Source organism: Camelina sativa, chromosome 12 (genome assembly GCF_030686135.1).
Source record: "Camelina sativa cultivar CO46 ecotype springtype chromosome 12, ASM3068613v1".
Taxonomy (NCBI): Eukaryota; Viridiplantae; Streptophyta; class Magnoliopsida; order Brassicales; family Brassicaceae; genus Camelina; species Camelina sativa.
Genome location: NC_141891.1, coordinates 9946463 through 10010900, shown reverse-complemented (window position 1 = coordinate 10010900; position 64438 = coordinate 9946463). Strand labels below are relative to the sequence as shown.

The 64438-nt window shown below is 37.0% G+C and overlaps 11 protein-coding genes and 2 pseudogenes across 22 annotated transcripts; 6 read left to right on the top strand and 7 right to left on the bottom strand.

The window, feature by feature from the left end:
- Nucleotides 1–5665: 5665 nt before the first annotated feature.
- On the top strand, nucleotides 5666–7491 carry LOC104731214 (AT-hook motif nuclear-localized protein 24 pseudogene; annotated as a pseudogene). Its single transcript, XR_015573804.1, has one exon. The product of XR_015573804.1 is annotated as an AT-hook motif nuclear-localized protein 24 pseudogene (transcript).
- Nucleotides 7492–10153: 2662 nt separating this feature from the next.
- On the bottom strand, nucleotides 10154–11635 carry LOC104731213 (zinc finger A20 and AN1 domain-containing stress-associated protein 9). Its single transcript, XM_010450528.3, has 2 exons — nucleotides 11315–11635; nucleotides 10154–10914 (listed from the first exon to the last, which is right to left on the bottom strand). The coding sequence occupies exon 2, from the start codon at nucleotides 10888–10890 to the stop codon at nucleotides 10309–10311; it is 582 nt and encodes a 193-aa protein (XP_010448830.2). The 5' UTR covers nucleotides 10891–10914; nucleotides 11315–11635; the 3' UTR covers nucleotides 10154–10308.
- An 825-nt stretch (nucleotides 11636–12460) lies between these two features.
- LOC104731212 (uncharacterized) lies at nucleotides 12461–14213 on the bottom strand. The gene is made up of 5 exons (XM_010450527.2): nucleotides 13709–14213; nucleotides 13305–13383; nucleotides 13113–13181; nucleotides 12750–12938; nucleotides 12461–12663 (listed from the first exon to the last, which is right to left on the bottom strand). The coding sequence occupies exons 1-4, from the start codon at nucleotides 14017–14019 to the stop codon at nucleotides 12825–12827; spliced, it is 573 nt and encodes a 190-aa protein (XP_010448829.1). The 5' UTR covers nucleotides 14020–14213; the 3' UTR covers nucleotides 12461–12663; nucleotides 12750–12824.
- Nucleotides 14214–14262: 49 nt separating this feature from the next.
- On the bottom strand, nucleotides 14263–16134 carry LOC109127874 (sec-independent protein translocase protein TATB, chloroplastic-like; annotated as a pseudogene). The gene is made up of 6 exons (XR_002034430.2): nucleotides 15999–16134; nucleotides 15781–15910; nucleotides 15352–15415; nucleotides 15109–15257; nucleotides 14720–14913; nucleotides 14263–14632 (listed from the first exon to the last, which is right to left on the bottom strand). The product of XR_002034430.2 is annotated as a sec-independent protein translocase protein TATB, chloroplastic-like (transcript).
- On the bottom strand, nucleotides 16119–18476 carry LOC104731209 (protein ALTERED PHOSPHATE STARVATION RESPONSE 1-like). Its single transcript, XM_010450521.2, has one exon. It carries the CDS (start codon nucleotides 18471–18473, stop codon nucleotides 16254–16256), a length of 2220 nt encoding a protein of 739 aa, XP_010448823.1. The 5' UTR covers nucleotides 18474–18476; the 3' UTR covers nucleotides 16119–16253.
- Nucleotides 18477–19042: 566 nt separating this feature from the next.
- LOC104731211 (uncharacterized) lies at nucleotides 19043–20997 on the bottom strand. Of its 4 annotated transcripts, none has more exons than XM_087479869.1 (5): nucleotides 20591–20997; nucleotides 20200–20280; nucleotides 19981–20084; nucleotides 19412–19480; nucleotides 19043–19251 (listed from the first exon to the last, which is right to left on the bottom strand). In XM_087479869.1, the coding sequence occupies exons 1-4, from the start codon at nucleotides 20899–20901 to the stop codon at nucleotides 19425–19427; spliced, it is 552 nt and encodes a 183-aa protein (XP_087335995.1). In that variant the 5' UTR covers nucleotides 20902–20997; the 3' UTR covers nucleotides 19043–19251; nucleotides 19412–19424. The 4 variants fall into 4 exon arrangements, with proteins under 4 accessions (XP_087335995.1, XP_010448825.2, XP_087335996.1 ...); XM_010450523.3 differs by having other exon boundaries at nucleotides 19981–20118; nucleotides 20591–20919; XM_087479870.1 differs by lacking the exon at nucleotides 19981–20084 and having other exon boundaries at nucleotides 20591–20992.
- A 20295-nt stretch (nucleotides 20998–41292) lies between these two features.
- Nucleotides 41293–43589, bottom strand: LOC104731208 (putative sodium/metabolite cotransporter BASS6, chloroplastic). Of its 2 annotated transcripts, none has more exons than XM_010450519.3 (8): nucleotides 43258–43589; nucleotides 43075–43160; nucleotides 42651–42817; nucleotides 42386–42579; nucleotides 42049–42301; nucleotides 41713–41966; nucleotides 41532–41614; nucleotides 41293–41458 (listed from the first exon to the last, which is right to left on the bottom strand). In XM_010450519.3, the coding sequence occupies exons 1-8, from the start codon at nucleotides 43433–43435 to the stop codon at nucleotides 41390–41392; spliced, it is 1284 nt and encodes a 427-aa protein (XP_010448821.1). In that variant the 5' UTR covers nucleotides 43436–43589; the 3' UTR covers nucleotides 41293–41389. The 2 variants fall into 2 exon arrangements, with proteins under 2 accessions (XP_010448821.1, XP_010448822.1); XM_010450520.3 differs by having other exon boundaries at nucleotides 42690–42817; nucleotides 43258–43577.
- LOC104731207 (uncharacterized) lies at nucleotides 43163–46305 on the top strand. Of its 2 annotated transcripts, XM_010450518.3 has the most exons (5): nucleotides 43163–44253; nucleotides 44619–44855; nucleotides 45235–45452; nucleotides 45738–45926; nucleotides 46016–46305. In XM_010450518.3, the coding sequence occupies exons 1-4, from the start codon at nucleotides 43993–43995 to the stop codon at nucleotides 45919–45921; spliced, it is 900 nt and encodes a 299-aa protein (XP_010448820.1). In that variant the 5' UTR covers nucleotides 43163–43992; the 3' UTR covers nucleotides 45922–45926; nucleotides 46016–46305. The 2 variants fall into 2 exon arrangements, with proteins under 2 accessions (XP_010448820.1, XP_010448819.1); XM_010450517.3 differs by having other exon boundaries at nucleotides 43660–44253; nucleotides 45738–46305.
- A 1035-nt stretch (nucleotides 46306–47340) lies between these two features.
- Nucleotides 47341–51792, top strand: LOC104731206 (protein TPX2-like). Of its 5 annotated transcripts, none has more exons than XM_010450514.3 (18): nucleotides 47341–48026; nucleotides 48240–48404; nucleotides 48571–48651; nucleotides 48905–49037; nucleotides 49115–49226; nucleotides 49398–49448; nucleotides 49549–49646; nucleotides 49731–49806; nucleotides 49886–49948; nucleotides 50047–50133; nucleotides 50265–50323; nucleotides 50429–50507; nucleotides 50586–50651; nucleotides 50756–50818; nucleotides 50917–50979; nucleotides 51070–51114; nucleotides 51200–51306; nucleotides 51424–51792. In XM_010450514.3, the coding sequence occupies exons 1-18, from the start codon at nucleotides 47852–47854 to the stop codon at nucleotides 51440–51442; spliced, it is 1542 nt and encodes a 513-aa protein (XP_010448816.2). In that variant the 5' UTR covers nucleotides 47341–47851; the 3' UTR covers nucleotides 51443–51792. The 5 variants fall into 5 exon arrangements, with proteins under 5 accessions (XP_010448816.2, XP_087335165.1, XP_010448815.2 ...); XM_087479039.1 differs by having other exon boundaries at nucleotides 47510–48026; nucleotides 48571–48609; XM_010450513.3 differs by having other exon boundaries at nucleotides 47510–48026; nucleotides 51067–51114.
- A 25-nt stretch (nucleotides 51793–51817) lies between these two features.
- Nucleotides 51818–53364, bottom strand: LOC104731205 (leucoanthocyanidin dioxygenase). The gene is made up of 2 exons (XM_010450511.3): nucleotides 52631–53364; nucleotides 51818–52559 (listed from the first exon to the last, which is right to left on the bottom strand). Exons 1-2 carry the CDS (start codon nucleotides 53125–53127, stop codon nucleotides 51986–51988), a joined length of 1071 nt encoding a protein of 356 aa, XP_010448813.1. The 5' UTR covers nucleotides 53128–53364; the 3' UTR covers nucleotides 51818–51985.
- An 826-nt stretch (nucleotides 53365–54190) lies between these two features.
- On the top strand, nucleotides 54191–57673 carry LOC104731204 (PGR5-like protein 1A, chloroplastic). The gene is made up of 11 exons (XM_010450510.3): nucleotides 54191–55023; nucleotides 55194–55648; nucleotides 55978–56087; nucleotides 56193–56289; nucleotides 56388–56488; nucleotides 56578–56634; nucleotides 56730–56806; nucleotides 56911–57073; nucleotides 57148–57245; nucleotides 57328–57410; nucleotides 57498–57673. The coding sequence occupies exons 2-10, from the start codon at nucleotides 55459–55461 to the stop codon at nucleotides 57395–57397; spliced, it is 963 nt and encodes a 320-aa protein (XP_010448812.1). The 5' UTR covers nucleotides 54191–55023; nucleotides 55194–55458; the 3' UTR covers nucleotides 57398–57410; nucleotides 57498–57673.
- A 654-nt stretch (nucleotides 57674–58327) lies between these two features.
- LOC104731202 (uncharacterized) lies at nucleotides 58328–59560 on the top strand. The gene has a single exon (XM_010450508.2). The coding sequence runs from the start codon at nucleotides 58452–58454 to the stop codon at nucleotides 59481–59483; it is 1032 nt and encodes a 343-aa protein (XP_010448810.1). The 5' UTR covers nucleotides 58328–58451; the 3' UTR covers nucleotides 59484–59560.
- Nucleotides 59561–60593: 1033 nt separating this feature from the next.
- Nucleotides 60594–64231, top strand: LOC104733368 (protein FIZZY-RELATED 2). The gene is made up of 8 exons (XM_087479038.1): nucleotides 60594–61580; nucleotides 62008–62130; nucleotides 62231–62335; nucleotides 62760–63002; nucleotides 63113–63307; nucleotides 63403–63504; nucleotides 63602–63733; nucleotides 63829–64231. The coding sequence occupies exons 1-8, from the start codon at nucleotides 61083–61085 to the stop codon at nucleotides 63880–63882; spliced, it is 1452 nt and encodes a 483-aa protein (XP_087335164.1). The 5' UTR covers nucleotides 60594–61082; the 3' UTR covers nucleotides 63883–64231.
- The last annotated feature ends 207 nt before the right edge of the window (nucleotides 64232–64438 follow it).

Here is a 64438-nt window from a genome sequence, read left to right as displayed (position 1 = left end):
TTTACTGCAAACTGTATATCCGGTCTTGTGATAGTCAGATATTGCGGTTTTCCAGCAAGGCTTCTAAAGTAAGTTGGATCACAGAAAGGCTCGGAGTTGATCTTGTCCAGCTGTTCAGGAAGCGGTGTTGGCATAGGATTGCAATCACTCATGGAGGCTTGATGAAGAATGTCAGAAGCATAAGCTTTCTGATGAAGAAAGAGTCCATCTGCGTATGTCTCTATCTCTATCCCCAAGAAGTATTTAGGAGGACCAAGATCTTTCATTGAGAACCGACTATTTAGAGCTTGTAACAGGTCGTCTAGTAGAGCGTGATCACTACCAGTTAGCAGGATATCGTCAACATAGAGAAGCAGAACCAACATTTTGTCATCAATCCAACACACAAACAGAGACGGATCAGCGGTACTGCAGTGAAACCCATACTCAAGAAGAAAGTTGCTGAAGGTGTCAAACCATGCTCTCGGAGCTTGTTTTAATCCGTAGAGAGCTTTGGTGAGATGACAGACATGATGTGGCTTATTTTCATCAACAAAACCTGAGGGTTGAAACATATATACTGGTTCTTGCAACTCACCATGTAGAAACGCGTTGGAGACGTCGAGCTGCTTGATTGGCCAATTCCTCGAAGTTGCTACATCAAGGACTAGACGGATTGTTGCTGTTCTAACGACGGGACTGAATGTCTCTAGGTAGTCAACTCCTTCTTCCTGTCCAAACCCCTTGGCTACAAGTCGAGCTTTGAGTTTATCGATCGTGCCATCAGGGTTATATTTGGTCTTGAAGACCCATTTGGAATCTAAAATATTCATATCTTCTGTTGGAGGAACTAATGACCATGTGCATAATAGATTGATATGCCTTACTTCCTCTAGAACAGCTTCATTGCAACCAGAGTGTTTCATAGCAGCAACAATTGTTTTAGGTTCACCATTTGTAAATTTGGAGGCAACAAGAGCATACCTCATATTAGGCTTTTGAATGCCAGCTTTGGATCTTGTTGTCATGGGATGGGCATTTGTTACATTGTCAACTGGATTGTCAGCTTGTTGAACCTCCCCTATCTCATCTTCTTCTTCAGGAACATTCACATCTTCAGGTGTATGTTCTTCAGTTTCTGGTTCTGCAGCAAGTGGAAGCGGTCTTGGGAGCAACTGAGGTGAGACAGGAGTTAGAGAGGTTGATGAAGTTGGTGAGTTTTGAAGTTTCTGCCAGGCTTGAAGGATTGGTGTGTCATACTTTGGGACCAGAGACTGATACTTGACTTGGCTTTGAACGGTAAGTCATTTTCATCAAAGATGACATGCCGTGATATGTAGACTTTGCCTGTGGGTGGAAACAAGCATCGATAACCCTTGTACTGGCTGTTGTACCCGAGAAAAACGCATTGCAGAGAGCGAGGATCAAATTTGTTGCTTGTGATAGGTCTGAGACATGGATAGCAGGCTGATCCAAATACTCTGAGAGATGAATAATCAGGCTTCTGACCGAGTAAGACTTCATGAGGACTCAAGTCTTCCAATACACTCGAAGGCAATATGTTGATGATGTGATTTGCAGTGTTGAATGCTTCTACCCAAAATTTCAATGGCATATGACTGTGATATAGCATACATAAGCCAAGCTCAACAAGATGTCGGTGTTTCCTTTCTGCTAAGCCGTTCTGTTGAGGGGTATAAGGACAAGACAATCTGTGGTGAATACCATGCTCAATCAGATGCTCCTTAAACTTGTTACTAGTGAATTCTCCACCTCCATCACTTTGAAACACCTTTATTTTTGTATTGAATTGATTTTCAACTAGCTTTTGGAAGGCAACAAACACTGAAGTAAACTCTGATTTATTGCGCAAAGGGTATAACCAGGAGAACCTTGAGAAGTCATCAACAAAAACCACATAGTATTTAAACCCTTGGTTGGATACAACTGGAGCAGGACCCCATAGATCACAATGTATTCGATCTAATGGGTGTAAAACTCGAGAATCAGAAACAAAAAAGGAAGTCTTGAACTCTTTCCCATCTGACAAGGTTCACAAATGGAAGTGGTGCTGCTCTTATTGAACTGAATTGCCTTGTTGTGTAGAAGTTGTTGGAGAACTGCAGTGCTTGTGTGTCCAAGTCGGTGATGCCACAGTTCCTCTGTTGCAGCACACTGACGATTTGAGTAGAAAGCAGCAAACTCCTGTTACGAGGACCCCGTAACACCACTTTCTGTGTTGGTAAATCAATTATGCAGACCTTATCAGTATCAAAATAAACCCCACATGGATAGTCATCACATAATTTTGACACAGAGAGAAGAGACTTTTGCATCTCAGGACAGACCAAAACATCATTTGAAGGAATTGTACCTTTAGATGAAGTGATGTTTGCAGAACCAACATGAGTGATTGGAATAAATGTTCCATCTCCTACCATAACTGTGTCATTACCTTCGTAGGTGGTTGCAGAGTGTAAGTTGTCCGTCGAGGGTGTCACATGTGCTGTTGCTCCAGAATCAGGATGCCACTCGTTGCTATCAGAGACGAGAAGGCTTGAACTGCCTCAGCTTGGTAGTTGTTGTCGAAGCGATTGTAGCACTTGAGAGCAGTGTGGCCGGTACGACCGCAAATCTGACACACTGGACGCTGACCAGAGGATGGTGAGGAAGATTGGTGTTGTGTGAAACCTCTTCCTCTTGTAGAGTAACCTCCCCTTCCTCTGTTTTGTCCAGAGCCGCGACCACGACCTCTTGAAGCAAACTGAGGGTCACACGGGTTCGTCTTCTCCGTGTTGAAGGCAAGATGAGGAGTGACTGCAGTAGCATCTTCATAGGATTGGAGCTTGCAGTCAAAGCTCTGAACTTCATTGACCACATCGTTGAACGTTGGGGTAGGAAGCTTTGTCAGAGAGCTTTGTATGACTGTGGCTATCGGATCATATTCTCTCCCCAAGCCATTGAGAAAACCAAAAATCTTCATAGACTCGTCAACTGGCTTTCCAATGGAGCTAAGAGAGTCACAAATGTTCTTGAACTCGCGATAGTAGGTAGACAGAGACTTATCTTTCTTGAGAAGGAGCTGGAGGCTACGACGGAGAGAGAACTCTCGAGCAACACTGCTTTTGTTGAAATTTTCTGCAAGAGACAACCAGATCTCGCGAGAGGTTTGCAGATTGTGAACATGACCAAGGACTTCTTCAGACAGAGTACCAAACAACCAAGACCGCACAAGTTGATCTGTGCAGAACCACGACTCGTACTGAGGATTTGGGACCTCGTTGGAGACTTCACCATTGACGACGAGGCGAGTCTGAGCTGGAGCATTGACGGCTCCATTGACAAAGCCGATAAGCTTTTGACTGGACAAGAGTGACTCGAACTGTATCTTCCACAGAAGATAGTTGGTGTCATTCAGCTTGAGAGTAACGGAGCTGGTGACATGAACATTGTCAGGAAACGGATATGTATTTGCCATTGTTTCACCTGTTAAGATTTACGCAAGCTCTGATACCATAAAAGACTTGAGAGAGATTTTGTAAAAACTTTACTTTTCTCAATAATTTACAATGTTGATTTACACTTCTCTTATATAGACCTTATGGAACAATCTAGAATAGATTAGACAATTGGTATAGCTGTCATGATGAGTCACCAGGTTGAGGTTGTAGAACGTTGAATCTATTGTCGTGAAGTAACAATGGTTTCGTCGTCTTCTCCGTACTCTGCTTTTGAGCTGTCTCTTTGTTCTTCTTATCTTCAGCTTCTTTGACTGTTGTTGGGCTTGTTATGAAAACTTTGGTGGACTCACTTGAGCCCATCTCCACTATGTGGCTTACAATTATATTGTAGTTAGAAAATGCATAATCAAGCACAAAAATTTGGTAGTTTAATCTTTTTATTTAGGAATGTTCATATCATTTATTGTACGACTAGAAAAGTTAGAAAGAAGCATCAGTATATTTTTTTTTGTGATTTGGTACACGTTCACATTTTTTAGTATAATCTGCAGTACAACATACATTTAAAGGTTTCATGTTTTAAGTGAATCAATTGAAAGTCAGCGTTATAGTTTAGTAGTAGGAGTAATATTTTTGTTTTGTTCACAACAATAGTTTAAGACACGCTATAACATTAGTATACTTTTGATACCAACTTTGTTTCTTTTTAATAATGTATCTTTTATTTTTGATACCAATATATAGTTGTCTTAAGTTGGTACTAAAGTTGTTACCAATATATAGTAACACACGCTATAACATTAGTATATTTTGAGGTGAGGCCTAAAACTAAATTGCTCGACTAGTCGACTAAAATTAGAAATGAGTAGGTTCCTTTGCAAGAAAAAAATTCTGTGACCCTAAAATATAAAATGTCAAACCAAATTTCAAGTGACTGAAATGGTTCATATGCAAAATTTACACACTAGAATTAAATATGAAACTATCAAACTTTATACCCTTAACCCTATATCAATACCATTATGCACATACACGTAGATAAAATTCAAAAAACCTTGCTCATGTTTATTGGTTGGAATAGATCGGAAAAATGTATCGATGTAAAGAAAGTAAAGGAGTGGGAGGAGAAGGGCACGTGGAGAGAGGGGGTGACGATCGTGAGAGAGCCGACAAAGGGCATCTCTTTAACACCTTGGAGTTTGTGTTTATCTCTCCCAACAGTTCATGCGATGCCTCTCCTCTCCTCTCTTATCTTCTTCTTCTTCTTCAACTTTTTAAACTCTCTCTCGTGGTTTTGAATTTGTCAGCGACATCTTCGCGCCTTCTTGTTATTTCACTCTCTCCAATGTTCAATCTCTCTCTATATAAACACATGTGTGTATGATATGAACATACTTTTAATAAAGAAACAACTTTAGATCTGGATTATATTGACAAATGGATCGTTTGACTATCAAACTAAGTAAAGGCTACTCTTATATATAGCCTATATAGTTTCTTTTCAACGCACAACAATAATCTATAACCTTAATGACAATTGTATAAAAATAACATTAGTGCGGTTATTCATTTAAAGATATTTAAAGGAATAGATTAAAATAAATTCAGCAACACAAGAACATTCATCATCATATCAATACTATTACAAATCAATCATATGTTAAAGATTTAATATTCCAACCAACGTGTAGTATAACCATATATATTGGTAATTGATATTTCTAATACTTATCATTGAATGAGTTGTAAGTTTGTTTGTTGGTGCGTGTATTTATATTCACTAATCGTTATAATTCTATAGCTAAAACATGCAATCATTTTTATTTATTTTTGGTCAACCATGCAATAATTTATTTTTAATAATGTATCTTTTATTTTTGATACCAACTTTGCTTCTTTTTTCTCCTAATAGTTAAAAAAGTATGAATCCATTTTTTTTTCCATACAACCTGTAATGAATCATGTTGATATATAGCAAATGATACTCGAATTTATAGTATGAGTTAATGACCTTGAGATAACCGGTTGAACATTAATCACTAGTAGCTAGCATCACTACAAGCCAACAATACATCGTAAGTAATTATATTTTACTTCCAATTTTTTATGGTTGGAGTGACTTACTAACCGGTGACGAAATATTAAGGTTTAAGGTGAATGAGCGAGGGGGGAACCAGACAACCCCCATACAAAAGAAGGTAACTCACAGTCAATAGTAATACACATAATAAAAATCCCATAACTTGGGCTTCTTATCTTGTACCCTTTGTTTTTTTACATAACCCTAGTTTACCAATCAAAAAACCAAAGTTAGACCCACCCCACACATCTCAGTATATTAGTTTATATAAACACCCACCAAAACCCCCTTTTCCACTTTCTAAATTTCACTTCCTCCAACTCAAAAAAGAGAGAGAAGCTATACAACAAAACTAGGTATAGAGAGAGAAACCCTACAAAAATCAAAAGGAACAAGAGACGAAGATGAAGAAGATCCAGCTTGGATTTCGTTGTTCATCATTACTACTCTCTTTCTTCTTCTAGCTATAGCTAGTTTTTTATGACAACTAAACAACAAAAAAAGGTCAACTTAAAAAAAAAAGATCTGTTCTTAGATCGATCAGTATAGTCTCTTGACTATATGTTCTTTCTTTTGATCCAATTCCACCATTGAATCATACATCATGGATCCAGTGCAATCTCATGGATCACAAAGCTCTCTCCCTCCTCCTTTCCACGCTAGAGACTTTCAATTACATCTCCAACAGCAACAACAAGAGTTCTTCCTCCACCATCACCAGCAACAAAGAAACCAACCCGAAGATGATCATCAACAAGGAGGAGGGTCAGGAGGAGGAATAAACAGACAAATCAAGATGGATCGTGAGGAGACAAGCGACAACATAGACAACATCGCTAACAACAGCGGTAGTGAAGGTAAAGACATAGACTTACACGGCGGTTCAGGAGAAGGTGGTTCTGGAGGAGATCATCAGATGACAAGAAGACCAAGAGGAAGACCAGCTGGATCCAAGAACAAACCCAAACCACCTATTATCATCACTCGGGACAGCGCAAACGCGCTTCGAACCCACGTGATGGAGATTGGTGACGGCTGTGATTTAGTCGAGAGCGTTGCAACTTTCGCACGCAGACGCCAACGCGGCGTTTGCGTTATGAGCGGTACTGGAAACGTCACGAACGTCACCATACGTCAGCCTGGATCTCATCCTTCTCCTGGCTCGGTCGTTAGCCTTCACGGAAGGTTCGAGATTCTCTCTCTCTCCGGCTCTTTTCTCCCTCCTCCTGCTCCTCCTACAGCCACCGGTTTGAGTGTTTACCTCGCCGGAGGACAAGGACAGGTTGTTGGAGGAAGCGTGGTTGGTCCTTTGCTGTGTGCTGGTCCTGTTGTTGTCATGGCGGCGTCTTTTAGCAATGCGGCGTACGAGAGGTTGCCTTTAGAGGATGATGAGATGCAGACGCCAGTTCACGGCGGTGGAGGAGGAGGAGGAGGATCAATGGAGTCGCCACCGATGATGGGGCAACAACTGCAACATCAGCAACAAGCTATGTCGGGTCATCAAGGGTTACCACCTAACCTTCTTGGTTCGGTTCAGTTGCAGCAGCAACATGATCAGTCTTACTGGTCAACGGGACGACCACCTTATTGATCAAAATATATTTATAGACACACACACTCATCATCTTGGCTAGCTAGCTAACGAAGAATCATGAGTTTAGTGGATATATGATTGAAAGGGGTTAGCTTATGAACATTAATAAGACTATATTATGGATTTAGTCGACGAAGATCATCAAGAATCAAGATTCAATCGAGCTTCATTGTGTTTGGGTCAACGTTCATAAGATGAATCAGGTTCTTTTTTTCTTAAATTTATTTTGGTTCGTTTTTTAGTCCATAGATCTTTCTATGATGATTTGAGTAACACTTTTCTTTATGTATTGGTTTTTCTCTGATGAATTATCATTGCTAGTTTGCATTGATTTGTGTGTCGTTGGCTCTCTAAGTATGGTTTTTTTTCTATCAACATTTCATGGTGTTTTTTCAACAATTCTTATATAGCTAGCTAGCTCGTAATTACAAACTAATTATGAAACTATATAGATACAACAACTAACTTATATATCAACACTCCCAGTTTGAGTTTTTGATATAGACTTTCACATATATTACTAGTCATGAAGTGACTACCTTAATCAAGATTTTCAAATGGCACATGGATTCCAAATTTCATTTTAATTAATAACCACCTTAATCAAGATTTTCTACTTAAAAAACTTTAATTTAGCTACGTACGTAGTAGATTTACACTATAGTTATATATATGCTATATAATCATAGATAACTTGGGGATGATTAGTTACTGTTGTCTACGTCAACGGCTATTTATATGTGTAGTTCTGTTATATTGAAGTGTCTTAAAAGTTACTTTTCAAAATTAGAAAGGAACTTGTGTTGGTTGTTATTAGTTTACATGAAAACATTAATATCTGTAAGTTAAAATATATACTTATATTATAACGAGAGGTTTTCATGTCGTGCTTAATTACTACTCAAGACTCAAAATCAATCAATAGGTCAATGTGGATAATGATTACCCTAATAATTGGTTATTACATGATAATAGCTAGGTGTGTTATACACATGTCGTTCGCTCGGACAGGATACATATATAAAATAAAGACGATATACATAAACAATATAACATGTATATAAATAAACTAGATATACATATGAATAAATAACGATCTTATGTATGTTTATTTTAACTGTGTGTAAGTAATATATGCTTTAAAGAAAAGCTGCAATACCGGCGGCTTAAACGGGAGGCTAACAATTTACGAGAAAAAAATAAAGAGGTATGGGGGCTTTATGTGCATGTTCTCTCTACATAGGCAAGTTTTGTATGTGTATGTCTTCTTCATACATGTTCGAATACGTATGTGGATATGTGGATAAGGAGGAGACTATACACTTGTTCAACTGCTGCCTTACACGTGAGCCTTGCTCGTGAGTAGTGAGTACCATGTTCTTTTCGTGACGACGTACGCGAGACTTATACGATCTCATAAGTCATATGGAAAATGTAAAAATCACCACTAATATATAGAAGACAAAATCACTCAATTCTGATTCATAATCAAAACGGTTTAAATCGGAAACTAATAACTATTTATATGACATCGGGGTTCAATAAGGCCAATCAGATATTTGTTAATCCAAAACAAGGCGAGGTTTTAATCTAAGATGAATGAAAATCAAAAGAGTGATTACCTCGAATTAGCTTGCTAGGAATGGATCTCACAGAATGTAAAGAGACAAATATGAAATATCATTTCGTCACTGTTAATAGCTTTCAGTTAAAAATTGATGATTTTCCAAATTAAATTAAGTCACTGTTAATAGCATTCCGTCACGTGAAGTTAAATGATCTTATGTATGTAAATCGTTAGCAAAAAAGAATTCTCCTCTCAATCTTACATGTGGTGGGCTTACAGACCCATAATTATACTGTCTCTCAAGTAACATATTTTCAGGCCCATTATGTTGATAAAATAAGATAAAAAACTCAAAATATATGCCCTGTTCTAATTTATATATCAAGAGCAACATTGTGGTGTTTATAGAAAACATGAAATTTGTGTTATGCGTTGATCTGGTATGAATTAGTTAGCTCACTTAAGAAAAATGGATTTTTCAAAGATACAAAAGGCTGAAAGCAAACTAAGTTTTCATTCATGTATATCTTTTTTGCTAGAGTGTTTGTGTATTTTTTTTGATTGTGTAAAAATATCTGTAGAGATCCGAAATGAGGGAGTGAGAAAATATCTCTCTCATTTGGATTTCCACTAATATATTTGCATGTTCATATTATGGAGGTGTTTAAGATGGAAAGAACCTTAATTTTTATTATAAGGTTAGTGATGTTTCTTTTTTACTAGAGGTTTTATTAACCTTTTTTCCAATAAAGCCTCTAATAAAAACCTTTACTGTACCATCTTAGAAAAGGAGAACACACATACTCCCTCCGTTATTTTTTATTAATTGTTGTTTTAGAGTTAAAATTTTGTGTCAAAATACTTGTCGTTTTAGATTTCTAATGCAAATGTTTGGTAAATATTCTAATTTTATCTAATTGTTTTAATGTTTTGACCAATAAAAAGATTAGAAAATATATTGAAAAAAAGATAAAACAATAGAATTAATGGTTTTCTTAATCTGTGTGAAACAACCTTAAACGACAACTAATAAAAAACAGAGAGAGTATTTATTATGTAAAAATATTATTGGGAAGTTATCATGTTCGAGATTCTCATTGGACATACTAATTTTCCAATAGTCTTTTCACCAATAGATATTATTGCGAGTTTAAGGTTTGGAAAACTCAAGGAGAAAAACAATCTGAACATAGCCTGGATGGCTGTCTACCTGTTCTTTCGTGAAAGGTCCATCGGTAAGTATCTTTTAGTGTATATTGCTTGTGAGGTCTATATTGAAACTGTAAAACTTGAGATAAGTCAAACTCATTGCCTTTAGTTTTAAAAATATGTGTATGCATCTTGAGACGTAATGAACCTTTTGCCTTTCTTCTTCGTTGGTCAGGAGTGGACTCCAAAGATGCAGAAGCAAAAGATACAAAACGTTAGTGACCAAATTGATTGAGACAATGAAATAAAATCAAGAACCAAACTTTATCAATTCACTTTATTATGGAACCAAATTCATTCTCTTTCCCATTAAAAACAATCCAAATACAACCCCCCCCCCCCCCCCCAAACAGATTTCAAATACAATTTTTTGAGTAAATTCACCGCCAAATCGTTTGAAAACATTCGAATGTTTCATTCAGAACCTTTGAAGTTTATCAGCCTTAACCACGGGATTAGCTTTAGCAATCGCTCCACGACCCATTTCTTTGAAATCAAAGGTGCAATCATGACTCTCGGGATACCGATGTTCCCCGCAGAAAGTGCTGCCGCATTTGCACTTAAACCCCATGATCCCAACCTTCTTGTTACAACACAAACACCTGTTCGGTCGTGCAGGTCGTCTCGATGGCTCGTTGTTCTCATCAGTAACCGGAGCCGGAACCGCTTCTCCTTCTCCATCTTCTCTTGGAGCAGATGATGGCTCATCCACCACAAGGACAGCCTTTTCTGGTAGTAGTTCGGGTTTCACAGCAGGTTCTGCTATGAAGAGACTACTACGAGGAGGAGAAAGAGAAGGAGACGATGTCTTGAAAGATTTCTCAACAGCAGCTTTGACAACAACTGTTTGAGTCTCCTCTGCACAGAAGCTTCTGTAACACTTAGAACATAGATCCATGTTCGATGGTGATCCAAAGAAACCACATCCGCCTGCACATAGCTTTGGCTCTGATGCTTGTGACTGCGTGAAGCTTGTGCTATCGTTATGTTCAGATCCCATTACTACTCTCTGTTTTTTTTTTTCCTGTTACATATAAAATCAAAACCCAAAACAAAACAAAAAAAAAGTCAAATTCAGAATCTTATACAAGTGAAATTTCAATCATAAGATCCAAAAAATCCCCTGTTAATTAAAAAACAAAAATCAAAGTCTTTTTAATGTCAGAAGATCTTTTTAAGGTTGTCGGGTTCTGTAAGATGCAAAAGTACACAACATTCGATTTGATTCGTTTTATAACCCTAAAACAAACTCGATCTAATGGTTCCGTTATCAAATTAACACAACTCCAAACCAAAAAGTAGATCTGAGTTTCAGATATACACAAACACTAAGAACACACAAAGTATTTGTTCAGATCGAACAAACACACAAAATCAAACAATTCAATCTAAAAAACAAAGACAAAAGGAGATTGTGAATTTACCTGTCGTGAACCAGAGATCTCCTTCTTCTGATAATTTTAAAAGAATTTTTTTTTTCTTCTGATCTTGATAAGAAAAAAAGAAGTAATCTTCGTAAGATGTGTTGTTGTTATATGAATCGATCGATGATAAAAAAAAAGGCAATTTGAGAAGGACGAGGAGACCTTTCGTAATCGAGAAGAAAAGAGAAGAAAAACACAAACACGTAACTATGGAGACACATACATCTGTGTGTGTATTTATAATAACTCTATTTCTTTCTATGAGTCACACGGTACGGTTTATTCTGTAATGTTCCTCTACACCGCCTTCTACGTACACCCTTAAATATCTTTAGCCGTCCGATTCGGATTTATCATCAGGGGAGCGGGTTGATTGGAGAAAAGAATTGTAATATTTACAAACTTATAAGGTCAAAACTGTCTTTTCATCAATATTGTACATTTTTCCTTCTTCTAGACTCTTCCATTGATCTCTGATAATACATTTTTTTTCCTTTTTTCTCTTAATGTACATTTAACTTTTATAATTGACAAAAAAAATTACAATATTGGTTTAATTAACAAAATTTTAAATGTCTGTATGTATATATGGCCTTGGGGTTGTTTAAGCAATGATTAAGATGGTATTATTGGTGGACTTTTTTCTGGGAAGATAAAAAGATAAAGATAAGATTATGCCTTCGTCCTCACGCTTTGGCTTGGTCTAATCACACGATTAACGAAAGAGTTGTAAAGATATTAGTGGAACTCAGTTTTTTTCTTAATTAAACATTTTGGATTTTTTCAAGTCCCTCCCTCAGTCCCTACTCCCTACCAAGAATTGCTCAACTACCCTGCTTTTTTTACTCATACTTTTAAATCGATTTTTAAAATACATTTTTTTATACAATAATTTTGTTGATTTAATCCTATGTGTTGACTGTGACACAATGAGTTATCTTTGACTATTTTTGGGCATGTTTTACTATCTATAATCTAACATACTACACAGTCTACACTACATACGAATTAATAGCAAATTAGCATTCATGCGGAGTTGTTTGATGCGGTAAGTAACTTTTAATATCTGAGTCAACGTTTCCATACTTGGGAAAAGATTCTACTTGATATTTCAGTCAAGTCTGTGACCCAAAACAACATTTTCAGTACTACACAAAGATTATGCTTTGGTATTACTCATTAAGTATATAATCAGGAAGATACAATATATATACGCTCTCAATATAATCTTGTTTGATATGCAATCTATCTAGAAATATAAAGCAAGATCAGTTGACTTAAATACCACATTGGCAATTCTCGAAAATCCAGTTGCTTCTCCTACCACCAAAAAGGCTACACTCTGATTCCTGCAATAGGAAAATAGCAAACAAATCATAAACCTTACTTTTCATCCCTAATAAAGTGTTCCATATCAAGCAAAAGTCGGCTTTACCCGTCTGTAGAAATGGGACAATAGATATTTCACTTGAACGTTTTTGCTAACACAAAGATGTGTTTTAGCTAGCCCTCACGGTTTTTCAGAGATTTTAATCTTGGATGACAACTTGTTGATTCGAAAGGCAGCGATGCACAAAGTAATATTACCGATCACAGTTAGTGCTGCCTGAAGCGCAACCAACACCTAATAATGCACCCAACCACCATCACAACACTCAGTGAGAGTAAAGAAGAAACAACAAAATCACAGTTAAACAAGAGCTTAGCCCTATTCATTCATCAGTGATCCACCAGATGATCTAATTACCAAAGAGAAACAAGCTTATAAGCAAAGTGAGAGTAAAGAAGGTTTATTGACCTCAAGAGATTCATCATTGTAAAAGAAATGCCAAGTGCATGCGCAGAGTGCTCCACCAAGCAAAGGTACCTAATAAAGTACAACAACAGTCTATTCTTCAACCGAGAAGCTCAGAATATGAAATCAGGTGCAAAGCTATCAAAATACAAAACTGTTGAGAAATCTAGGAAAAACAGCAATGAGAGCTCTAACCATTCCCCATGAGAGACCTTTCCACGACTCATAACCCTTTCTTTCTCCATATTTCCATACCAACGCCATAGCAGTGATCCTTAAGTACCAAACAACAGCCAGACCAGAATTAGGAAGAAGAGATCACATTTTCTTGTATGTTTGCTCCAACTACATTTTTGAACTCAATCTGGCTTTGAAACTAAGTTTATCTATGAAGTACTCTTAAATTTCAATTTCTTAATGCAAAGTCTTGATCAGTCTCATTCTGGTTTGATCTGAGCAAATGAATACTTGAGAGATCAGTCTCATTCTGGTTTGATCTTAGCACAAGAATACTTGAGAAATATATCAAAATGTCAATCTTTGTCTAGGTAAAATTTGAAATCAATAGAGGCATAGAGCAAGGGAAGAAGGAGAAGAACCATTCGACAACGCTGGAAACATGAACTGCCCAAGTAGGTAAAGACAAAGCATTAGCCGGTTCGTTCAGCTGAAGTGAATCCACCGCCGCCATAGCAGTAGACTCTGGTCCCGCCGCGATGAAAGCAGCCGCAACCAAACCGGTTCCGATAAGACCCGACAACGCAATTGGGTAATGAGTTAAGCTGCGGCTCCGAATCCGACGTTCGTTTAAGGTTGTGAGAGGAGAAGATGAACTGGTCTTGATCGGAATTCGCCGGTAATTGGGTTTCGCACAGCAGAAGAGAACGGTGGCTGTTGAAGCAATCGCCATGGCTCAGGAGGGTTCTTTCCACAATTTTCAATTTCCCAAGTTCTGGTTTAATTTAAACCGGGTTTGTCGCCGAACCGTCTTTTATTATTATTTCCCCAAGTGCAACACCACACAACACACAAAAACAACTGTTGTATTTTGAGAGCCATTGTGTAATGCGTTTTGGTTCTTGACAACAAAAGCACTCTATCATTATCATTGAGATTTGAGAGTCAATTAATCTTATATGGAAGAGCGAATAAATCATTGGAACTTCATTTTCATTTTCTGTGTGAAAATTACAAAGAGCCAATAATTCATTACGTTTCACCTAATAAACTCAATTATCATTATGAAGAAAAACTAATGGGTACACAACTGATACACAGATAGATGCTGATAATTTTCAATCCATCAAGATGCGTACACACAAGCTGCTTTGTGAGAATGTCAAGAGAGCTAATAGCTTCTTCCCTTTTGGCAGATCAAAAAAAATTCCCTCCGAAGCTTCCCAATATATATATATATATATATATATATATATATATAGAGAGAGAGAGAGAGGCTTATGCTTTTAACACTACAAGTGATGCTTTCAATTTTGCCTATGCAGCTGTTGTTTCTCTCGCTGTACCTGCAATTTGGAAGATGATGAGAGAGAGTTCTTAATTTGCTGATCATTCATTACTCATGGATTAAGTCCGACGGATGAAAGGCTAACCATTGGGCTGGCTTTCACCAGTTGGTGTGTTTGTACAGGTGTGTGGGTTGTTGTAGGCGATTCTTGAGTCTGAGTTTGGCTATCCTCTGTTTGGCTTTCAGCGGTTGACTTAGCTTTTAGTTGCTCTTCAGTGATCTTTGAGATAATCCTCGGTTGTGTAAGCTTTTTTTTGGTGAGATTGAACATCATCATCTCTGCTTATTTTAAGGAAAACATCTTCGCTTAGCTTCACTACTTCAGAACCATCATGTATATGGAAAACAATAACAGTTTTGTTATAGATTAGCTAATTGTCTAGACGGGAGTCAAAACTACTTTGATTATGTCTCAATCAAAATGCCTATTCTGTTGTTAGCATATATGCATAGTAAACTTAAAAGGGCACTCACTGGGGTCACTTGCAGTAGTCACAGGGGGAACTGATGGTGGAGGTGGAGGAGGAGGCCGAACAGTATTCATTCTACACGTTTGGCGATGAAATGTCATCGAGACCAATTTCACGCTCAAGGGTACTTTTGAAATCTCTTGAAACATCATCCTAAGAAAAAGACTTGTAGTAAGCAATCAAAAATAGTTGACACATACACAAACCAACCAAAACTATTCTCAAAGTGTTGAGATAAAAAGTAAACCTCTGTAACTCTCTAATCGTTGGCTGAAATGTACGCAAGAGTTTTTCCAAGATTCCGAGCCTACCTGCACGGATCATAGCAAGTAATCACTTCTTCAAAGATTCTAAGCAACTGTTAAAGACTATCTGCAGAAGAAACATTGACACCTGGAGCTCTTTTCTCTTCTCATTTCTAACACTCAGACTCTCAATTTCTCAAATTCTCAGTAAAGGAGTGGAATTGAACTTGCTCCCAATTAAGAACATTGATAAAGATTCAGACAGACTTCAATCCACAGAGATTCTAACAGAATTAAGCAACAGCCTTATCTTTACTCCAATTCTCATAAGCTAAATCAAACAGTACCAATTCATAATCTTCTAAAACCTAAAAAAGCTACGATTCCAGAATCAATCATCAAGGAAAAAATAGCCACAGACAAGAAGACACTAACCTCAGCAAGGCCTTTAGGACCAAAGGACTAACAAAGAAACAACACCAATAACCAAAGCCTCAGGTGCTCCAACACCAAACAGAGACGCACGAATCACCATTCTCTTATTACATCTTCTCTTCATCTCTACACACACATACACAAAAAAAAACTTCAGAAAATTGAACAACTGTAATAACAAGATGAGAAACGAGATTAACCCAGTAGAGAACACCATGAGGAGAGATGATTAGGTTTCGAAGAAGCTTTATAACAAGATTGCAGAGAATGATAAGAGAAAAGGTGAGAGATTTTGTAATCGTTGGTGATAAAGAAGAAGAAGAAGAAGAAGCTATTATCTGAAAGGCCATGGCCATAGAGGCAGCTTCGAAGGATTTGTATTATAATTTGGATTTGTATCAACATATGAAAGTCTTTATTTTGTTATCTTTACATCTTTATTTCTCTATGATTGACGCAATTATAAAGTTTATGTGGAAACGATTCTAATGTTCTTATATGCTTTAAAATTAGCGAAACAAAATTCCTCCAAACCCTCAAAGATGGGAACCAAACACTCTTGCAAACTCATCGATAGGGTGTCGTTTAACTCTCTTATCATTCTCCCATGCTTTTCTGTTTCTTGTGTCACACTCTCTCTCAAAGACAGCAACTCCGGTCCAAGCATCATGTTTGCCGTCCGACCAGAAACAACCGCGTTTCCCCAAATCTCCTCCACTTCTTTCGTCTTCCTCTCTAACTCCTTAGACAATCTCTCTGTTCTCTTCCTCTGTTTCTCTTCCTCTACTTGCTTGAACCCTAACCCTTGAAATCTCGATCTCATTTCTTCAACAGCACTCAACACTTTAATCACATCAACATTCTCAATCTCTCTTAACCAATCGCTGCAAACCTTAAATATCATAGGAGCCTCGGTCTCCGTTTCATCTTCGTCCTCCATGATGTTTTGGTTAAGCCACCTGTTCAAGAGGTTAACGAAACCTCTTTGTGCATCAATGTAACCTCTCATATATTCTCTGTATCTTCTAATTTGTTCTTCAACCTTCTGCGTTGCTTTCCTCGAGCTCGATCCTTTTTCAACAATATGAACACAAGACTTGCTTCTAGTGATCACTCGAAACTGCTTGTGGTGACATTTCGCCAAGAATCTCCACATCTTTTGGAATCCGTTGATGATCTCAATCACCTGAACCGAAAGCTCGTCGTCTCTTATCTTATGAATTCTCATGGAAATCGATTCAACTGCTCTAACCGAGTCATTAATCTTGGATAACAGGCGTTTAAGCACATCCTCGGCCGCTTCAATGTCGCTCGATTCTGCTCCGTTGTTATCAAGAGTCTGAACAATCTTGTACGCTTCGTCATAAGAAACCCTAAGCTTTTCTTCAACTTCAACTTCTGCGTGAAGCTTCTTTTCCCACATATAAAGCTTCTCTAATGTCATGGAGAGTGTAACAGCAATATCATCAAAGCGAAAACGAGTACCTTCTCTTCTGCGTGAATCACGAGTCGAATTCTTGGAACTACCAAGTACCTTTGAAGCAAATCCCTTGAACTGTGATCCTAAAGGTTGATGGTGATCAACTCTGCTAACTTCAAGCAACTCGGAGATTTCATATTTATTACTCTTAGCTTTCTCGCTTATACGATTGATCCTTTCTACTACATTCCTAAGATCAGTAAAGGACAACCCAGATGATTCCGAAAAAGAAGAAGAAGAAGACTCATACGCTTCATCAGAACCATCCTCCTCATCTGATCTTGTCACTTCTTCAGTAACACTCTCTGGAGTTGTTTCTCCGGTCTCATGCGCGCAAGTTTCATTAGTATCATCAACCTCACCTGAAACTTGACCATTACAAGTGTTTGCTTCAACATCTATCTTATCGACTCCACTAGCAACCGAAGAGCTTGCTTCAGCATTCTTCTTCTTCTTCTTCTTTTGATTCTTCCTTATAAGAGTACTATTATCATCACTTTCAGGTTCCAAATCAGGAATCCCTTCTCTCTCCCTAATTTCTCTAAATACATCACTCTCAACCTCATCATCTCTTTGATCCGGTACGGTGACATCACATTGCGTTTCATCCTCGGGGGAACCGTACAAACCAAATATATCATGATAACCTAGGAAAGGGTTCTGTTCATCAGCAGAAGAAACGTTTTTCGAACCTTTCCTCTCATCTTCATTTGGATCATTCACGCACTTTGCCCCCTCAGACCCTAAACCTTCTTCACGTGACTTATCTATACCCTCTTGACCATTGTTACTTGAACCACAAGTTCCACCTCCAACCACGTTTTTCCCCGGATTCTGATCGTCATTGTTTCTCAACGGAGCTGTTTGAGGCTGATCACATACAAAACAATCAGAATCAGAATCAGAATCAGAATCAGAATCCGAGTTTGATTCTGATCCAGAACAGACCAGATCGCTACTTGACGAATCATCATCCGAATAAGGAATCACAACCAATTCCTTATGAACAAACTGGTTAAGACCGCTAGTGAATTCTACAAGAGATTCAAAGTAAAGACGATGAGATTTCGCTAAGTGAGACCTAGCATCTCTCGCTGCTCTTATCAAATCCTTCCTCTCCTCACACAGATTCAACAATGGAGTATTATTATCTCCCTTGAAACCAAAAATACCCATTAATCTCTTTTTTGAAAAAAAAACAATACCCATTAGTCTTAAAAACTTCCTTGATGAATCTCTCTCGAAACCGGATAAAACCCTAATTTGAGTTCCTCGCTTTAACAACCGATCTTTCTTGGATTGATTGAGTTGAGGTTGTACCTTTTGACGACATCAAAAAAAAAGTTAAAGCAGAAGTTACGAGTCGATGAACCCTAATTAAAAAGCAAATTTCGATTAATAATGATGATTATCTTTTTTGTTAGTGTTGATAAATAAAATTTAGAAAAGGAAATTTGTAGCTAAATGGAAAAAAAAAGGAAAATTCACCGTAAATAAGGCTTTTAAGAGGTACATTACTATGGTTTTTGATTCGTTTTATAACCCAAAAAACAAACATTAGATCGAGTTTTGGGTATCAGCTACGTTCTAACAATTCCGTTACCAAATTAAACACAAACACCAACCCAAAAAAAAAGCGTAAAAGTAGATCTGAGTTTCCGATATACACAAACTGACAAACACTTAAGATTAACACAAGGTTCTTGTTCAGATCAGACAAACACACAAAATCAAACAATTCAATCTAAAAACAAAGACAAAAGATATTGTGAATTTACCTGTCGTGAACCAGCTTTACCCGTCTGTAAAAATGGGACAATAGATATTTCACTTGAACGTTTTTGCTAACACAAAGATGTGTTTTAGCTAGCCCTCACGGTTTTTCAGAGACTTCAATCTTGGATGACAACTTGTTGATTCGAAAGGCAGCGATGCACAAAGGAATATTACCAGTCACAGTTAGCGCTGCCTGAAGCGCGACCAACACCTAAATAATCCATCCCCCACCATTACAACATTCAGTGAGAGTAAAGAAGACAAAACACACTTAAGCAAGAGCTTAGCCAGTGTAAAACCAACCAGATAATCTGATATACAAAAGAGAAATAGATTTGTAGGCAAAGTGGGAGTAAAAAAGGTTTATTGACCTCAAGAGATTCATCATTGTAAAAGAAATGCCATGTGCATGCGCAGAGAGCTCCACCAAGCAAAGGTACCTACGTGATCAAGAACAACAACAGTCTATCCTTCAACCAAAAGAGCTCAGAAATTGAAATATATAAGCAAACAATACAAAAGATATAAACGTAAGTTACGTAACTTATCAACTACTATGTTTATCAATTACTATGTTTATAAGTTTCGTCGTTTCGATCTATAAACACTGATTAAACAAAGATTTGACTTATATTAAATTATTAAGAAGCTTGAGAGTTGAGACATACCTTTTGCAGAGCTAAACGAAAAACAGAGACCAAAACGAAAAACAGAGAGTCTTCACCAAAAAAAAAAAAAAAAACAGAGAAGTTTGTGTGTTTTAGTTTTGCGAGGAACGACGACGTGAAGTAAGAATGCAAAAAGATGAGATATATATAGCATTGATATTTGTAAACCCTAATTAGACAATATTTAAAAGGTTAATTTTTCCTTTTCTTTTTTGGACAATAGAAGAAAAAAAGTTAAATTTCCTATTTTACAATAGAAACGTTTCAGAAACCTTTTTTATTAGAACCGTTGCCGTCCCCATAAACTGTTGCCGTCCCCACCGTGTGCGAAACGTCCCGGAGACGTTTCCATGCCGTTTCTTCGCCGTCCCCGTACCTGAAACGTTTCCGAGACGGGAGACGTCATGGAACTGCCGTCCCCGTGCTTCGTAAAAACATGTGCAAGCTATCAAAATACAAAAGCATCTAGGAAAACAACTTAGAGCTCTCACCATTCCCCATGAGAGACCTTTCCAAGACTCATAACCCTTTCTTTCTCCATATTTCCACACCAATGCCATAGCCGTGTGATCCTTTAGTACCAAACAACAACCAGAATTAGTTCTAGTATGTTAGCTCCACGACTGCATTTTTTAACTCAATCTGGCTTTGAAATGAGTTTATCTATGGAAGTAATTACAAAGTTCAATTTCTAAATGCAAAGTCTTGATCTTTGAGATCAGTCTTAACACACTATGGAGATGAAGAAGATTCTCATTCTGGTTTGATCTGAGCGAGCACATGAATACTCACAACACCAAGATACACTAACGTGTCACTATAGATTCAATGTTGTCTAGGTGAAATTTAAATCAATAGAGCTAGGAGAAGAAGGAGAAGAACCATTCGACAACGCTGGAAACATGAACTGCCCAAGTGGGTAAAGACAACGCATTAGCCGGTTCGCTTAGCTGAAGTGAATCCACCGCCGCCATAGCACTAGACTCTGGTCCCGCCGCGATGAAAGCAGCCGCCACCAAACCGGTTCTGATAAGACCCGACAACGCAATCGGGTCATGGGTTAAGCTGCGGCTCCGAATCCAACTTTCGTTTAAGTTTGTGAAAGGAGAAGATGAACTGGTCTTGATCGGAATTCGCCGGAAACTGGGTTTCGCACAGCAGAAGAGAACGGTGGCTGTTGAAGCAATCGCCATGGCTCAGGTTCTTTCCCCAAATTTCAATTTCCAATTTCGAAGTTCTGGTTTAATTTAAACCGGGTTTGCCTTCGAACCGTCTTTTATTATTTTCCCAAGTCAACACAGACACAACCTCACAGCTATATATATTATTAATCACATTCTTGCTCGTTTTGTTGTTGTAAGTTATGTTTTTGTGTGTGTTTTCAGAAGAAAAACATAACTTACATGCATGCATGCAGGCACCTTATCATCCAACTTTTTGGTTTTAATTAAATATGTTTAACTACATGGTTTTGATTTGGTTTGGTTTTATAATTATACCAGCTCAGAGGACTTAGGGGCAACTGTTGGTACCATGATTAGTTGCTTCAGGTATGGGCCATGTCCGAGGACGAACAAATAATATGGGCCAAGGCCATAACCGGGACCGGCCCATTAAGCCCGACCAAGAGAAGTGAAGTGGAGTGAAACAGCAACACGAATCACTTCGGAGCTCGGGAAAGTGGTCAAAGATTCCCTTAATCAATTATATTAAATAGAGTGCAAGATTTACGGGGTAAATTGATATGACATTAGTTGTAATTTAGCATATAAGAGTGAGAGGTGGGAGATTGTAAAGGGGGTCGAAAAACTTTCATTAGTCAATAATATTCTACTTTCACTTTGCAAGAGCTTTACACTTTTTTATCCAGTTCGGAACTAAACGGTGGTAAGCACCCCCGCTCGAAAAATAGTTCGGATATAGAGGTTCAATCTCAGCTCTCACAGTTAGTATTTTAAATTTAATAATAAAAATAATCAGTAAAAAATTAGTTAATATCCACAAAAATTTTGGAAATCCAAAAATATCCTAAATATTATTTTTCTATATTACTACATGCAGTAAGTTAACCAAAAATTCATTCCTACAAACTCATTTTTTTTTTTCAAGCTTCTCATATTACTACATGCAGTAAAATCTTTAAAATAAAACATGTAAAACTATACTAATACACATCATGTATTGATTTTTTTTTCTTTTTAAGTTCATTACTCTTTCAAAGTTTTGTGTGTTTACTTACAATAAAAATTTGTATTACAATGATAAATACAATTTATATGTTAAATAACTTATGGTATTCTTTCTAACTTTTTTATACATTATTTATTGATTAATATACATGCTTAATTAATTTCGTTTTTGCTTACACATGTCAAATTTTATTGGGAACATATGTATAATATAATTAGCATACAATGGAAAATATATTGATTTTGTTAGTTTTCCTTTTTGATTTAGAAAAATATATACATGTAAAATTATGTAAATATAATTAGCTGTCCTACTACGTTTACAAAAAAATAAAAATTTTGACATGTGTCAACATCTAATTAATATATTTGACACGTGTCACGATCTTGTTAATGAGTAACTTTGACATCAAACTTTATAAATATGTTAAAACAAAGCTTTTGTATAACACATCACAAAATCTTTAATTTTTAAAATTGACACGTGTCGTGATCACATTAGTTACTAACTTTGAAAACCAAAGTTTATACAACAACATAATATTAAATAAGCTATCAAATCATTCACGGATTAAAAAACTTAAGAAAATTACATTAATTTCTTATTTTTCTTATATTATGTTAATCACTAATTTTAACACATTAAACCTTTTAATACTTTAATCACTTTTCTGTCTAAAATTCTTTTTACTATATGATTATAATAAATAATAATTGTAATAAAATAGTAAATATTTTCCTTATTAATTGCATATATTTTCCTTATTAATTGCACATATTTTTCTATTGAAATTAGTAATTTAATAGATAATTTTCCTATTAGAAGTAGTGATATAATATATTACTTTTGGTTTTATATACTCTCAAATATATTAATTGTAATTCTTTTATTTTTAGGATTTTTTTAATTTTTTATAATTATTAAATAAATTTTCTAGCTTCACTGTAATTCTAATTATTGAGCTGCAACTAATAAAGGCTAATAACTACAATATCCCATAAATTATGCTAAATTTGTTTGAAAATATTCCTAAAACAATAACATAAATAAATAAACAACGAAATACCAATATAAACTAATAAAGAGGTCGTCAATTAGGTTTTAGTACGTTGCTTATTTGTTTCCACACATTATACCAAGAATTCTGCTATGTTTATACAAACTTCAACCGAGTACATATTTTTTCGATATATACACAATTGTATGAATATTTTTAAGGAATCCTATTATTAAAACGAAAGTATATTTGCTAATATAACATTCTATTTGTAAGATTTACATAATAAATCTTTATCATTATAATACATATCACAACTTAAAATTATTATTTATAATATCACAATTTTAAAGTTATTTTTACATTATTTTCTTACAAACCGATGCAAATCTTATTACATATTCTATTACTATTTACCTTTTAAAATTTAATTAGTTATATGATAAAATAAATTACAAGCTTATAATTTTTATAACAGAGAACTGGTTAAATATAAAAGGTTAAGATTATATGATGATATTGTTTAATATTAAAAAATATATCAAAAATATTTACAATTTTTGTATAAAATAAAATTCAATTCATGCTGTTGCGGGGATACTAATCTAGTATGGGTTGTGTAGCTTTCCAATTTGAGTGAAAATAGTTAAATAGCTTGAACATATATCCCAACATAGTTTCTTGCTGGTGAGAAGTGTTATCGCGTTTTATGAACGTTGCAACAGTTGAATCGTTGTTGCAGTTTTCTAAATACATCGAGTTCTCGTTATTAACATACTGGTTCCTATGCGATCGGAACTGATTTCCAAACATCTCGATTAGACGAGAAACATCGAAGTCACAAGTTAGAGGCGCGTTCTCGTTGTCGACATATCCTTGGATCCGTTGATGATCGTCGATTAAACTCAGGTTCTGCAAGAAAAGAAAGATGTTTAACATGATTCCGAAATGAACGGTTCTAAATAAAACAAACATTCCAAAAAGGAAAAATCACTTTCTTCATGGTTTGTTAGGGTTACACACTATCTTTGACACTTGGACGATGCAGAGGATTTTGCGGAAACAAACACTTGGACGGTGCGAAACAAACACGCTAAATCTGAAAGCATTGATAAAAAAAAATTATATACATGTTGTTAGGGTTTCACTAGTAAAAAGCAAACTCAAGCCCAATATGAAAGGCGATGGATGGGGAGAAGATGGCGGGTTTTAGTATTTTGGCTAAATTTAGTTCAAAATATAAAGAGTGGTATTAAACTTGTATTTTAGAAGATTTTAGAATATTTTTAAAATTATTTGTTACTCAATTGGTGATTTTTAATAGTCTTCTAAAATCATGTTATTCAACTTCTAAAATCATTTAAAATAATTTACAATCTCTTGTTATTCAATTAATGATTTATAAAACTTACTTAAATTCTACTGTTATTCAAAATATCACAACATTTTTTAAAAATGCTACTTTCGAATGATTCTACAAAACTGAGATTTGATTCTTGAAAAATGATAAATTTAAACGATCCCAAAATTGATAATTAAGGTCAATGGCACAAACCTATAGAGTTTACATCCTACTATATTAATTGAGAAGTACAAATACGAAACTAACCTTAAAATTGTAAAAAATTATATTTAGTTGCCATTAGAAAAACTTAATTAATTAATTAGATAAATATAATTAATTAAAAAATAAAAATAGTGACAGATCAAATATAAATTAATCTAGAAAACTAAAATAAATCTATTCAAATCAAAACTTGTTTGTACTTAAAACAAAATAAAAAAATAAAAATTAACTGCTAAGATTTTTTAAAAATACGGATAAATTTTTTTTCAAGTAGAGTTTATTTTCTTCTTTAATTTTATATTGTCATGCCAATGATTTCAAATAAATATTAGTTCAAAAAAAATATTTTCTCTCTCTAATAAATTATGGATGAAAATTACAAAATATATTTTTTTAAAAATATATAAACAAATCAGAATTTCAAAAACTAAGATTTTATATCCAAGTAGTCAATATAATTATTTTCAATTAACTAGATTTTAAAGATTTTGTTAAAATTTCAAATTATGATTATCCTATCATCTAATTTTATTTTCTTTACAAATTGTTTGAAATTTTCATATAATACTTATGATTAGCCCTGGGCTTTCGGTTTTTTCGGTTTAATCGGGTCGGCTTATTCGGTTTATTGCTTATTCGGGTTTTGAGAAATCTTGCCGAATTAGACCAAAAATTCATTCGGTTCGGTGTATTCGGGAATCGGGTTAATTGGATCGGTTTTTTGAGAAATATTCCATTCCGGATTCAAACCGAATCTTTACTACTTCGGTTATTTTGCACCGAATTAGCCAAAAAAACTGAGTCTAATAAGTAATAAGTGTATATATCACATCATTACAGACCCATATATATGCACCCATGATTTACAAAAGAATGGACCAAAAGCCCTCAGCCTAAATAACAGTTTGATTAGAATTGAATCAATACCAACTCATTGTTTAGGAGATAGAAGCTATTGAATCAATACCATATCAAGGCTGCATGGTGCATGGTGCATGCTGCTAATCCGTATCAAAAAACCACAAAAGAGAGCAGCTACCACTTTCATATTCCGGAGTTATGTTAATGCTGCTACTCCACATCAAAAAGTACAAAAGAGCAGCTTCCTAATTATATTACTACCTGTAAACATCAAAAACAGAGAAACACAATAAGTAATCCAATTCCGACATTCAATAATCTAACTAGTTTTTAGAAAACATAAATGTAAATAATACATAACTTATACCAAGGCAAGCAAGAGTCACTGAGTATCATTCTGTGCATTCCGAGAATCTATACAAGAAAAACAATGTTCATAAGTAAACAGAATTGTTTATAAACAAGATTAAACAAATTGGTTATACACTTATACTAACCAAGGGATTCAAAGAATGCAACATCATCCAACATCTGCATCATGGAAGCAACTTCAGCTTCTGCTTTGTACGAACACCTGTAGAATAGTAAAGAGAAATCAGAAGTAAACAAACCAATGTAATATAAATACAAATCAGAAGCAAAGGGTTAAAGTGATCACCTCAGCCATTGTTGAGTGAGAATCAGTACTTCAACCATATAAGGAGTTAAAGAACTCCTATATGAATCCAAGACTCGGCCACTAGTACTAAACACTGATTCTGAAGCGACAGAGGAGACTTGGATAGCTAGAACATCCTTAGCCATTGCAGATAAGATAGGGAACTTCTGGGTGTTACACTTCCACCACGAGAGGACATCGTAAGGGAAACCCAAAGCAGTCTCCACTCTAACATCTGTTTTCTCAGTTAAGTAGATATCCAACTCTCTGCAGCCATCTACTTGTCTCCTAGTGCTAATCATGTAGTTGTATAAAGTCTTTATCCCCACACAGCCATCCTCATCATCATCATCAGATAAGGCAGCCATAGTATTTGCTGCCTGTGATGCTTCTGGTTGCTCAACCTCAACAGGTCTGCTAAGTCTGGAACTGTATTCCTCATACAGTTTTTTCATCACATCTGTGACTAATTTAGTAAGCTTCCTACTCTCTATTGTATCCTTACCGTAAAGTTGTTCAAAGCATAGACTAGCAAACTACATCTTATTCCTGGGATCAAAGACACTACCAACAATGACTAGCGGATTCATATTCATTAACCCATCCCAATACTTTTCAAATTTATCCCTCATAATGCGAGCCTGCTTTCTAACCTCCTCATCACTGTTTCCACACTTAGTAATTAAATGTCTTTCAATGTTTACAATCTCCTTGTAAGCAACAGTCGAGGTCACAGATGTGGAAGCAGAGAATGCCAAAGTAGATTTGTAAAAGACCTTGAGAAACTTCACTAACCTCTCGGCCTCTTCCCAATCAGAAAACATTGGTGGTCCAACACGTTTCTGCTTAGTCTCATCTTTCTCCATGAAGTAATCATCGTACAACTTGTCCTCACTCAGCATCTTCTCAAAGGCTACTCCCAACTTCAAAGCTGAGGTGAGCATAAGGTATGTTGAATTCCACCTTGTAACCACATCGAGAGGCAAGCTGCCTCTACACACCTTTCCTGTGTCACACCTGTTATTGATTAAAGCCAAATCAGAAGCAAACAATCCAAAGTAATATAAATAGTTAAATACAAATTAGAATCAAAAAATTAAAGACATGATTACCTCAACTGAAAGGACTTCAATCTTGTAAAAGAGGATCTCACATATTTGATGGCATTCCGGATAGCAACAATGCTATCTTTTGTCCTTTTCAGACCATCTTCCACAATTAGATTGAGGATGTGAGAACAGCACCTCATATGCATGAATTCACCATTGGCTACTAAAGCTTCACCTCCTTTCAGCATCAACGCTTCTCTAAAAACCTTCGGAGCCTTGTCATTCCCCTTAGCATTATCAACTGTAACTGTGAAGACTTTCTCAATCCCCCAATCCTCTAAGCAATCAAGAAGATGTCCTGCAATTGTCTCTCCTTTGTGATCTGTCACTACCTTGAAGCTAAATATCCTTTTCTGCATTGCCCAATTCTCATCAATCCAGTGAGCAGTCACAACCATGTAGTTGACAGAGGTGGTTTGCGAAACCCATATATCAGTGGTTAGAGAGACTCTTTGTTTCTCAACACTAAACAAGTGTTTAAGCTCTGATTTCTCTTGCAGATACCTCCCAGCAATGTCCTTAGAACAGGTCTTTCTAGAGAAAGTCTGATATAATGGCAGCATGTTGAAACAAAACCGCTTCCACCCTTCAGATTCAACAAACGATAATGGCAACTCATTCACCACAACCAATTCATTAACAGATTGCCTAAACAGCTGAGGATCATACCTAATGACCCTCATATTCCCTTGATTATCAGTACCTAATGCCTTCTGATTCTCCCTCTCATTGAAATCCTTGTACAGTTTGCAGATACGAATGTGACCCCTCATCGAACTAGTCCCTGCTAGAACCGTATCACACCCTACTTCTATCCCACAATACTTACAGAAACTAATCTTATCATCCTCATTCCTCTGAATGAAGTGTTGCCATACCTCAGCCCTTTTAGGATACTTCCTCTTTGGCTTAGGTGGTAGAGCAGAGTCGGCAGTCCTTTTCTTCCCAGCCTCAGTAGTCCCACCCTCAATGATAACAGGTTCTTCAGCATCTTTCTCGACGTTAGGGTTGTTTGGGTCATGAGCATCCATCTACAAAGCATCACAAACTCTTAGCATTAGAGAAGTTCAAATAAGTAAACCATAAAAAAAAGTATACTCGGCCACTAGCTACTCAAAACAATCGATTAACAGAAACCCTAGTTTAGTTTGTGTTTAAATCCCAGATTAACAAAATTATGACTAAATTTAACAATCCAAAAGATGAATCTATAATAAACTATAACAAATTTTGAAAAATAAATCGATTTGAAAAAATTAGGGTTAGGGTTTTTATTGAAATCTGACATTAACGAGATTTGGGTACTACAAATTAACAGAAATCCAAGGATTTAAAACCATTTCAATTATAAGAACAAAGATGGAAAGGAATAAGAGTTTACCTTCTCGATTTGGGGATTAGGGTTCACCAAATCTTTCGATTTCGGAAATCTTCAAACGCTTATCTGCTTGTAAAAGACGAAGAAGAATAACAGATGAAGAGATTAAGAAAACGAGAGAAGAGTGAGACGGAGTTTGGGTTTCTCGGAGAATCGCCTTCGCAGTCGTCTTAGGGTTAGAGTGTTTTTCTCTCGGGGATGAAATGATTATTAGGTTTAGGGTTAATGAGAAATGTATATATATCTTGGTTTAGTAAAACCGATCGGAATTGATCTCCCGAACCAAAATTACCCGAAACCGAATCCGCAAATTAATTTTGTCGATCGGTTCTCCGCATTCTTCAATCTCGGTCCCGAAAACCGAATGTTTCGGTTTACTCGGGTCGGTTTGTTCGGGTTTGGCCGAAAGCCCAGGGATTAATAAAATGCAGATTTTTTTCTGCATATGTTATGATTTGAATTTGCATATGTTGTGATTTGAATTTTTAAATACAAAGATATATTACTTGATCTATGAAAATAAAATGTGTGTTATAATTTTCACATTGGCGGGTTGGTAAAAATAAATTTATATAGCTGATAAATTAATAAATTTTATTTGTTCATAATTATAATATTAAAATCACTACTTCATATTTTACAAAATAATGATGCAAATACAACAAACAAACAATATAAAACTGTAATATACGTCAAAAATAAAATACTATAACATTCTAAAATAATTAGTATTCAAAAATATATAGATTTACAGAAAAATTAAAAATAAATATTATCTCAAACAAATAATTTTTAAAAAAAATATATAACAATAACTTTTATTATTCTATTATAATTTTTTTTAAAGGTTGACATGTGCTTAAAGTACGGGATATTCTCTAGTTATGAGTAATTTTTTTAAATGTTGACATTTGGTAGCAACAATCCGACGCACCCGCTGAGGACCAAGCCCCCTCCGGGAATGGGTCCTCGAACTGCCCGTTCCATTGGAGGTTCTCCCATTCCCACGACTCTCCGGCCGTTGAGGATCACCTTGGAATGGTGACTTTGTTCCGGCACCTGAAGACCGCCCGATGCCAAGTCCCGTTGGAGAAAGAACTTGCTGAACGTGAGGCTTATATCGAGGCGATGGCGTCTAATGCCATGGTGAGTATCTCGGCTAGAGATTTGATTATTATGTGTTTATAGTTATATATGCATCTTTCATTGGGGAAGCGTTATAGTGTATATAGACGACTTGTTTGACTACAACGAAAACGAGTTAATTGTGCAAAAAGAGCAAATATTTGTTTTAGAGGAGATTTGAACCCTTTACCTCTTAAGTTAGCTGGTGCATTCGGTACCACTAGACCACTAATGTCAACTATTTAAATGTAAAATCAACAGCTTTTATATCTCTTAATTTTGAAACTATCCCTAATCATTTTACTGATTGAAACAACCCTTCCCGTTTTTTTTTTTTTTAATACATTAATTTACTAGTGGTCCCATACCCACTAACATCCTATCAACAATCAACAACCGCGGATAATCAAATAGCAACTTCCATTAAACCAATAAAATTCCAACAATCCAAAACAATAACCAATACCATAATCCAAATAAAGAAATAGCCAACAACTAACATCCTACAATGTTCCGTTGACTTAATCTAGCAACGTAACAATAGCTAGACCGCAATCAATCAAGCTTCTAGAACATCCCTTCCTCATCGCCTTGATTCCACGATCACACTTTGCCTTTACCTGCACCACAAACACATATTGCAATGCATGAGTATTTTATAAACACTCAGTAAGGCAATCCTCCCATCTACTGGGCTATACACACAAGCAATAGAGTAACCAATAACCACACACCACAATCAACACACAACGATCAACGAACCAGGACTCAGCATCGACCGATGCCAACATGCATCGACCGATGCCAACTGAGGAAGCATCGATCGACGCAGAAGCTGCATCGACCAATGCAAGTGCAACTTGCATCGACCAATACCCAGTCTGCATCGACCGACGCATGCTCGACGCAACACGAAAACCCTAAAGTTTGTCGCGCCGTCCTCGCACTTGCATCGACCGACGCAAGCAATGCATCAATCGACGCAACGTCGAGCACCGTGAATTCCCCGAAGCTTCTCGCCGGATCTCGTTCCTACAACCACAGAAACTCATTCCCAAGCCACAAGAAAGCTTCCTAACGTCCTTAACTACGATCTAACACATCTAACAACACCAAACAGGCAAGTTAAAGGTTCCTCTAGCTTAGATTAGCCATGGTCATGCACTTACCTGTGCCAAGACGAATCTGAACAATAAACAAGCAAGAACAAGCCTCTAGGAAGCTCCTACAACGATCCCAGCTATAGATCTCTACAGGAACGCACCAAAACTCCAAGAAATCTCCAGAAACTCTCAAGAACTTTTCCTCTCTTTCGTTTTCTCTCAAAAACGGCCAAACAACACGAATGGAACAAAAAGTCGACTTAAGGGTTTTTCCCTAATCCAAAACGCAGCGTTTGACTTAAGTCAAAAACGCACAGGAACAACCTTGCATCGACCGATGCACAACTTGCATCGACCGACGCAGAACCTAAACCGGGATTTTGGTTCACGGATGTTACAATTCTCCCCCACCAATAAGGATTCGTCCCCGAATCCCGCAATACCGTCCATCCTCCAAGGACCTCCATGCCACCGTCAACACGGCCCGCACGTCCCTAGACCGGACCAACACCGTCAGCCAAGGTTTCCCGTGCCACTGTCGCAACAGCCCGCACACCTCCGACTGACCCTCGAGGTCTCCCTCTAGCCAATATACTCGCATCATAACACTATTTGCTCACAACTCAGTGCTTCCCCCGTTCGTGGTCGCAACCAACGAATCATGCCGGCTCGCTATCAGGCCAACCGCCTTAAGCTACGGCATCCAGGAAGTCACTCACACACACTCCCCCCGCTCTCGGGTCGCAACCCTCGAGACATACCAGCTCACTGCCGAGCCTCGGCTCACAGCTACGGTATCCAGGGAGCCCCACATATCCCGCTCTTGGGTCGTCACCCTCAAGCGCGCTCTCGGATCGTCATCCGAAGCAACATACCACTCCCACTCTCTGGCCACAAAGTCCATCGAGCTATCGGTATCACGTGAGTTGGGCCCACACGGCCTTGAGCAAAACAAATACTGATGCCAACGAGTATCTCCCGGCTAGATCTACATCATCCTTTCCACAAAACTTTCCTTTCTAGAAAACTTTCTAATTCTGGAAACTTTCCTTTTGTGGAAACTTTCTATTTATGGAAACTTCCAAAAATAGAACCTGAACTATTTCTCTTTTCCCATGACGACAACAGTCAAACACAAAGAAAAATACTCATCTTATTAATCTCAAAAAATGTCATAATCGTTACAATCTCAACGAAAATACAACAGAAAAAGCAAAAAAAAATACAACAACCGGAGCCAACAACCCGCATCCCGAGCACCACCTCATCTTGATACTTAGTCGCACAACCAACCACCCCTAAGCGACCAAAAATCAAGAGAGATGGGCTGGAATACTCCATACCCGCTCCAGCCACGGACTACAACTCGGACCCGGCTAGACAACTCAAGTCGCGGTCTGCTTCTCAAACCACTTCTTAAACCTTGCCTTCATCCTCGCCTCGGGCTCCCAAGTCTGCTCCTCTACTCCGTCACAGTCCCACATGACTCTCATCAAAGGAATCTTCTTCTTCCGAAGTTCCTTGACTCTCCTCTCGAGCACCCTCAATGGTCTCGCCTCTAAAGTCATGTTAGGCTGAAGATCCTCATGAATCTTAGCCAACAACTGATCACCCTCGTGAAGACACTTCCTCAGCATCGACACATGAAATACCTTGTGGAACGCACGCATAACCTCAGGCAACTCCAGCCTATATGCCACTGGTCCCACCCGCTCAACCACTCTGAACGGACCCATGTACCTCGGACTCAACTTAGTCTCTGTCAATGACCTGTTCGGACCCCGCAACATGGCCATCTTGAGGTACACTCTATCACCAACCTGAAACTCAAGATCCTTTCTCCTCCTATCAGCATAGCTCTTCTGCCGATCCTGAGCCTCCTTCATGTTCAGTCTCAAAACCCGAATCTTCTCCGAGGTCTCCTGAACAAAATCTGCACCAAAAATGCTCCTCTCCCCCACCTGAGTCCAACAAAAAGGTGTACGACACGGCCTCCCATATAAAGCCTCATAAGGAGCCATCCCAATACTAGCCTGGTAACTGTTGTTATAAGCAAACTCCACCAAGCTCAAATGATCTGCCCAATGACCACCCCAATCCAGCACACACATCCTCAATAAATCCTCCAAAATCTGGATCGTCCTCTCTGACTGACCATCCGTCTGAGGATGATAGGTTGTACTCATATGCACCTTCGTGCCCATCTCCGCCTGAAATGCCCTCCAGAACACCGAAGTGAACTTGGAATCTCTATCAGACACAATACTAGCAGGCACACCATGCAATCTGACTATCTCCCTCACATACTTCTTGGCCAAAACCGCTGCTCCATCAGTTTTCTTGATGGCCAGAAAATGTGCAGACTTAGTTAAACGGTCCACAATGACCCAAATAGGATCAAACGTCCTCGACACAGGCAAACCTACCACGAAGTCCATCGTGATCAAATCCCACTTCCACTCAGGAATGGGCAAATTCTGAAGTAATCCTCCAGGAACCTGATGCTCTGCCTTCACCAGTTGGCAAGTATCACACTTCGCCACCCAGTCAGCTACGTCCTTCTTCATCCCGACCCAGTGATAATACCGCTTGAAGTCACGGTACATCTTGGTCGCCCCTGGATGAATAGAGAACTTGCTCGAATGAGCCTCTCTCAGTATCTCCTGCCTCAAATCCTCACCCTTGGGCACACAGATCCGACCATGCACAAGGATAGTACCATTAGCAGAAACCTGATACTCTGCACCCGCAGCCTTAGAGGCATTCATCAGCCCCTCATCGCTCTCCTGAGCTAGCCTCACTCTGCTCAACAAATCCGCTCTATCAACTGCCTCCAAACCCAGAGGTTCCTGTGAGATAGCACACAAACTCAATGTACTAATCTCACCTATCAATGCCTCCATATCCTGCTCCTGAGCCGAAGCCTCCCACTTCCGACTCAAGGCATCTGCAACCAAATTAGCTTTACCAGGATGGTAAGCTATATCCAGATCATAATCCGCTACCAACTCCATCCAACGCCTCTGCCTCAAATTCAGCTCAGGCTGAGTAAAAATGTACTTCAGACTCTTGTGATCTGTAAATACCTGCACCTTCCCACCATACAGATAGGATCTCCAAATCTTAAGAGCAAAGATCACTGCTTTCATCTCCAAATCATGAGTAGGGTAATTAGCTTCATGCTTCCGCAACTGCCGCGAAGCATAGGCTATAACCTTCCCCTGCTGCATAAATACACAACCCAACCCCACTCTAGAAGCGTCTGTATACACAACATAAGGCTCGTCCTGCTCAGGCAATGCTAACACCGGCGTGGTAGTCAACATCTGCTTGAGACTTGCAAAACTTGCCTCACACTCTGGTGACCACACAAACGGGACATCCTTCCCTGTAAGCTTAGTCATCGGCTGAGCCATACTCGCAAAACCCCGAACAAACCTCCTGTAGTAACCTGCTAACCCCAGGAAACTCCGAATCTCAGTGGCACTCTGCGGCCTCGGCCACTCCCTGATGGACTGAATCTTCTCTGGATCCACTGAAACTCCCTCTGCAGAAACAATGTGTCCTAAGAACCCCATCTCACGCTGCCAGAAACTGCACTTACTCAGCTTGGCAAACAACTTCTGCTCCCGCAACTTCTCCAACACTGCTCTCAAATGTACTACATGCTCCTCAGGACTCTTAGAATATACCAGGATGTCGTCGATGAAAATGATGATTGACACGTCCAGAAACTCCTGGAACACGCTGTTCATCAATCTCATAAACGCAGCTGGCGCATTTGTCAACCCAAAAGGCATCACCACAAACTCATAGTGCCCATATCTCGTCCTGAAGGCTGTCTTCCTCACATCTGCCTCATGAATAGGAATCTGATGATAACCTGAAGCCAAGTCGATCTTGGAGAACCAAGTAGCACCCCTCAACTGATCCAACAACTCATCAATCCTCGGGAGAGGGTACTTGTTCTTCACAGTAACTCGGTTCAAACCCCGATAGTCAATACACAACCGAAAACTCCCATCCTTCTTCTTAACAAACAACACCGGAGCTCCCCACGGTGAACAACTAGGACGGATAAAACCCTTGCCCAACAAATCCTCAAGCTGCTTCTTCAGCTCTGCCATCTCTGCTAGAGCCATCCTGTAAGGAGCCTTGGATAACGGCATCGTTCCCGGTTCCAGCTCAATAGTAAAAGGATCCGACCGAGATGGTGGTAATCCCTGCAATGACTGGAACACATCCTCAAAGTCCTCCACAATCGGAATACCGCTAACCGTAGACTTCCCCACTGACTCTGGCATAGATATGGTAACCAGATAGGCCTCACGGCCCTTCTCGGTCATTTTCCCTGCCTGAACGGCTGAGAACACTAGACTCCCTGAAGTCGGTCTAATACCCTGAAAAACCAACTTCCCTCCTGGACGCTCAAACTCCACTCTACCCCGATAGCAATCCAAATGCACCTTATACCGATGCAACCAATCCATACCCAGAATAACATCATACAACTCCACTGGACTGATAAGCAAATCCGCTGGCCACGACTCTCCTGCGATCTGAATATCAACTCCTCCAGCTCGTCCAATAACCCTCAGAAACTTGCCTCCAGCAACTCTGACAACTCCTGAATGCTCTCCAGAATCCCCTCTGATCCCCGCACTCTCGGCACACCCCGGAGTAATGAAGCTATGAGAAGCTCCAGAATCAAACATAACATGGGACTTAAACCCGCCCACCAACAAGGTCCCTACACAAACCTCATGTGTTGAGAACCTAACACTTGACCACAAACAAAAACAAATATAATCTGAACTTTTGAATTGACTAAGTTCGAATCTCAGAAGTTACACCTGTGATCGCTCCTGCACTAGTGCCACCGGGCTCCTGAGTCGCGTACACCTGAGACGTCGGCTCAATCCAACCCACCGGCTGCACACCGTGCTGCACACCCTGCTGCACCCCTGGCTGAGCTCCAGCCTGCAACACTGCTACTGCTCTCTGCTGCAACTTGGGACAACGAGGCTTGATGTGCCCCGTCTCTCTGCAGTAGTAACACACTCGAGTATCGGTCCGCGGCTCCGTCACCGCCCGCTGCTCTGTCACTGCCCGCTGCTCACCTCTCTGTGGACAGCTAGTCACCTTGTGGTCCCTGCTACCACACCCAAAGCATCTCGCACCACCGTGCCTCGACCTCTGCATAACATCAAACTTCCGTTTCTGCCCTTGCGCAGGCTTGCCACCCTTGCTAGGAACAGAAAACGGCTGAGACTGTTGTGGCTGCACTGAAGGACTGACCACAACAACCTGTGCCCTCAAGTCATCCTCTATCCCAGCTGCAACCTCAACCAACTCCGCTCTCGTAGCATAACTCCTCACTCTGCACCGAGTCCTCAAATCATCCCGCAGAGCCAACAAAAACCTCCGCACCTGAGCCGACTCTGGCTCCCAAGCCCTGCCTGCATACCCCACAAGCCGACTGAACTCTGCATCCAGCTCCCATACTGTACGGTCTCCCTGAGTCAACCCCAAGAACCGTGCCTCCATGCGATCAAGAGCCTCCTGAGGAAAATACTTGGAGTTAAACTCCCCCACAAAATCTCCCCAAGACATACCCCGCTGCACCCTCCGTGCTATCACCGACCTCCACCACACACGTGCATCTCCTGACAAGTAAAACACTGCCAGATCCACCCTGTACCGGTCGGGACACCTAAGCGAAAGGAAAATATCCTCCATCCGCTCTCTCCACTCATCCGCTACACTCGGATCGGTACTTCCTGAGAAATACCCTGCTCCCACATGCCGCAGCTGCTCCATCATCCGCACATACTGAGCATCCACTACCTCGGCCCCCGGCTGCACACCTGCCTGCAAACCCGCCGCAGGCTGCACCTCTGGAACCTGCCCACCAACCCCTGGCGGCACTACTGGAACCTGCCCACCAACCACTGGCGGCACCACTGGACCCTAACCACCACCCACTGGCGGCACTACTGCTGGAAGTCGCTGCAAAACCTGAGCTAGCAAGTCCATCAAGACATCCTGCCTGCCTGGAGCACCTCCTGCTGCAACCCCCACACCCGGGGCAACACCGTGACCGACACCGGGCCCATCCGCCCTGCCGTCACCCAAACCAGCCTGGTCTCCAGACACACTAGGATGAACCTGTGACTCCGCCACCTCCTCACTGGCCATGCTCTGGGCTACACTCACACTGGCCTCAGGAACCTGACCTCGTCCCCGACCACGACCACGACCACGCCCACGACCACGACCGCGACCAACAGCATCCTCACCTCTAACCATTTATGTCATCCAAGAACAGAAGGCTAAGCAAACAATAATTCTAATACACAAAACACAACTCACCGTGGAATCACAAACAGGCTCGAAGGGGATGTTCTAGGACTTCATGCCACACACAATTGACCCACTCACACAATCAATCTTAGCATGGAATCCTAAACATCAACAGCAAAAGCACAATGAACCCTAGACCTAGAACCGTAAGGGCTCTGATACCAAAATGAAACAACCCTTCCCGTTTTTTTTTTTTTTAATACCTTAATTTACTAGTGGTCCCATACCCACTAACATCCTATCAACAATCAACAACCGTGGATAATCAAATAGCAACTTCCATTAAACCAATAAAATTCCAACAATCCAAAACAATAACCAATACCATAATCCAAATAAAGAAATAGCCAACAACTAACATCCTACAATGTTCCATTGACTTAATCTAGCAACCTAACAATAGCTAGACCGCAATCAATCAAGCTTCTAGAACATCCCTTCCTCATCGCCTTGATTCCACGATCACACTTTGCCTTTACCTGCACCACAAACACATATTGCAATGCATGAGTATTTTATAAACACTCAGTAAGGCAATCCTCCCATCTACTGGGCTATACACACAAGCAATAGAGTAACCAATAACCACACACCACAATCAACACACAACGATCAACGAACCAGGACTCAGCATCGACCGATGCCAACATGCATCGACCGATGCCAACTGAGGAAGCATCGATCGACGCAGAAGCTGCATCGACCAATGCAAGTGCAACTTGCATCGACCAATACCCAGTCTGCATCGACCGACGCATGCTCGACGCAACACGAAAACCCTAAAGTTTGTCGCGCTGTCCTCGCACTTGCATCGACCGACGCAAGCAATGCATCAATCGACGCAACGTCGAGCACCGTGAATTCCCCGAAGCTTCTCGCCGGATCTCGTTCCTACAACCACAGAAACTCATTCCCAAGCCACAAGAAAGCTTCCTAACGTCCTTAACTACGATCTAACACATCTAACAACACCAAACAGGCAAGTTAAAGGTTCCTCTAGCTTAGATAAGCCATGGTCATGCACTTACCTGTGCCAAGACGAATCTGAACAATAAACAAGCAAGAACAAGCCTCTAGGAAGCTCCTACAACAATCCCAGCTACAGATCTCTACAGGAACGCACCAAAACTCCAAGAAATCTCCAGAAACTCTCAAGAACTTTTCCTCTCTTTCGTTTTCTCTCAAAAACGGCCAAACAACACGAATGGAACAAAAAGTCGACTTAAGGGTTTTTCCCTAACCCAAAACGCAGCGTTTGACTTAAGTCAAAAACGCACAGGAACAACCTTGCATCGACCGATGCACAACTTGCATCGACCGACGCAGAACCTAAACCGGGATTTTGGTTCACGGATGTTACACTGATGAAGGGAGAAGGTACTTACGGGTTTCCAAATCTCGAAAAACCAAGCGATGGTCAATCTCCATCTGGGCCTCCAGCTCTCTTTTTATATCAACATTTATCTTGGCTCCCCTGGAGCCATATGAAATGACGACCTCGAGTGAAATCTCGCCGACATAATGGTTCCTATGGGATCGGAAGTGATTTTCAAACTTCTCCATTAAAAGAGAAACGTCACGAAGCACAGGGGCGTTCTCGTTAAAGGTCGATATGAAAGGTCATAGATGGGAAGAAGATATCGGATATTAATATTTTGGGTAAATTTAGTTCAAAATACAAAGAGTGGTGTTAAACTTGTATTTTAGAGTATTTTTAAAATTACTTATTGTTACTCAATTAGTGATTTTTAATAGTCTTCTAAATTTTGAAGATTTTGTTAAAATTTCAAATTATGATTATCCTATCATCTATTTTTTTTTTCTTTACAAATTGTTTGGAATTTTCATATAATACTTATGATTAACAAAATGCAGATTTTTTTTCTGCATATGTTGTGATTTGAATTTTTAAATACAAAGATATATTACTTGATCTATGAAAATAAAATGTGTGTTATAATTTTCACATTGGCGGATTGGTAAAAATAAATTTATATAGCTGATAAATTAATAAATTTTATTTGTACATAATTATAATATTAAAATCACTACTTTCATATGTTACAAAATAATGATGCAAATACAACAAACAAACAATATAAAACTGTAATATACGTCAAAAATAAAATACTATAATATTCTAAAATAATTAGTATTCAAAAAAAATATATAGATTTACAGAACAATTAAAAATAAATATTATCTTAAACAAAATATTTTTAAAAAAAATATATAACAATAACTTTTATTATTCTATTATAATTTTTTTTAAATATTGACATGTGCTTTAAGCACGGGATATTCCCTAATTATAAGTAATTTTTAAAAATGTTGACCTTTGGTAAGCTAAACATCAATTTTAACTAAAATTATGAGATCACAAATGCTGAAATTATTTTTCTTGTATTAAACAAGAAAACCCTTGGAGAGCATAGCCAGATTAGCCATTCAATTTTATTTGATTTTGTCTGAATGTACGGTAAAAAGAATAGTTTTTGTTTGGTGAATGTCTTCTTAATTCGAGCTTGCTATTCTAGAGTAATGTTAAAGCTTTGAAGCTTTTATAATGTTGGTTCTATGACTTCGTATCCTGAATGAGAATTATTACTACGCTATAGGTTTCAGTGAAATATATGGTTGAAAACAAATACTTGAGTTGAACTTATAATTAATTCAGTGAACATCCGTAGTGTGAACTTATAATTAATTCAGTGAACTTATAATTAATTCAGTGAACATCCAACATTTTCTAGCAGTAGGGTCTATCCCCAATCAGTAAGGAAAATTTTAAATTTTAGATACACAATTTTTAAAAATATAAAAATCAGTTGTGTTATAAAATCAAACCTGATCAAAAAAATCATGAATTTATAATTGTTCTGTAAATCTATATATTTTTTTGAATACTAATTATTTTAGAATATTATAGTATTTTATTTTTGACGTATATTACAGTTTTATATTGTTTGTTTGTTGTATTTGCATTATTATTTTGTAGAATATGAAGTAGTGATTTTAATATTGTAATTATAAACAAATAAAATTTATTAATTTATCAGCTATATAAATTTAGTTTTACCAACCCGCCAATGTGAAAATTATAACACACATTTTATTTTCATAGATCAAGTAATATATCTTTGTATTTAAAAATTCAAATCACAACATATGCAGAAAAAAATCTAAAGTTTACAAAAAAATGACAAAAATGTTAAATAATGAAATGTCTAATCCCGATTGGTCGTTCTAAATCCTATGTGGACGGCCATAATTCTTTGATCAAAGAATACTTTTTCTAAAGTTTACTTTATAAAATTGAAAAATTTCTCTAAAAAAATTTGAAGTATATTTTAGGATTTAAAAATGTATATTTTATAAAATAATTTTCTTTTTATTAATAACTTTGTATTAAAAATATTAATTAATAAGATGACAAAAATGTTAAATAATGAAATGTCTGATCCCGATTGGTCGTTCTAAATCCTATGTTTATTTAGTATATATTTACAATCTCTTGTTATTCAATCAATGATTTATAAAAACTTACTTAAAACCTACTCTTATTCAAAATATCACAACTTTTTTCAACAATTCTATTTGGAATGATTCTACAAAACTTTTTTACATTATAAGTAATTTTTTCTCCATAAGACCATAACTTAGTTTAGTGTGTATAGACGACTTGTTTCACTACATCGAAAATGAGTTAATTCATGAACCGTCACTACTTTTCTCAAATATTTGTCGTCCTTGATTCTTTTCGTCTATTGATGCTGCTTCTATAATCAGCTTCTTATGTCCTCGTGCACTCTACAAATTGAAGTGGACGTGCCGGTAACCACTATATGCTATTATACATCAAATAAACTATATATCGACCATCGTTCAAGGTTATACACTGGTTCTTTATCCAATAAAGGTTATAAATTGGTCTCCACCACCTTTCTCTATCTATGTATTCCCAACCCTGACTACGTCATGCGCTATCTTCATCAATTATCCATTTCGCTCCATCGACTAAAAAGGTTAAGAGATTTTGACATTTTGCTAACATCTCCAAAATGACTGACTTTGTAGTTACTATACGTTTGGGGTCTATAGAACTACTATAAAACTTCAATTGTTCTTAATTTGTTTGTGGAAGCAACTATCACTTTTTTTTTTTTTTTAAATGACATCGATATGAATTACATTTTCTTATGTCACAGACTAGGAAAAATTGACAAAATGGAGTTTGGCATAAATCTCAAATATTGTATTGAATTATATTACAAGAAGAAGTTCCAATTGTTTGTATAATCAAAATGTGAAGTGAAATTAAAATACATTGTTAGATGTTTTTTTTTTCGTTAGACCAGATCATAACGAGAGTGAACCCCATCAATGACATTACCACCGTCTGCAAAATACAAATCTCATTAATAATCAAAAAAAGGTTTATATAATGTGAAGAAGATGTTGTTGAAACTTACAGAGATAGCAGGAGGAATCCCCACAAGAGGATCTTGAAAGAACTTAGTTGCAAGCGCTAGTGCCAAAAGGCTACTCTGCATTCCTAAGACATTAAGAAAAAACACGTTTCTCTGCTCAAATCTTTTACTAACCAAAATAGTAAATTCTTGAAAAAGTTTTCAAATACCAAAAGTTTAGTACCAGTTTCATAGGACAATGTTCTTTGCAAGGCTTTTGCGTCTGGGGAGTTACTAAAGACGGAACCCGTAAGGAAGTATCCAGCGAGGAAAGCAGAGATATGAAACATTGTTACTAGTAACAAAATGGTGACTCCAAACGGAGACATGACCGAGTTTATGTTCAATGCCAATGGTGCTCCAACACAGCAAGCTGTGTCAAGAACCGATAGAATTGGAAGAAACGGTCGAACTGCATTAGATACTTTCGGGAACAACCTGTAGAAAAAAGGCACACAAATGAGAAAGAAATGTTTTTAAGCTCTGAGAAATATATTATAGTTGTAGCTTTTAGTCTCACTTGTTTAATAGTAATCCTGCAGCGATTGGTGCGATAACGACCTGGAGAATGCTGGATATCATTCCTTTTACATCAACGGGTAGTTTCTTCCCGATGAGCAATAAAGAAAGCATTGGTGTGATAAGAACTGCAGTAGCGGTTGATAGAGATGTCATGACGATGCTAAGCGGTGCCAGTGCTGGATCAGTTAGGAAAGTTGCGTAGTTTGATAACTGAGCTCCACTAACACATGAAACCAACATTATTCCAGCACCTGAGATTGAGAAAGATAAGTCAATATACGATCTGCAAAGAGTCTTGAGTAATATAAGAGAGAGAGAGAGAATAAGCTGTTAACCTATTGGAGTTGGGAGATGGAAAAGAGAAACAGCAGCTAGGCCAAAAACGAAACCTAAGAGAGGCTTAATGAGATATTGTCCAACATAACCAAGGAGAATAGCTTTTGGTCTTTTGAAGGCTTCAAGAAAGTCTTTCTCATCTGAATTGATACCAACCGCAAACATCAAGAATCCTAAAGCGGGTACAAAATACCTAAAAAGAGAGAGTAAAATCCTTTAGAAAACCTGATTGTCTACTACTCAAATTCAAAGAACAAACTAAACCTTGTGCTAAGAATTCCATGAATGATATATAGCAAGAACCTCGACGTAAACCATGTGAAAGAAGGAGGATAGAGAAGAGCTAATATAGTACTCGCCAACACTACATGAGGAAGTATAGAGTTTGCTTTCTTCAGTGTATCCATTATAGAAACCTTCTCACTGAACATCTGTTACAGAAAACAAAACATATAAATATAACTAAATAACTATTTTAACCAGCAAGCCACCACTAGATTCATGTAACAACAGGGGGATCATCATAAAATGAGTAACAAAGTAGAAAAACTGTGATTTAGCTAATCAAATTTTAAAAATTTAGTGCCAAAACCACATTTTTGAGTTCAAGATGTCTCACACATCATGTAACGATCAAATCTAAGTACAGTACATCTAACACAGAAAAAGAAAGATCACAAAAGTGCACCTCAAATGAATCAGCTCCAGGATTCAAACCCATATCAGAGAACTTATCAGATGCATAACTACGCCACAAGTTCCTCGATCCACCAACTGTGTATTGATTGAAAAAAACAAAAAAGGTTGGATTTTTCAGATACCCAAAAACCAAAAAAAGCCTGAGATCGATTGGCATACGATAAAACAAAACCTTGAGAAACCGGTTTAATGTGAAGTGGAGAACTCAAAGAAGAAGAGTTCGTGAAAGTGGTGTTGTTGTTAGGCGGGAAAACTTGAATCTGCTGACTCCGATGATAAACAGCTCGTGGTAGAAGTCGAAATGTTGGCTTTACATGTAGTACAGTTTCTATGGGATTGATCACGCTCATCTTTTTGTTTTTCTTCTTTCTTTTGACTTGGTTGATGAATTTAATGGCGAAACAAAACCCCCCGAGAGTGCTGGGAGGAGAAGAAGAAGAAGAAGATTCAGAGAATTCAGGAATCTGTCAACAACAAAACCCGACCCGAACCGGTCCAACCCGTTAAGAGTTTAACGGGCTTGGGCCTGAAAAAGGTAAAGGGAATATATACTTTTTTTTTTTTTTTCTTGTGTGGTGAGAAAGACGCAATTAAAAAAATAAGTGGTAGGGTTAAAAACAAACATATCGGTACAAGCAAAGTCACAAATCGAGGAGAAAACTTCGTCAGTGCGATTTTGCCCCACAAAAATTGGCTCTCTTCTTCTTCTTCTTCTTCTTCTTCTTCTCTCTCACATCAATTTGTTTTTTTTTTTTCTGGGTTCGATTGCATTTGATCTTTTTCGAGTTTCCGATCACTGGGTTTTCCCGGTTTAATCGGAAAAATCCAGTGGATCAGGTTTTTTTTTTGTTTTCCTTCTCTGCTTATTAGTGTTTATCTCTTTCTGTTTCTGGGTTTGTTGTATCCGATGACTCTTCCTGAGGAAGAAAATCCGGTTCTTGAGCTGCGGATGAGAGTCGAAGAAGAAGAAGACGAGAAGGGCTCTTATGTGAAATTGAGCGAGGGTTTAGAGAAAAGACAAGAATCAGAGCTGGAGGAGACGGAAGATGAAGGAAAGAGTGATTCGTCGCCGTTTTGGTTTTGGGTCAAGCTTTCTGTTTTATTCATCGTTCTTGCTGCATTGGCTATCGTGGGTTACATTTGGATCGGTCCTTTAATCATGGATAAGGTTTGATTTCAAATATTTAGCTCTTTATTCGTTGTTGCATGGGTGTTTATCATTCCAAAAAAGTTTAAATCTTTGAGTTTGATTTAAGTCTAGTGCTTCTCAACGAGTTTTAGAACATAGATTTCAGGATGAGAGTTGAATAAATTTAATCACTTTTTATCCATGTCAATCTCAATTGTATGTAGCCTTGCATGCTTATAAGTCTGAGTAGATTTGAGGTTTTAACTATTTCCATGATGTTGATGCTTTCATGTATCTATTCATATATGAAACACTTGTGGTTCTTGCGATTGTATTTGTAATGTGATTTTGCTATGTTCCTAACAAGGGGGGGAATTATCTCTTAACTTGCTCTGGTTCTGCAGGAGCTTATCCCTATTATACAATGGGAGATAAGGACTTTTACACACCCAGTTTGCGGTCTTCTTGTATTTGCATCCGTGGCGATATTCCCGACTATACTTCTTCCATCTACACCATCAATGTGGATTGCTGGGATGACTTTTGGTTATGGCTATGGGTTTCTACTAATTATCTCTGCTGCTGCTGTTGGTGTGTCGCTACCTTACTTTATTGGACAACTCTTCTGCCATAAAATTCAAGTATGTGTCAACCCCTCAAAAGCCCCTAAAATTCAAGGGTTGTCCAAAAGCTTACTTTATTGGACAACCCTTTAATCAATCATAGTATCCAAGTTTTTTTTTGCTAGAAAGTTATTATGTAGGTTTTAGAAAATAAGAAGCTTCTCAGTACATAGACATAAAACTTGTGAATGTAGCTGGATTAACATTTGAAACCAGGATTAACACTGTTTTTCTTTTCTCAAAATGAAGTCTTTGATCAATGTAGTGGCACTTGTGAATGTAGCTGGATTAACATTGTTTTCGTTTCCTCAAAGGCTTTAATGATGACTTTGATGAATGCAGCTGCTTAAATTGGCATATTACTGAATCTGCTTGCTTCTTTTTTGTGATTGTGCAGGGATGGCTAGCAAGATATCCTAATCAAGCAGCCGTTTTAAGAGCTGCCGGTGAAGGAAATTGGCTTCACCAGTTCCGATTAGTAACCTTAATCCGGGTTTCTCCATTTCCTTACATTCTTTATAACTACTGTGCTGTAGCAACTCGTGTTAAGTACGGTCCTTACATAACTGGATCTCTCATAGGCATGGTGCCTGAGGTTTTTGTCGCTATCTATACGTAAGTCAGGTTTCTTTCTCTTCTTGTCAGTTCCAAAACATTTTGTAAAGCCCAATACTGTTTAGAGCAATTATCATTTCACCTAATCAGCAGATAACGTCCAAAAAGAATCATCCTTAACAATAATATCATTACATTTCATGATTGTAGAATAGTCTTATAATGGGTATAGGCATCTAGCTCTCTATAAGTTTAAATGTTTTAACTGTTGAAGTTAGTCCTTGTTCACTGTTGGATCGTGCAGTGTCACTGATCAGTCAAATGTCTCGTGTCTGTGTGTTGCAGAGGGATTCTTGTAAGGACATTAGCAGAAGCATCTTCTGCAGAAGAGCAGGGTCTCTCGGTCACACAGGTTATTCTCAACATATTCGGCTTTTTAGCAACAGTGACTACAACGATTCTCATCACAAAGTATGCGAAAAGACAGCTGGAGACTATGAAGAAAGAGGAGGAAGCATTGTTGCAGTAAAAACTGTAAAAAACCCACGTGACAAACTCTGAGCTGCTTTTAAGTCTCTTCTGCTTTCTTTTGTATCTGAAACATGTCTTGTCTCCATGCACAGTACAGGTCTTATTCCAAGATGTGAAAGAGCTTTGGTTATTTTTGTCCTTGGTTCTTCTTCTTCATCTAGTTTCATTAACCAGCTTTAAATCAGAAGGAAAAAGAAAGGGTTAACAAGTATGAACAGAGGAATGAAAAGCTAACAATGTTTTTTTTTAAAGTGTAATTATTGTAGTCAATTTGACATGAATGAGAAGAATCTTGTATTGATTCATCTTTCTTTTTTAACTTTGTGGTGGATACTAATGGTTACTTTTTGGTGTCTGTCCAATCAAAACAATGTTACTTAAAGCTTGTCAGAGTGACGTTTAATATTTTGAATGTAACCTAGAAGATTCTTTGGAACATATTAAATGATGGTTAGAAGAAGAAATCTATATATGATTATGGAAAGAATTGTCAGGTGGATCATTTGAGCCCCAATTAAATGAATATATAGACACCAATTAAGATGTAGATATCATATGATACATCATCATACATGCGTATACGTAAGTGTGTGTATTAAGATTAACTTTTTTTCTATATAGAGTTAAATTTTGCTTTTTACTATCTCTCTAGAAAAAGTTCAACCAACAACAACACACCAAATAAATGTGATCTTTTTTTTGTACTCTCCCAAAAGTAGCTTTGGTCCAAAACCCAAAACTCATTGAACAAAACTAATGCCTAAAAAACATATAAAGATTTTGAAAAAATTTGTCCTACCCCAAGAACCCAAAAAAAAATTGATAATTTGTCCTTTTCTTTTTTTACACAAATTTGGGTCTTTGTGTACCCAACATTGAACCTATTAAATGTCAAACTTTTGCTTAAAAATAAATTAAAAAATGAAAATTGATAGATAAGTTATTAAATTCACAGTCAACGTCATGCTGTCTGTCTGTGTGTCCACTTCTTCTCATTCTCATATGAACTTGATTTCAAAAATACTAAAAATATCACTTATATATAAAAAAACATTTTGAAAACGTTACTTCCAAAAAAAAAAAAGAAATATTCAATTGCAGTGGAGAAGCCTCTATTGCAATCCACATACACTTTAAAAATTACAGTTAAGATGATTCATTTCATTATCAGAGTAAACAACAACCATGGATGGTTATATACTTTTATATGAGACATATATAATTAAATTTAATTTTACTGAGAAAGCGCATAAATGTCAGGTCATACAGAAGACAAAGCTGAATACAACCGTTAGTGGCAGATTCCGTAAATAAAGACGAACGTCAAGGGTAAATAATGAACCCCGCCGGAATTCCAGTCTCGTCGAATTCGAAAGCCACAGTGTTAAAAAAAAGCTCACAGTCCCAGACGCGCCTCGAAGCAGCAGCCACGTAGGAAGAAAAAAAATAGACTCTTCCCACTAGAATTTACTAAAACAACCCTAACGCTCTCTCGTTGGTAAGGATATTATCGTCTTTTCAAAGTATCAAATTAGAATTCAAAAATTTCGAGTCGTTACAAAAACCGGAGCGTCTTCCATGCTTTTGGTGCTTCGAGTACGTTTTTAAAATACGGTGTCGTTTTTGGCATTTATTATATTAACAAAAAAAATACATTTACTCCATTTTGTCTGTCTCTAAACCAAAAAAAAAAAAAACTCTGGAAACAGCGAAATTTGTGCCGTTTATTTCCTTTCCTGCCTTCTTCTTCTTTCTTCTTCCTTCATCAGACCCAATGAATAATCAGAGAGATTCCTGATTAGAAATTAGGGTTTTTTCTCTGAACCGATCAGTGAGTGATTCAGAGTTTGTTGCATTTTCCCCAACGAAAGAGAGAGAGAAGAAAGTGACTGTGGAGGTTTTTTAAAGAGAGAGAGAGAGAGAGAGAGATGGAGATGGATGAAGATATGGAAATCGAGACAATGGTGTATCAGGTTAGAGAGATCGATCTTGAGTACGAGTTTGATGCGGCGAGATGGTACGATTTCACTCGTGACGAGTTACCGGCCGAGTCTCAACTCGCTGAGTTCTGGTTTCACTCTGCTCCTTCCTACGCTCCTTCTCGTGAGTCTCTCTCTCTCTCATTGTTTTCTTATCTTAGTAATGACAGTGAAAAAACCTAAAATTTCTTAGTCCGTTTCTGTTGAATTTGCTTTGTGATGATAGCTTCAATGGTTCTGCTTTTGATTTTACAATTCTATTTTTGGATCCTACATTTTCCATTTTGTTTCTGATTCTTTGTGTGAATTTGTTGTGAACTCTTTTGTGTGTTTTCAGCTTTTGTAACAAAACTGTTACTTAGAGAGGAGGTGTATGATGACAAGACTGAGGCATCTACGAGAACAGAAGATGAGGAAGTCGCAGCATCCGATGTTTGTGATAAGAATAGAGGAATCTTTCAGCAACGACATCATTTAGCTACCAATTTGAGTAATAAGACAGGTGAATATATGATGTCTGCATTATATACTTTGCATCTCTCAAGCAGCTTGATTACGGTTGTGGGATTTATTTTACTGAAGTAGAAATTGAAGCATGATGTTGAAAGACTACAAGATTTGGTTTTTTAGATTCTTAAAAATTGTCTTTTTGCTTTTTTTTTTTTCAGGAAGTGGAATGCGTTCTGGGATTTTTTCCTCACAACAAGGTAGTAATTTGAAGAAAGTTCCAATTCAACCCATTTGCAAAGGTGATCATTATTTGCTGTAATGCCAACATGATGCATCTACACTCCAATTATGGCTCTTTCGTTTTTTGTTGAAACACCACCAGTTGACGTGTATTATCAGATCCATTTTTTCTTTTAAACCATCAAATGTGGTCCATCTTACTTGTGTCCATCTTTGGTATATACTTTATTGATCAAACTTTTGTTGCCCCCTTTAAAATACCTACGTATTCTTAATTTCTTGTGGTCTCACTTTATCTACTTCTATCATCAGGGCCGACGGTTAGCAATCACAAACACACTGATAAACCAAAATTCCGAGCTAAGTCTAGCATTAGACCAACTCCAAGGAGCTCAACGTTAATGAGACCTACTGCTAGCCAGTTAGCAAAACAAAATAATGCCAGGTAAACATCTTGGTACTTTTCAACTTGTCAACTTAATATTTTACTCATCTAATATGTTGCTTCTTTTGCTGGTATAGTAAATCTCATATGCAAGTGGATCAAGTTCATGATAAAGGCAATTGTGGGACATCTGGGACCGAAGTTCAAGCGTCTAAAAGACAGAAGCTTGATGGAGGTCTTCTGCGTAAGGTAGAGTATTAAGCAGTTATCGGCTTTACTTCTTGTCTTTTCTTTTCTGACTGCCACGGTACTCTGAGTTGAACAGTGTATTTGTATAGTTCCTTTTAATTATGTACAAGGTATATCTGCGTTTAGGTGCTGTAAGTAGTGGCAATAAAAGTCATTTGTTCACTGTTTCAGGTTGCTGATACAAAGCAGGAAATGAGTTTTGTCCACAAGATACCAAAGAAGGTTTGCTTTCTATTGCTTGAATACTCTTGTTCTTGTTTATAGTCTTTTACAAGTGTTTTTAATATCAAATCATTTAATTCTTTGCTAAATGGTTATGCAGGATACAACTCTTGATAAAAACGCACAACAAGCCAGGGCAAAGGTTACTATCCCACATGAGCCTGATTTTGCTACATCACAGAGGGCTCAGAGAATACGGTAAGACGCTAAATGTTTGCTGAAAGTGAATTGTTACTGGAAATGTCATATCTTACTGAATACTTTGCTAATGATCAATTTCAGGCACAAGACAGATGCGAAGTTAGAACAGGACTCAACAACTGTATATAGATTCAAAGCACGCCCATTTAACCGAAAGGTTTGTAACTTCGCATCTGCTACTATGAAATGTGTTATGGAAATGATTGCATTGTTGAGCTCGTGTTTGTGATCTGTAGATATTTGATGCTCCCTCATTGCCTATCCGGAAAAAGAGCACTCCGAAACTACCAGAATTCCAAGTAAGCATGACAAATGAAATTGTTACAGTTGCTATTGTGTTTCCACATCTTATTCTGTTCTCAGGCTTTAGATTAAATTTATTGTCATTTCATATTAGGAATTCCATTTGAAGACTTCCCAAAGGGCTATGCAACATTCATCAGCAGTAACAACAAGGTCTCATCAGGGGAATGATGCGTATAAGGTAGCAACAATAGTTCTTTATCTTTGTTTATTCTGTGTCCTGTGATCTTACCTTTATCTTACCTTTCATCTAAACAACTTGATCCTTCTCAAAGCGCTGCCTCTTATATGATCAAAATTTTTTTTTGACAGGGGTTAGACAAATCTAGTATAAGTGATGTGCTTGACCGTGCTAACAGGGAAAATAGGAGGTATGAAACCATAAATCAATAGAAAATTAAGAAGGATTACTTGATTTCTTAACTCAACTTGTCTTTGAGGTGAATGTCAACTTAAACTTTAATCGTTATCTGCAGACCTACGGCAATGGATATACCCAAGCATGATGTCTCAGAAGGAAACCATGTTTTTAAAGCTCGCCCACTGAACAAGAAGGTACTCTCCTTTTTGAGTCTCATTCACTTGCATGGCAAATTTCACACCTAATATTGGTTTTCACTCCTGCCAAAATAGATACTTTCAAGCAGAGGAGACATGGGAATTTTCAAAAACACCAAGCGAGAAACAACAGTGCCTTTGGTATGGATAGTCTTACCAATTATTTTTTGCCCTTGATCTTCTGATATATTTATGAATGGAGTTTCCGAATGAATACTTGAACTGTTTTTTGAAATCCTACACAGGAGTTTAGTTTTCATTCAGAAAAAAGAGTTCAACCAGATTTACCAACAGACCTTTTCAGCAAGGTAATATAGCTCATGGTTTCACATATGATCTTCTTGAAAACGCACTCTAGTTATTTTAATAGTCTCCTAGTTATTGACCTGGTTCTATTAACCTACAGCTTTCCATCAAATCCGAGCTCCAGTCTACTGATGGATCTCGCACAAGATTGTTTCAACCAAAGGTGCAGTTTGATAACGCAATTTCACTTTATTTGTTTTTTCCATCTTCCAAGTCCAATTATTGACTTGCAATCTTTTCTTGGTATAAGAAGGTCTCAAAGGAAAATAGAATGAACCCTTTCCAAGCTAGGAATGAGGTAAGCTCTAAACTTATAAAAAAAAAAATAGGATCTTGCAACTTACCACTGAGGTTTCCTAATTTCTTGAATCGATCCATTACAGGTAACAAGAACGGCCGCAGGAAAACCAGTCTCTTCAGCTGGACAACAGATACAATTTAGTAATAACGGAATAATTCCCGAAACAAACCAGCAATGGACCCCTAGGAGGTAAGCTAATAAAGTCAATTCTGCAACCACTAACTTTCAAAATATGCATCTGATAAAATCTGGAACTATATATATACACTTATATCTTTTGATGTCATTGTTGTTTCAATTTTGCAGGAGCTTAGGCATTCGCTGATGGTACAGATTATGCATTCGTAGGGATCTGGAACCATCTCCTTATATGTACATTTAGATATCGTTCTCTTCTCAGTTTGTTCTTGTGGTATAACTCCTCCAACGCAATGCTAACATTTTGAAATCCAAAGAAGTAGACCAATTTGTCTTGAAGACAAAAGAAGAAAGGAGAAAGCGAAGCAAACCGGATTCTTCAGTTTCTTCTAATAAGAGCCATATATTGCATCGCCCTCTCTTTTTACTTTCTTCGGCATCTGTTTTTTACAGTTAGCATAAAAAGGAGAAACAGAAAATGTAAATCAGAAATACTTTCAAGTTCTTAATACAACATGTGGTTCATAGATCTACAAATATCTATCTTGGTTACTCTCTCGTCTTTTTCTGTAATCTCGATCATTACTTCAAAGATATTGTAAACAATTTAGAAATGGAGAGAAGAATTTGTTTCTTACAATATCACAATGACACGAACACAAAACAAAGAAACTCTTAAATAGAGTTTTACATATAAAAGACTTGTTGTTCCTTTCCCAAACACACAAACTTAATCCTTTTTCTCAGACACCAATTCCTCTTGTTCATTCCCAAACAACTTATGCTCAATATGTTGAGCAAATGTCCTTGGAGGAAACTTAGCCGGACACTCAGCACTCACCATCTCCGGCAACGGCTTAAGAACAATCTTATCCTTTGGTGGTTCACAAAACACGGCCCAAGACACCCTAACCTTCTCCTTATTCACTAGTCCACGATGAAGTATACTCTTATACTTCCCATTACTTAGAATCTCCAAAGTATCTCCAATGTGCATCCCAATTGAATCAGGAACACACTTTGCAATGACCCATTTCCCCTCGTAGAAAAGCTGCAAACCAGGAACCATGTTGTGTAGAATGAAGGTTAAGGCACTTACATCGGTGTGAGCTTCCACACCAAGTGCTAGCTCAGGCTGAGGGCATTTAGGGTAGTAGTTTATCTTCATTTGTAGAAGAAGCTCTTCTAAACCACCCACTTCTTTCTCTAGACGGTCAGGCTCTAAACCTAGACCGATAGAGAGAGCCTTGAAGACTTTTGTTGCTAGCAAACGTAGACACTTTGCGTACTCACTCGTTGCTTCACTACAATCATCCAAAAAACGTTAATAAAAGATTATAAAACCAAAATAAGTAAAACAGTGAAAAGGCTTTACATGTAATCACTTGGTGTCTTAGGCCAAAGTGATAGATCTCTCTTGTCTTCAGGATAAGCAAGATGAAAGAAGTAATCTTCCCACTCAAGTTGTCCACACGCGTTGTTAGCTAGTTTACTTCCATACCCTTGAATCTTCCCGGTTGCTTGATCGTTCGCATACTTCTCCTTCTCTTCCACGGGTAAACTGAAAAACTCCTCTCCAGCTTTCTTCACACGCTCCATTAGTTCAACTGGTATGCCATGGTTGATCAAATGCATAACTCCCCAATCCAAAGATGCCTTTTTCAGCTCCTCAATGCAACTCTCACGTATCTTTGGATCTTCTGACTCGATGTTTTGTAGATCGATTGTGGGAACTTGAGGACCGTCTTCTTTCTTCTCTTCTAGGAAAACATCGTTGATGCTCTCGAGCTCTTCTTTGGGACGAATGTACTCTTTCGGAATCGATATGATTCCGCTCTTTGCTAAACTCTCAACTCTTTCGACAGCAACCATATCTTCTTCTTTGGTCTTGTTTCAAAGCAGAGTAAATTAAACGTTCTTACTGTTGTTTGTCTTTTCTTTTTGAGTTGTTGTTGCAAGTAAATGAAACGTGCAAAGGCTCATATATAGCAAATAAGTTTTGATTAGAAAATGAAGAAGAAGACTTACAAGTAAGGAATTAAGAAAATGTAGAGCTACCAGGTGGTTAGTGATATTGTGTGTGTGGGGAGGGGAAAGTGAGTGTGGTACACTTCACGGTCAACGAGTTGAAGGTGGTTACGTGAGGGTTGACTGATAGGTTTGTAAATTTAGTTATCCCGCATTGGTATGGGCTTTGGGTGCTAAAAGCCCAATAGAATAAATCAATTTCTATTGTTAGACGTAACTTACTTAAAACGTCCGTCTGCACGTGCCTAAATCGTGTCTCCACGTGTCCGCCTCTGCTACTTCTACTTTAATAAAACAATTTGACTGGTTTCAGTTTCAAATTAAACTACAATTGTGTGTACATAAATCAATCTCTTTTTTTTTTTTTTTTTTTTTTCTTTTCTAATGATAAATTATAGAGAAATACCCTAAAATAGCACTAAAATAAGTTTTATGGACAATTATAGCACATGTTCTATAAATTTCCAAAAATAGCATTGTTTAACACATAAAAATATTTAAAATTAATTTTTAGAATTTGTTTTTTTATGTTTGGGTTCTCAATTTCACATTTAGGGTATAGTTTTGAGGGGTAGGTTTTAGTATTTTGAATTTAGAATTTAATTTTAAAAGATTAATTAGTGCTATTTTTGGAATTTTAGAGATATTGTGCTAAGTTTGGAAAAAAAAATTTATTTTGGTGCTATTTTTGAGAATCTCCCTAAATTATATTATTTTAATTTCCATAACATATAGATTTCTTATTTCTTCTTTACTCTATTTATTGTTATGAAAGTAAATTAATTCTTTAAAGTTTATAGTGCTATTTTATGCCATATATAATAATATAATTTTTAAAATATCATTTTAATACCAATAAATACCTAAAACTATGTATTGTTAATTTGTTATCATCACTGCCATAAATAAATAAAGATTTAAAAATAACAAAATGTTTGGATTAAATAAGGAGTATATGCACTAGATACCACAAAAATGAAAAGTATTTAACAAACTACCATAGGATCCACAGTCTATTCTCTCTCCTCATATACAATTAATCTTATACCTATTACATATATTACATGTTATTTGTTTAAATATCATGTCATTTTTGTTTTTTGAACGAAATTATATGTCAGTTTGGGTTCACAAATGAAATAGTGAGAGTTTAAATTTTACAATTAGAACGAAATTATATGTCGGTTTGGATTCACAAATGAGATTGTTAGGATTTAGATTTTACAATTAGAATGAAACTATATATCGGTTTGGATTCACAAATAAGATGGTTAAGGTTTAGATTTTACAATTAGAATGAAATTATATGTCGGTTTGGGTTCACAAATGAGATGGTTAGGATTTAGATTTTACAATTAGAACGCAATTATATATCGGTTTGGGTTCACAAATTAGATGGTTAGGGTTTAGATTATACAATTAGAACGCAATTATATATCGGTTTGAGTTCACAAATGAGATGGTTAGGGTTTAGATTTTACAATTAAAACGAAATTATATGTCGGTTTGGGTTCACAAATAAGATGGTTAGGGTTTAGATTTTACAATTAGAACGAAATTATATGTCGGTTTGGGTTCATAAATGAGATGTAAAATAGAAATATTACATGCTATTTTAAAAATTTTATGTAAAATATAAATATTACATGCTATTTTAAAAAATTTAACCTAATCTTTCATTTTTTCTACTTTACACTAAAATAAGAAAAGGGTGATTTTGTTTTTCTACTCCAAAAAAACGTGAGTGAGTCCCATAGTATTTTACTATTAAAAAAAGTTGTTATGCTATTCTCTTAAATAACTTTTAGAATTGTGGTATTTATTTAATTAACCCTTAAATAAGTTATATATTTTTAATTTTAAAAGGGAAAATCTATGTAATGCTGACATGGATATTTTCTAATGACAAGGATGAGAGGAGGGAATATCAGAGAGATCTGCCTAGAAATTTATCTCCACACTTATATTATCTCCTCAATATTTTTTTTCTGCATCCAAATACCTTTTTTTTTTTTTCCTCAAACAATAATTAAAAAACAAAAAAATTAGAACAATTTTTGGAGCTCACAAACAGTAAACACATCTTCAACCACAGGTTCCCTTTCCTACTTACTGAGAAAAAAAAAAAACAGAGGAAAAGGAGCTCCTTTTTTTTTTCTTCTCCCAGGGAAAAAAATGGGTAGCAAGATGTTGTTCAGTTTGACAAGCCCTCGACTTTTCTCCGCCGTTTCTCGCAAACCCACCACTTCTTCTTTCTCTCCTTCTTCTTCCAAGACTCAGTTGGATCAGCTCTGCCCTGCCAAATCAGTTTCCTTGAGAAGAAGAGTCTCCTTATTGCCTGCCAAAGCCACCACTGAGCAATCAGGTCTTGATTTTTCCACTTAGAGTCTCTAAATTTGATCTATCTGCTTACAAAGCTTCGAATTTGTTCTGAAAGTTTTAGCCTTTTAGAATTTTGTGTTCCTCTGAAAGCAGCTTTTTATTTTTCAGTGGCTAAATTATAGTATTAAGACTCGAACACTGTTAAATTTCAACTCTTGAAGGGTTTGTTTCAATGGTTATAGTTGTGAGTTTAGCAATTGTTGTTGTATTGGACTTCATTTCAATGTTTAGAGTTTATCTCTGTTCTACATGTATGCAATTTCAAATATTTGCTATGAAGTTCTCTTAATTACAGTCTTTTGTATTCGTTAGGGGGAGGAGGAGACAACGTGGATAGCAATGTTTTGCCATATTGTAGCATCAACAAGGCTGAAAAGAAAACAATTGGTGAATTGGAACAAGAGTTCCTCCAAGCGATGCAAGTAACGCTACTACATAAACCATCCTTTTATATACTTTGCCAGATACATTATAATAAATCTTAAAGAAACTGAGAATAGTATTTTTTGCCCTCTTTTTTCTTGCAGTCTTTCTATTACGATGGCAAAGCGATCATGTCTAATGAAGAGTTTGATAACCTTAAAGAAGAGTTGATGTGGGAAGGAAGCAGTGTTGTCATGCTAAGTAATAAATCAACTATGAGATTAACAATTTCATATCTTTGTTTTTGGTTTCTTTAGGGAGTTTAAGTCCTCATCTTTGGTTGGTTTTGTGAACCGCAGGTTCCGATGAACAAAGGTTTTTGGAAGCTTCAATGGCTTATGTCTCTGGAAATCCAATCTTGAATGATGAAGAATATGATAAGCTGAAACTGAAACTTAAGGTTCTACACCCTTCTTATGCTTCAATCAACATAAGTCTCCTTTGATTCCTTTTAAGGTTCGGTTTTATATGTCTTTTTGCTTCCATTAGATGGATGGTAGCGATATTGTGTGCGAGGGTCCAAGATGCAGTCTCCGTAGTAAAAAGGTAAAATGTTACATAAGACATTAAGACACATTGTTAAAGTTAGATTGTGGAAAGATATTTGATTTACAATCTTTGTGAACTTCCTCAAAATGCAGGTGTATAGTGATCTCGCTGTAGATTATTTCAAAATGTTCTTGTTGAATGTTCCAGCAACCGTTGTTGCTCTAGGACTGTGAGTACTCTGTATACCGATTTCTCTTTCAAATCAGTTAAACCGTAGGTCTTGTCTTTGCTTACCTGTTTTTCTTCAATTGGGGGGGGGGGGGGTACTTGCAGATTTTTCTTCCTCGACGACATTACAGGTTTTGAGATCACATACATCATGGAGCTTTCGGAACCATACAGTTTCATATTCACGTGGTTCGCTGCTGTGCCTGTGATTGTATATCTGGCTCTATCTATCACCAAACTGATCGTCAAAGACTTCTTGATCTTGAAGGTAAGAAAGAAACATTATTCAGATTGCAGAAGAAATGCTACAAGAGCCTTTTTAAGAATGTTTTTGTTTCACAGGGTCCTTGTCCGAATTGTGGAACGGAGAATGTTTCCTTCTTTGGAACAATTCTGTCAATCTCTAGCGGTGGAAAGATCAACACTGTCAAATGCACCAAGTAAGATTTTTGACTTAAGCTTTAGTTTCCAAAAGTTTTAACATATAAACCCCATCTGAATCTTTCGTTATCTCTGTTTTAGCTGTGGAACCGCGATGGTGTATGACGCGGGGTCTCGGTTGATCACATTACCAGAAGGAAGCCAAGCTTGAACCCTATGATGAGGTACACATATAGTAAATATCTGATTAGTTACTCTCTTTAAAAATCACATGGAAATCTGAGATAGTAAAATTTGATTTTGCCAACAAGATTGAAGCTGGAGAAAAAGAAGAATGGGGTTTTGTCAGAAGCAAAAATAAGATTCGAAGTTAATGTATATGTAAGATCTTCCATGTTAGCTCTCTCTCCTTCACATGTTCTCTGATTTGTAAGTATTGTGTAAGCAATAAGAGAAATGTTTATTATATGAGTACTTCTTCCATCAACCTTTTGTAGGTAAAATATAATCATTAATATAGTTATATCAAACTTACCTAACCCGAAAATAAAAGAACTAAATCGTAAACATTTAAACTTTAAAATATTTGGATATCGAACATATGAAGATTAACCACCATTTCTTTTAACTTCACGTTGATTTAACCATTAAGATCAAATTAGCATAAGCCAAACGATAAACTCTATATGGTCTAGAGCTAAAAGCAAGTAGTATAAGAAATGCATAGTGTTAATTTGGTTGTCAAAAATTTCAAATGGTGTATAACATAAAACTTTGAACGATAGGATAACATAAAAGTCAAGAACTTATAATGAAAGGACAGACAAAGGTAACATTACACAAAAGAGGATAAAGTCACACAAACATAAGCACGCCAGTGTCTCTCTTTTTTGTGGTATAAAATAGATTACAAACTTTTTTTTTTTTTTTTTTTTTTTTGAAATTTAATTAACAGAGAAGTGTAATCATGATCATCATCTTCCCATGCCTCTATCATCATTGATCCAATTTTCTCCTCCACTAGACCTTTAGAATTTTAAACCTCTACGTTAGAACGGTCATATGCGCTTATTTAACAATTATCATGTCTTCTATAAAGGTAAAAAGAGTAATCTGACAAATCAAAGTGTAAGTGTTTATAATGTCTGTCCACAAAACATATCCCCACAAAGTAAAAAAAAATAAAACACAATCAAAACTTTTCTTTTTCTTTCCTCTTCTTCACTTCCTCTCAAAGACCTTAGAGATTCTCTTGTTCCTCTCTCATGGATTCATTCTGTTTTTGTACATTTAATATCTCAATAATCATCATCATACTTCTCTTATCATTCCACCAATCTGAGTCTCAATCTACACATCTCCTTGATCTCATGATCAGAGATTACACCATTAGAAACTTTAAGCTAAACCTCAACACTGGCATCACTCAGAAAATCCATCTCCCTTCTAATTTCTCCGGTATAGACATCGATGCGGTCAAGTTAAGGTGCGGGAGTTTGAGAAGATACGGTGCAAAACTAGGAGAGTTTCACATCGGTTCAGGCGTGACGGTGGAGCCATGCCCTGAGAGAGTCATGCTAATTAGCCAAAATCTTGGTTCGAATTGGTCTTCTATCTACTCTACTGGTTATAACTTAACCGGTGAAAATTACCAGCTCGTGTCACCGGTTCTCGGTTTGTTAGCTTACAATGCTAACCCTGACGGCGTGGCCACCAACCCTTACGAGGTTAACGTTGTGGGTACCGACCAAAACCCAATCTTGGTCGATTTCTTGAGCAACAAGTCAAGTATTGACCCTAACCCTAAGGCGACGATGAAGAAGAACTCATCAGTCTTGTGCGCGTGCTTCACAAGCAACGGTAACACAACGATTAGCGAGCAAGTTTCGCCGTATGTGTGTAAAGGGACAAGACAAGGGCATTACGCTCTCGTGATGAAAACAGAAGCTCAAGTAGATGATCATAACAGTGGTGGCGGTGGAGTAGTGACGTCATCGACGGAGGTCATTGGTGGCAACGGAGGAGGAAAGCTGAGCCGGTGGAAAGTGGCGGTGGGGAGTGTGATTGGGTCAGGGATAGGGGCGATTCTGCTGGGAATGTTGGTGGTGGCTATGTTGGTGAAAGTGAAAAAGAAAGCAATGAGAGAAGAGATGGAGAGAAGAGCTTATGAAGAAGAAGCTCTGCAGGTTTCAATGGTGGGTCATGTTAGGGCTCCTACTGCTCCTGGAGCTAGAACTCTTCCTAGAATGGGCGATGATAGGTATAAAAACACTCATTTTAATAATAATCATCCATAATTATTATAATTTGTTTACTTATTACTCACTTTTGTGTGTGTTAATCTTTAACATAAATATATATATTTATATACAAATAGTTTCAATGGCTTCAATATGAAATTTCGTCTATTTTTGTTTTTGTTTTGTTTAAACGACTATAATATTTTGTTTTCTTTTTACCCTCTGCAAGAAAAAGTAAAATGGGGCATTTTCTCTCTAAGTGAAAAATCAGATAGTCTCCCTCTCAACTTTCATATTGTAAGCTTTATTTTTCTTCTTTTTCATTTTGATTCCTTAATGATTCTTCTTTTTTCCAAATTTATATATAATTTTCTGATCTGGTAAAGAAAATATAGGTTTATAGTAATTATGAAAAGTAAATAGAATTTTCCACCTACACATCTACAAGCATCTTCTCCTTTACACAGTAAGTAAGCTATTGTTAAATGCCAAGTACGGAATTGTAAACAAATCACCACCTTCATTGCAAGTTGCAATCAATATTTTTATTCATACTAGTAAGATTTGGTTTTTTTTTTTCATTTATTAGTGTTTACTTTATTAAGAAAAAATTACAGTTAAATCTACTTTAAATTATTTTTTTAATAAATGTATAAGTTTAATTTTCTTTTCTTTTTTATTGAATTATTTCTGACTATTATATCATTTTTTGTGTTAATTTTTTTTTCTTTCGGTTTGTATTCTCTATCTCAATTTCCTTAAAAACAAAACAATTAACTAGATTTCATCTAAACAATATTTAAATGAGATATAGTTAAAATAATTTATTAAACCTGTAAAAATTAAAATTTCCTATATGATTGAATTAATTTTGACAACTATATCTTTTTTTTCTGGAAATTTTCTAGTATTAATAATCTGTATAAGATATAACATTTTTGGTTTGTACTTTGAATATATCTCAATTTCCCTAGATACGAAATTAAAAAAAAAGAAAAACAATCAAATAAAAAAATTCAGATCTAATTTTTAATATATAAAAAGAGCATGTTTTGGCTTGATTTGACATAGATCTACAAACATTTATCAAGTAATAATTATTTCATATTAATATTATATGTCAACGCCTGCCATCTAAGATTCTTCTATAAGATCACTAGAGATTTTAACTGCAGCATTTATCAAAAAGAAGGTAAAAACCATAACTATCTTGGCCCAACAAGCCCATTAAACATTTTTTTTTAATCATAACCTCTTAATCCAACGATTGAGATTGAATCAAGTAGACGACACTAATCAGAAAGCTTAAACCTCACGGTCCCTTCTTCCTTACCTGATCTCATCACAACACAACACAACACCGCTTAAAACCGCATCACTTCACATGTCGTTTTCTGTTTTTTTCCCTGAGAGATTTCCCGGGAAAGGAAAAAAAAGTTAAAAAATAAAAATAAAAATGTCAAATAACCAAAAAGGTAAATTAACATTTTTTTAATTAAAAAAAAAAACTAGAATAAAAAGGCAAACAAAGAGAGGTTTTGTCTTCAACAACAACACTTCAACCCCTCCCCCCCCTTCATAAAAAAAAAAAAGAGAAGCCTTTGTTAAATCTGAAGAACAAAAAAAAAATAATAATAATAATAGTCAAAACGAACGATGATGGTTGATGAAGATCCTAGCGCAAGCAATGTGATAACGAATACGAATTCTTCTTCATCTTCATCTTCATCATCGCCGTCGATGAATAATACTACACCGGTGGTTTCACTTGAGAGACGGATCAACCGGTTGATCAATGCGAACCAATCTCAATCACCGTCGAGGTCTATATACTCTGATAGATTCATACCCAGTAGATCCGGATCCAATTTTGCTCTCTTCGATCTGTCTCCTTCGCCGAGTAAAGACGGTAAAGAAGACGGAGCTGGCTCTTACGCCACTCTGTTGCGTGCGGCTATGTTTGGTCCAGAGACGCCGGAGAAGAGGGATATTACTGGGTTCTCTTCTTCTAGGAATATTTTTAGGTTTAAGACGGAGACTAAGACTCATCGTTCTTTTAATTCGTTTTCTCCTTTTGGTGTTGATGATCCTCCTGGTGGTGTTTCTCATTCTCCGGTCAAAGCTCCCAGGAAAGTCCCGCGATCGCCTTATAAGGTTTGGATTTTTTTGGTTTTTCTGAATTGTGTGGTGATTTGAAGATTGAATCTGGATCATGTCTCTTGTTTTGTTTTTGAGTAATTTGTGGCATTGTTTGGTTTTGGGTTGATGGGTTTTTTTTGTTTGTTTGTTTGTATAATGTCTGAAGATTTGGGGGTTGGGGAAGCTTAGATTCTTGATCTAGTTGAATTCTGATCTTTGATTTGATTTCAAACAATTTGTGATCTTTATGATGTTTTTGTTCTCTCTGATGGTCTAGAATTTGAGTTCTTGTGTAGAGTGATCTAGTAGATGAAGCCATTATTGAATAATGCTTGTTGTTTAGTGTTTTTTTTATTTTGGTTTTATATGTGAGGGAGCTTGATCTGGCTACAGATGATAACAGAGGATTTTTTATTTATTTATTATTATTGTGTTTGATTAGGTACTGGATGCACCGGCTTTGCAAGATGATTTTTACTTGAATCTTGTGGATTGGTCTGCTCAAAATGTTCTTGCAGTGGGATTAGGAAACTGCGTTTATTTATGGAATGCTTGTAGCAGCAAGGTGAGATCTCTTTTTTATTTGACTCTTACAAATTTTTAATAAATCACAGTAGTTTCAAGTTGTTTTGATGGTTAATTTGTTCCTTGATAATTCAATGCAGGTAACAAAGTTATGTGATCTCGGGGCAGATGATAGTGTTTGCTCAGTTGGTTGGGCGTTACGTGGAACTCATCTGGCTGTTGGAACTAGTACCGGGAAAGTTCAGGTTAGATCTCATTTACTCTTTTTTGTTTTTGTCCACTATTTTGGCCTATGCATATGTGTAAGTAACAATGTACGTTACTTTACAACTTTCTGAATCTGGAAGATATAGTATAAATTTACTAGTTACGGTTACAACATGATTAGACCTTATCGTATGGACTGTAGGACCTTTATCTTTTACTGGGATCCTGATCTTTAAATGGTACTATATCATATGGGATTATTAGAAAGATTTTTTTTTTCTTTATAAAGAAGATATATATGCTCTCGAATAAATCTTTATCAAAGGGGTTTGTAACCTTGGGTAAAGTTAAATCCTTTGGGGTTAATATGGAAAGTAACAAAGCACATATAAAACCTTGGGCGGATAAGATTTATGATTGTTCTTTTTTTATGGAATATTCACTTTAGTTATGTTTTTGCAGATATGGGATGCGTCGCGCTGCAAGAGAACAAGAACAATGGAAGGTCATCGTCTAAGAGTTGGCGCTCTGGCATGGGGTTCATCGGTTCTGTCATCTGGTAGCAGAGACAAGAGTATTCTTCAGAGAGACATAAGGTGTCAAGAAGATCATGTCAGTAAACTGGCAGGTCACAAGTCTGAGGTATGTGGACTCAAGTGGTCTTATGACAACAAAGAGTTAGCATCTGGTGGAAACGACAATCGGGTATGTATTAATATTGTTTTCTTGATTTGTGGTTACAGTAGTCTTCTTTTTAACCCCCCCCCCCCCCCCCCCCCTAACAAGGCTAAAATGGTTTAAAATTTGTTGTGCAGCTTTTTGTGTGGAACCAACATTCAACACAACCAGTTTTGAAATATAGTGAACACACAGCAGCGGTAAAAGCCATTGCTTGGTCCCCTCATGTTCATGGACTTCTTGCTTCTGGTGGTGGTACTGCTGACAGATGCATACGTTTTTGGAATACAACGACAAATACTCATTTAAGTTCCATAGATACTTGTAGTCAGGTAAGTAAATGTTTTCTTAACTATGACATGACTTCACAAAATAACATAACCACCATTTCACATTTAATAACCTTATTTGTTCTTGCATATTACAGGTATGCAATCTGGCTTGGTCTAAGAATGTGAACGAGCTGGTTAGCACGCACGGGTACTCCCAAAACCAGATCATTGTTTGGAAATACCCAACTATGTCCAAAGTATGAAATCTCTCTGACCTTTTTCTCTGTTCATTATTACTTTTCATTATTATATGGATCATATGTTTAACTCTTGTTTTATTTTTTGTTTGTTCAGATTGCAACTCTCACCGGTCACACATACCGTGTCCTGTACCTTGCGGTTTCACCCGATGGACAGACGATAGTAACAGGAGCAGGAGATGAAACATTAAGGTTCTGGAATGTGTTTCCTTCACCCAAATCTCAGGTAAGAAAACAAACTTAATCTACTTGTGTAATTACTGATCCTAACTAATTAAAGATTATGAGGAACTGATTTGATGTGTTTTGGCTATGTTTCAGAACACGGATAGTGAAATCGGGTCGTCTTTCTTTGGTAGAACAACAATTCGGTGAAAGTACCTTTCAAAACACACAGACAAAAGTTATAAGTTACTTCAACAGCTGCCAGCTTTGGAGTTGGTCGACTCAACCAACTTTTTTTCACACGGTCATGGAGAGAGGCATTAAATTCTTTTTTTTTACACGGATGCAAAAAGATCTAACCCTTTTGATTTAATCACAATCAGGGTTCGTCAAGATGCGCGCAACAATATCTCAAAATTTTCCAAAAAAAAAGTGTATATCTTTATTCAATTTTTCATCATATATCAAAATATAGCCTTCTTTGTATTTATTTTTTTACTTACGAACACAAAAACATTTTATAGTGAAGAGGCATAATAAATGCAATAATTCGTTACCATTTTCTTATGTTTTACCTGTTCTTCTTCTCTTTCTGTATTTGGTCATAAATTAGATAGACGAATGGGGTCACATCAAAAAGTCTATCTTTATTTTGGTTATAAAATGAAAGGAAAAAAGATACTCAGCTACAGTATTGTTCAATACATACACGAAGTATTGTTCAATACATGGCTACACATCCCAACATTAAAAATGTATTGCTAAC

Bases quoted from the DNA above. Each gene is read 5' to 3' on its own strand.
- LOC104731213 (XM_010450528.3), bottom strand. From the start codon at position 10,890: ATGGGATCTGAACATAACGATAGCACAAGCTTCACGCAGTCACAAGCA.
- LOC104731212 (XM_010450527.2), bottom strand. From the start codon at position 14,019: ATGGCGATTGCTTCAACAGCCACCGTTCTCTTCTGCTGTGCGAAACCC. The intron at 13,384-13,708 runs GTTCTTCTCCTT...TTGGTACTTAAG, and splicing joins GTTTCCAGCGTTGTCGAATG to GATCACTGCTATGGCGTTGG. The intron at 12,939-13,112 runs GTCAATAAACCT...GTGCATTATTAG, and splicing joins ACAATGATGAATCTCTTGAG to GTGTTGGTTGCGCTTCAGGC.
- LOC104731209 (XM_010450521.2), bottom strand. From the start codon at position 18,473: ATGGGTATTGTTTTTTTTTCAAAAAAGAGATTAATGGGTATTTTTGGT.
- LOC104731211 (XM_010450525.3), bottom strand. From the start codon at position 20,901: ATGGCGATTGCTTCAACAGCCACCGTTCTCTTCTGCTGTGCGAAACCC. The intron at 20,276-20,587 runs CTTCTCCTTCTT...ACTAAAGGATCA, and splicing joins TCCAGCGTTGTCGAATGGTT to CACGGCTATGGCATTGGTGT. The intron at 19,252-19,411 runs GTCAATAAACCT...TGGATTATTTAG, and splicing joins ACAATGATGAATCTCTTGAG to GTGTTGGTCGCGCTTCAGGC.
- LOC104731208 (XM_010450519.3), bottom strand. From the start codon at position 43,435: ATGAGCGTGATCAATCCCATAGAAACTGTACTACATGTAAAGCCAACA. The intron at 42,580-42,650 runs GTTTAGTTTGTT...CTCTCTTTTTAG, and splicing joins CATGGAATTCTTAGCACAAG to GTATTTTGTACCCGCTTTAG. The intron at 41,459-41,531 runs GTAAGTTTCAAC...TGTATTTTGCAG, and splicing joins GGATTCCTCCTGCTATCTCT to ACGGTGGTAATGTCATTGAT.
- LOC104731207 (XM_010450518.3), top strand. From the start codon at position 43,993: ATGACTCTTCCTGAGGAAGAAAATCCGGTTCTTGAGCTGCGGATGAGA. The intron at 44,254-44,618 runs GTTTGATTTCAA...CTGGTTCTGCAG, and splicing joins GTCCTTTAATCATGGATAAG to GAGCTTATCCCTATTATACA. The intron at 45,453-45,737 runs GTAAGTCAGGTT...TGTGTGTTGCAG, and splicing joins GTTTTTGTCGCTATCTATAC to AGGGATTCTTGTAAGGACAT.
- LOC104731206 (XM_010450513.3), top strand. From the start codon at position 47,852: ATGGAGATGGATGAAGATATGGAAATCGAGACAATGGTGTATCAGGTT. The intron at 48,652-48,904 runs GTGATCATTATT...TTCTATCATCAG, and splicing joins AATTCAACCCATTTGCAAAG to GGCCGACGGTTAGCAATCAC. The intron at 49,807-49,885 runs GTTTGTAACTTC...TGTGATCTGTAG, and splicing joins CACGCCCATTTAACCGAAAG to ATATTTGATGCTCCCTCATT.
- LOC104731205 (XM_010450511.3), bottom strand. From the start codon at position 53,127: ATGGTTGCTGTCGAAAGAGTTGAGAGTTTAGCAAAGAGCGGAATCATA. The intron at 52,560-52,630 runs GTAAAGCCTTTT...GGATGATTGTAG, and splicing joins AAGACACCAAGTGATTACAT to TGAAGCAACGAGTGAGTACG.
- LOC104731204 (XM_010450510.3), top strand. From the start codon at position 55,459: ATGGGTAGCAAGATGTTGTTCAGTTTGACAAGCCCTCGACTTTTCTCC. The intron at 56,088-56,192 runs GTAACGCTACTA...TTTTTCTTGCAG, and splicing joins AGTTCCTCCAAGCGATGCAA to TCTTTCTATTACGATGGCAA. The intron at 57,074-57,147 runs GTAAGAAAGAAA...TTTGTTTCACAG, and splicing joins AAGACTTCTTGATCTTGAAG to GGTCCTTGTCCGAATTGTGG.
- LOC104731202 (XM_010450508.2), top strand. From the start codon at position 58,452: ATGGATTCATTCTGTTTTTGTACATTTAATATCTCAATAATCATCATC.
- LOC104733368 (XM_087479038.1), top strand. From the start codon at position 61,083: ATGATGGTTGATGAAGATCCTAGCGCAAGCAATGTGATAACGAATACG. The intron at 63,308-63,402 runs GTAAGTAAATGT...TGCATATTACAG, and splicing joins CCATAGATACTTGTAGTCAG to GTATGCAATCTGGCTTGGTC. The intron at 63,734-63,828 runs GTAAGAAAACAA...GCTATGTTTCAG, and splicing joins TTCCTTCACCCAAATCTCAG to AACACGGATAGTGAAATCGG.